This window comes from Lygodium microphyllum, chromosome 5 (genome assembly GCF_053477565.2).
Source record: "Lygodium microphyllum isolate KBCC chromosome 5, Lygodium_microphyllum_v1.1.10, whole genome shotgun sequence".
Classification (NCBI taxonomy): domain Eukaryota; kingdom Viridiplantae; phylum Streptophyta; class Polypodiopsida; order Schizaeales; family Lygodiaceae; genus Lygodium; species Lygodium microphyllum.
The window spans coordinates 50,435,563-50,507,651 of record NC_141139.1 but is presented as its reverse complement, the minus strand read 5'-3'; the positions used below and the strand labels follow the sequence as shown (position 1 = coordinate 50,507,651).

The 72,089-nt window shown below is 40.9% G+C and overlaps 1 protein-coding gene across 1 annotated transcript; it reads right to left on the bottom strand.

Moving 5' to 3' along the window:
* Positions 1-12,630: 12,630 nt before the first annotated feature.
* On the bottom strand, positions 12,631-67,850 carry LOC148035811 (nuclear pore complex protein). The gene is made up of 10 exons (XM_087677816.1): positions 67,594-67,850; positions 66,410-67,193; positions 66,071-66,124; positions 65,902-65,961; positions 65,683-65,793; positions 32,487-32,552; positions 32,216-32,302; positions 31,045-31,146; positions 29,514-29,660; positions 12,631-13,397 (listed from the first exon to the last, which is right to left on the bottom strand). The coding sequence occupies exons 2-10, from the start codon at positions 67,133-67,135 to the stop codon at positions 13,218-13,220; spliced, it is 1,533 nt and encodes a 510-aa protein (XP_087533942.1). The 5' UTR covers positions 67,136-67,193; positions 67,594-67,850; the 3' UTR covers positions 12,631-13,217.
* Between the last annotated feature and the right edge of the window lie 4,239 nt (positions 67,851-72,089).

Below are 72,089 nucleotides of genomic sequence, written 5' to 3'. Positions count from 1 at the left end.
GAATATAATAATGTATCAACAACTCTAATCAATATGCCAAACCTTGAACTTGCTGATATCCAGGCATCACTATTAGAGAAAGAAAAGAAGCAAGCATCTCCAGATATGAATATGCATTATATGTTGGCAACAGGTACAAAGGCAAGAGGGATCAACTCTTCTGTGACTTCTGCAAAAGGACTGGACATACCGAGAAGTTCGGCCATGCTAGAGAGAGGTCCCAAAAGGCCTATCTAGCTGCACTCAAAGAAGAAGAAGAAAACGGAGCAAAGGAAGAAGAAGAAGAAGAAGATCACCAGGAGAAGGACAAACCTCATCAGTCCTTCTATTCAGATAGAATTTTTTAGTTTTGTATTTCCTAGCCCTAATGCCTCAAACATAAACAAACTCCTCAGTTACCCATGTACTACATCCTCTGTACACTTTGTGAGGCCCCGTGCTACAGCCTCTGGATGACCATCATGTTTGTGGTACCCACACTTAGCCTTTTCTGCAATAGCCTCTGGTGTTTTGCCATGTTTATGGTGTACCCACACTTTGCATGTGTTGCTTTCATTAAAACCTCTACACACTTTGTACTTTTGGTTGTGATTGAGGAGGGGTGTTTAGATATTTACAATCACACCTACTTCAGTCCCTTTGTAAGGAGCAGTGAGGGCTCATGACTAGAATCCCATATGCACAGTAGGAGAAAGTACCACCACTCAATTCCTATAAAGCATTGTACTTGCACTCTTTTTCAAATTCAATGATAGTACTCTTTTCTTTCCAGTAAAGTGTTTTGTCGCTGTCAATACACAAGATTGTGTTTATGGGTCCAAGTCTCAATCTTGGAACCTAATTTACTTGTGTGACAATTTGACTTTGTCAGGGTCAATGTCTTCATGAGTTTCTTCTTCCTCTTCCAACCTCCATAGCTTCTGCATCTGCCATGCTCTAGATCCCGTATATCTTTTCATAGATAACCATTTTTTGCTACAATTTAAGCAATCAAATATGGGTACTCTTTTGATAGCATGTTTCCAATTTTCTAGGGATACTCTACATGTGATGTTGGTTTCACTTTTACACATTTTGAGATACATCAAACTTTTGATGTATTATTCAATGTGCTGTCTTGTAAGATGACGAAGATTTAGATCGTATAAGCTACATGTTGTGGTTGTTGCTTTTGATCTAGATTATACTTTTTAGTGATAAACGTAGATTCGTGTTGAGGAAACCAATGCAAGGACTCTAGCCTATGTACTTTTTAGTGAGGAACCTAGATTGGTTGTTGAGGAAAGCAACACAAAGACTCTCTAGCCTATGGAGGAGACCTATGGACATGTACTTTTTAGTGATAGACCTAGATTGGTTGTTGAGGAAAAACACAAGGACTCTAGCCTATGGAGGAGGAGACATGTGAGTCAACTTATTGTTACACTAGGACCTACTAAGGATCAAATGGGTTGGATGTGATGGCTTGTAGGCAAGACATGGCCATGATCATTATGTTCCAAAATGAATTTAATCACACATGTATGGTCATGTAAGACCTCAAGCAATGCATGGAAATTTTTGGCATGGATGTTTCGTGGAAATAGTGGACCAAATGTCATATTTCTATGTAACAAAATTGTTGAAAGTAACATGTAAACACAAAGTGAAACTAGCATTGACTATATTCCCTAACTCGTATATGGGTCAACTCATCATATTGACGCTCTCGCTAATAAAATCATTAATATTAACATTGCATGTATTTTCAGCAAGAAAAATAATTTTTCCAATAAAACCTATAGACTTCTGATATTTATTTAATTTCTTGATGCTGATAGTTTCACAGTTGTCGAGTATTTCATAGTTGTTTTTGCTTCAACATTCTTGATATTTTAGGTAAGGTTTTCTCGCTAACTCACACGTGGGGATCAACTCATGATATTGACGCTCTCGCTAATTAAATCATTAATATTAATATTTCATGTGTTTCTAATAAGAAAAATAATTTTTATTTTATTCTACTCATATTCTATGGTTAAATTATTTATGTCGACCATCTCCTGTCGAACTTTCAACGTTATCTAGAAAGATCAATTTTCATTTAGTTATGTCCTAAGTGCAATACTAATTGTTTTTCTAAAAACTTTATTCTAGGCAATGCAAAAATCATACATGCGATTTTTCTTTTATCTTTCAGACATCAAATTATATTGCTACACACCTAATTTATGCATCTCTAATATATATTTTTCTATACAATTTTCTGTTGATTTAATGCATTGATTATTTCATGATATTATCTAAATAATTTTCTATAAAGTATTATAAAACTCATCTACGTATGTTTATCATTAGTAAAATGAAATAGATATAGTCACTTTCAAGGAAAATTTATAAAATATTTCCTTCCCTAACACCGTCTACCCTTTTTTTGTTATTATAATCACACGTGTCATTAATGAAATAACAATAAATATCACGAAATTAACCATAATTAAGATATTTTCTTAATGATAGGCATATAATTCTTTTCCAAGTGAGGATGTCTTTTCACTGAATAGATAATTATTATATTACTTAGGCTATTTTTCTAAGTGGCAATTCATATGTATTTTCTTTAGAATGTGTTTATAATCATTTAAAGCCAAATATATTGATAAGCTTATAAAACATTATTTTTTTCCAAACCGATGAGATGTTACCTCTCTCAAGTTTGCTATAACGGGGTTTTTGCCAATTCCTACTGCGTCATTTTCTCCATCGGCCACGTTCTTTGCTTCCCTTGCTTCAAATGGGCTTTTTGAATTTCTATGACCTCGTGGAGTCATTGATGTCAGGTGAAATTGGTGTGGTAGTTCAAGAAGAGTTGGTGGTTGTCTAGAAAAAATTCTCCAACATTTTGCTTAGCGATATGGCTGTATGGAAGGAAGGTATAACAGATGGTAGAGAAAATGGAAATGAGGTAGAAGAGGGGTATTTTCGTCCTTCAAGGCTCAAGCTACAATGGAAAAGAGAAGTGGAGAAATTTTTTCATCATCATGAGGCATTCCTTCTTGCTTTCTTTGTGAATGAGAGGGGGGGATGTATTTATAGCCATAAGGGGAAGCATGTAGTCGACTTATTCTTTTGGCTACTTGTCAAGAGCTAAGTAAGCTTTATAAAAAGTACATTTTGATCCCCTACATGTTGAATGGTGGCATGGGGATGATTTGTAAATGTTTTCTCTCCCTCCAAGCGTCAAAAACGTCATGATTTTTTACCTATTTTTTCAAAAACGTCTTTTTTTCTTCAAAATGACTTCAACTGGTGGTTTTTGGCCAAGTTACCTCATGACTTATCTAGTTTATAAAGTCATACCATACTCTTTGATACTTAACTTACTCAATATCATGCTCGTTCTTGCGCATTCTTTGTCTACCAACTAAGACTTTTGCGATTTGTCTTACGATTACAAAATCAATGCGATCTTTGATGCATTAAATGGAATCAGGAATACTAAATCAAATATAATGCAAAAAAATTATGATCAAGCCGTTGTAACATTATTTACGAAGCGTCTTTGCTTTTTATAATTGGTTGGGAACATTGAGATATCTTCTCATGTCAGATTCTCGAATTGATATAATGCGAGACTCGATATTAAGAAAGTTATGTGTAGTCACTTATGTGATAGCTCGACGAGTAATTTTTAAAACATCTCAAGCCCAAATTTGTTTCTTGATATTAAGTGTTATGGCAGGAATATTACAACATGCAATCTCCTTTAAACTTTTTGTTAACACCCTTCTTCTTTTTTTCACCATCACTTGTGGCCCTTTGTGTTGGTGGAGTATGAAACATATCCACTATTGCTTCCTTCTCAAGTTTTAAGTTTGTTGGGAATAAAGGGTCATCGTGCCTTTTATATATGCACGGGTGTGAACACACCCTTAGCACATTGTATTTTCATATATATAGCTATCTAAAAGCCTAAAGTAGTACACTCGTCATTGTACCAAAAATATGTTCACACTCTACAATGCTTGCTCTCGCTCTCTCTCTATCTCTCACTGCATATACGATAGTCTACCTCGATCTTTGTGCCTAATCAAGCCCTACAAACTGATATCAGAGCCAATGGCTTACTCAAGTTGTTGAGAGGTGCAGGCGACACGCAGAGCCTCGTGTAACAGTCTTGTGGATTGTTGAGGAGCAAGCGAATGGGCAGTAGCAAGCGTGATGGGCTACATGCATAGTCGACAGTCTAGAAACCCAAAGTCTACACAGCCGACATGTCGTTTTTTTAATGTGGTAGACAAGTGACAGGTCGTTTTCTATCTTGACAACCAGGCAACACCAGCAACTAACTAACGGGTAGCAGCTGACGAGACGGTTCCAACCAAGCGTCAGATGACTCTAAGTGACGGGCTCGACAATTGTGTGACTGGTGACGGGTGACAACTGCGTGACAGGTGAACAGGTGGCGTCAGCATCAGAGCACATGACAAACGGGTCAAGGGACCCGTCATCAATTTTTTTTTTTCTTCAAAATTCTTTGAAATATTCCCCTCTAACCAAGCCATTCGCGCGCACATACACAGTGTGCAAATTTGTGTAGATTTAGGCCCAAAAATTTGGGGCTTTTTTCAAATTTGGGAAATTTGATGCAGGACAAGCAAATCTATTTCAGAAATTGCAAGAATTTGTAACATTCTGTCCCCGAGATTTGGGGCTTTTCATGTACATGCGCAAATTGGACTGAAATTAACCCAATTCTCGACATTAAGTCACATTGGACCCCATGCAATTTTGGGTTTTTGTAGTTTGGGCAAAATTTGTGCAACATTTGGTCATTTTATGTACATGCAGGTTGAATTCCGCGCAATTTGGACATCAACACTTGGTAAAATTTTGGGGTTTTGCTGAAATTGCTTTTGGCAAAATTTGATAGTCTATGCATAACAAATGAAATGTATATGTGTGTTTGATGCTTTGAGCACAAAATTTTGGGGCTTTTGACCATTCGTGTCAAATTTTATGCTCATGGGTATATGTACAACAGAAATTGCAGCTGAAATTTTGGGATTTCTCATGTAATGTGATGCACATGCCCTTGGAACAGCTATAATCAATTGGATAATACTGTAGCACATGGTTTGGTGCTCTTGAAAATTTAATTACATATCTGAAATCTATACTTCTGCGTGGTCATTTATTGTTGATTGGTACTTGTTTGTACCTTGGTCACTTGGGTGACAGTTTGGGCCTGCATTTGCTGGTTTTTTTGTCATGTTTGAGATGAAAATCATGGCTGGCAGCAATGATAGCAATAATCTGATGCACATAAAGAAGCTTGAATGCGCACATAATTTTGAAGTTTGGCAAAAGCAGTGCTACAATATCCTATTACAAAAGAAGCAGGCAAAGCCGATCAAAACCAAAGGGGCGAATCCCGCGGACATGGATCAAGATGATTGGGATTAGTTGAATGAGCTTGCACGCTCAACCATAGAGCTATCGATTTCTGATGCCTTGCTCTTCAACATTGAAGGTTTGGATTCTGCATATGCTATATGGACTAGACTGGAAGAATTGTATGCACAAAAGAGTGTTGCAAGCAAAGTGTATTGGCTGAAAAAGCTTATGGATTTGCGTATGAAAGAGGGTACAGCAATGTCTACTCACTTGAGTGAGCTTAACTCCATTTTCAGCCAGCTGGTTGCCTTAAAGTTCATGATTGATGCGGAATTTAAGGCTACTTTCTTGCTTTGCACTCTACCAGAGAGTTGGGATACATTCAAGACCGCTATGAACAATTCTAATGTAATCCTTTTGTATGCTGATGTAGAGAGTGCTCTACTTATGAAAGAGATGAATCGATAAAACAATGCATCCAGTAAGTCTTCCAGTGCTTTGCATACTAGGTGCAGATCACAGCAAAAGAGAAAATATGATGGCAAGGGACGCAGTCAATCACGTGGCAAAGATGTTGAATGCCATCATTATGGCAAGAAGGGTCACTTTAAACGTGACTGCTACAAATGGAAGAAAGAGAAAGGAAAAGGAAAGAAGACAGATGATAGTAAGGAAGAGAAGAAGGACAGTCAGCCTAAGAAAAGCAGTGTAAGAATTGAAGAGGTGAATGTAGTCACTCATGACAATGACAATGGGAGTGATGTACTCTTTATCTCTTCACATTTTGGTGCACATGCTTTACTTCCAAATACAGATGATGACATGCATACCTGGATTCTTGTTCAAGTGCTTCCTTTCATGTCACCCCTCGTCGTGAGTGGTTTTCCACCTATACAGGAGGGGGTCGACATGGTGTTGTGCATCTTGGGGACAACTATGCATGTGAGATTGCAGCTATTGGCAATGTGCAGTTACAGTTTCAACATGGCTCTTTCTTTACACTTCAACATGTACGGCATGTACCTCAGCTCAAGAAGAGCTTGATTAGCACAGGGCCTGATGATGATGGTTTTCATACCGCCTTCGGTGATGGAAAATGGAAGATCTCTAAGGGATCTAGGGTTATTACCAAAGTTTGCAAGAGTGATACTTTGTATCCACTTCATGTATCTAGTGTGCGTGACCATGTTGTTGTCATCACTGAGCAGCCAAGCCTTTCTTTGTGGCATGGCCGGTTGGGACACATGAGCCAAACAGGAATGAAAATACTTTCTCATTTGGGTTACTTGCCTTGTCTTCGTTATGCTGATTTTTTGCATTGTGATCATTGCACTTATGGCAAACATACACAGACGTCACATAAAAAGTCTCTTTCTTTGAAATCTTCTTCTCTAGAGTTAGTACATTCGGATGTTTGTCAAATGTCAGGATTATCTTTAGGGGGAAAGAAATATTTTGTCACCTTTGTTGATGATGCTACACAGAAAGTATGGGTTTACCCTATTCATAGTAAGGATGAAGTGCTTGATAAGTTTAAAAAATTCTTGGCATTTGTTGAAAATGAGACAGATAAGACACTTAAGTGTCTTCACTCTGATAATGGTGGGGAATATGTGTCCAAGGCCTTTCAAGCATTTTGTGACAGCAAAGGGATAAAGAGGGAGCTCACTGGCCCTCATTATCCGCCCCAAAATGGAGTTGCACAGCGTATGAATCAGACCATACAGGATAAGGTCCGTACGATGATGTCTCATGCTGCATTAGAGGCTGTTATGATAGCCGTTCACTTGATTAATTGGCCACCAAACAGGTCTTTGGGGTGGGGGACGGGGGAGGGGGGGGGGGGGAGTTCCCCAAGAAGCATGGTTGGGCAAGTCACCTTCATATGCTCATCTGAAAGTGTTTGGCTGCGAGGCTTTTGTACACATTCGTAAAGAAAAACGCAGCAAACTTGAGCCAAAGTCCTGTAAATGCATTTTCCTAGGATATGGTGACGACGGTGAAATGGGGTATAAATTGTGGGACCCCAAGAAAAGGAAAGTAGTACGCAGCAATGATGTTATCTTCCAGGGAGATCGCATGCACAAACAGCCCAAAAAGACTGAGGAGGTCCGTAGGGTTGTATTCCAGGAAGAAATACCTTTTGAACAGCAAAATGTGCACGTTGTACAGTAGCAAATACCTGCTGTGAATGAACCTGTAAATGTTGGAAATGATCAACCAGCTATTGCCCATGGGAAATGCCAAGATAGAATGCTGAAAATGGAAATTTGCAGGAACAGCCAGCAAACAATGACCATTGGATTAGGATTTCGTCAACGGCTACTAGACAACCTGACAGATATACTCAAGCCTTGGATTCACTGAAGCAAAGTCTTCATGGCAGCTTTGACATGAAGGATCTTGGTGATGCAAATCACATTCTTGGCATGCGCATACTCAGAGAAAGATTGAAAGCCTTACTCTATCTATCTCAGTAAGAGTATATCTCCGAAGGTTTGCAGCGTTTCAATATGGAAGGGGGGAACACCATTGGGGTTCCATTGCCTCCATATGTGAAACTTAGTGCAAAGGACAGCCCTACATCTGATGATGAGAAGGCTGAAATGGCCAAGTTACCATATGCTTCAGCTGCTGGGAGTTTGATGTATGCTATGGTTGCTACACGTCCTGACATTGCCTTTGCTGTGGAAGTGGTTAGCAGATTCATGGCAACCCCTGGCAAGAAGCATTGGGATGCAGTGAAAGGTATTATGAGAAACCTCAAAGGCACAAAGGAGTTGTGCATCTGCTTTAGAAAGCAGAAGGCATCTGTTGTTGGCTTTATGGATGCAGACTATGCTTGTCATGCGGACTATAGGAAGTCCACTTCTGGATATGCATTTACTTTCATAGGAGGAATAGTCTCTTGGATCTCCAGGCTACAAAAGTGTGTTCCATTGTCTACTACAGAGGCAGAGTATGTGGCTGCCGCTGAGGCATGCAAGGAGGCTTTATGGCTCTCACGTCTGGTGGGAGAGCTTGGCATCACAGAGTTACATGTTCTCCATTGTGATACTCAGAGGGCTATCATGCTAGCACGGAATCCTGTCTTTCATGCAAAGACAAAGCACATACAGGTGAAGTACCACTTCATTAGAGATGTACTTGACAAAAAGAGCATTGAGCTTGTCAAAGTGTATACAAATGATAATCCTGCATACCTTCTCACAAAGGGTCTTCCAGCAGAGTGGTTTGCTCATTGCCAACAGATGATGGAAGTTGGATAGATATATTTATTTCAACTTTGTACATACCTAGACTTAGATGATTCTTTTCTCCTCTTAAGGCACATTGCCTTTAGGTGGGAGGTTGTTGGGAATAAAGGGCCATCGTGCCTTTTATATATGCACAAGTGTGAACACACCCTTAGCACATTGTACTTTCATATATATATCTATCTAAAAACCTAAAGTGGTACACTTGTCATTGTACCAAAAACGTGCTCACACTCTACACACACACACACTCTCTCTCTCTCTCTCTCTCTCTCTCTCTCTCTTTGTGTGTGCATGTACAACAATCTGCCTCGATCTTCGTGCCTAATCAATCCCTACAAAGTTGCATCTCCTTCTCCATTAGTAATACATCAAATTTCTCAAATCTCAAAGCACGAGGTCTCCCCTAAGTTTTAAGAGTTGTTTACCAATCTATCAAACTTTAGTGGACAAATCTAAAGAAGTTGTTGTGCTAGCTCCTCACTAATCTTTTATATCCCAATGCAAACTAGAAAATCATGCATATTCTTTATCCTACTGATGAATGCTTCTTTTGTCTCTCCTTTGTTGATAAACTTCTTTATTGCCACTTAATTCTCAAGGTTATAAATCCTTCATATTTTATAATAATTCTTTAATACCTTCCAAGTCTCTGATGCATTGATTGAATTTTAAATCAAGATCAAAACATTGTTAGAACAACTTGTAACTAAGACATGCAGTGCATCTATCAAGCTTGTAAAAGATCAACAATTGGAGGTATCATTATGCTTAAATTTGATGAATAAGGGATAGATTGTGGGTCTGGGTCAATTCATAACACCATCTCTAATAGCTCATAAGAATCAAGGATAGTTGTAATTTTAAACTTCCACAAAGTGTAGCTTGTACCATCTAACTTGCCTTTGCTAAAGATTGGTGGACAAATCCTTGGTATTTGAATTGCTAATATAGTAGCGTCACTTTCGGACGCACATAACTACTTCCTTATGCCCTAGAATTATTTACATCATTCCTTTTAGCTCTTTAAGCCCTTGTCTCTCTTGCAAAGACAGTTAAATCCCTAGAGCCCCATGGACTCTTGTTACCATGTAAAAATGGCATGATGCAATGTACAAAATCTAGGCAAGGAATAGAGAGTACATAATAAACAAAAGTTTGATAGAAATTTTTTTATTTCCAAATTGGCTTATACAAAGATGACTCTATCTATGTGCTTCCACTATGAAGCTTAGATAGCAATCTAGACAAATGATAGGTGAAGAATTTAAGGCTAGCTAGAAGAACTCTGACTGGTTGAAAGATAAATTATAATGGCTTTAAGGGGTTATCTCTTTTATAGCCCGCAAAGATCAGGTTGAAGTGACCGACCTCTCATATTATGAACATTCGCTAGTTAGCCAATGAATATTCCAAAGAATACTCCAAGAAATGTGTAGAAATGCCGAAGTTGCTACCAACTGAGCTACTCTATCAAACCTAAATGTTAGATCCACAAAGGTCACCTCTTTGCCATCTGATCACATAGACCTCTAACCATACAAGTCAAGATCCAACCAATATACAAGCTCACCCTTGGCTTCTCCTCATAATGGGACCTTATAACTTTGAGCATCTTGGACAATTGGTAGCACCTTATGAGGGCGGGGTATTAAGCATATCTCACAAGGCCTCCCCTAAAGAATGGCATAAAGAAACACGAGACTAGCTTATCAAAACCACCAAGGATATTTAGAGGCATCCAAGTTAATCATCAAGCAAGGAAAGAATCAAGAAATTATGGAAGCATGCAAGATAAAGTTGAAGTATTAAAGCAGTAAAATGGTTTCAAGGGAACCAATGTATGCAACACAGCTGGACTTACACTAACACATCTCAAAGCATGAATAAGTGGAATCACTAAAATGAACCCAAATTAAAAGGAGGGCAAAGCAGCAATTTATCAAGATAGAAAATCATCATAAAAGAGTTCAAAAAGTCCAAGCACCAAGTTACTTTGGGGTTGTGATTTATTTAGTAACTTTCATAACATTGGGAATTTCTTTTCTTTTTGTGTCAAGGGTGCCCTAAGATTTTCTTTTTGTATCACTAACATCCCTAATTGGATGGTAAATAAAACATTGATGTGCCTCTTTGTCCTTTACACATTTGAAGTGTCCAAGAAGATGTTAGTACCTCTCTCTCTCTCTCTCTCTCTCTCTCTCATAAGCCTTTATGGCCAAATTCACATTGCTTTTATATTATATATATTGTTTCATGACATCATAAATGATTGCACCCTATGCATATTTAGACATCCTTGATAGATAGCGTGAAGAAACATAAGAGAAACCTAATGATGAAGATTGCCCTTAGAAACATAAACACTAGAGACCAAACATAGGCCAATTCTAGAAGAAAAAGGGTTCAAATGGATGATACCATAGAAATCAAGCAATGAAAGAATTAAGCAATTGTGGAGACTCGAAGCATAGAAGATAGAATTGATGTATTGAAGCAATCAAAATGTTTCAAGAAACCAAAGCACGAATCACAAATGAACTTATACCAACACAGCTCAAAGCATGACCAAATGCAATCACCAAGATAAAGACATCTTGAAAGGAGGAAAAATGGACAAGTTGTCAAGATGACAGTCATCACAAATGAATTTCCAAAGCCTCAGCACTAAGTTGCAATTGGCCCATGATGTATTTAATGACTTTTGTAGATTTAGCAAATGGCTTATTTTTGTGCCAATAACACCCTAAGGTGGTTTTATTTTTGTGTAGATGATACTTTGAAGTGTTTTGTGACTAAAACCTTGATGTGTGCCTCTTTGTCCTATACACTTTTCAACCATCTACTAGGATGTTAGCACCTCTCTCTAACCTCCCTCTCTCTCTCTCTCTCTCTCTCTCTCTCTCTCTCTCTCTCTCTCGTTACAAAACTAAGGCGATTTAAGGTCCAAACCAAGAATGTGAACCTTTTGTTGGTTAATATAAATCAAATTATGCGAAGTATCTACTTAGGATATCTTATGTTTATTATATCCTAGGTAGCAAGAGCTTCTCTCTAGGTCAACTCTATGTTAATGCAAAAAGCTCCCACTATGTTGATACATAGGGTACTTTTGAAGCTTCAAAATCTTTTCCCATTGAAGATATCTGCACACACCCGTAAGGGTCACCATGTGGATTACAATGGAACAATGTAGCAAAAGAACACCTAGAAACCCATCTTAATTATCTAAGACACCACAATCATTCGAAGCATGAGCCTATATCCCACCTCCCCGTTGACACCACAATCATCAATACACTCTACCACAGAATACATAACCTCACCGTTGACAAAGAAATATACTTAGCACCACCAAACCAAAGGGAAAACCTATCTCAACATATGTTACAATCACTCTAAGGGAAGAACTCGTTTAGAGACCAAAATAAAGTGAGATTTGGCACCATATCACTTACGAGCCCCACATGTTATGAAAGTATTACGTTACTTTGATCCATAGACAGTAGAATTTGACACAAATTCCACCATCAGTTTTCAAGAATTTTTGGACATTGAGCAAAGTGATTGATATGTTGCATCGCTCCTCAAACCCAAGCACCTGCATACTTGAGACAACTATCACAGCAGAGACCAACCGCCATACCCAGAAGGACCTAAGCAACACTTTGTATCAATTCAAGATCACCGATAATTCAGTGCCCATCTAGTAATGCCATCCTCACACAGCTCGGCAAATAACCCAAACCTGATCTAGACACTCTCTCAGCTCAACGAACCACATTCCATACCTTGATCTATTGAAGACATAATCTATCTCTGTATTTGTCCGACAAAACATTTTAATAGGAGGGACTATGTAGTCGTCTCTTGTGATGGGCAATGGTGAATGAAGAAGAAGCACCCCACAGGACACCCAAAAAATTCGACAGAGAGCACATCTCACCATTACGGCCTGAGAACCTCCCAAACACCATGAAACAAAGGAACCTAGCCCTCGACCCACTGGCAACGAAGTCCGGACATCGTAGAACTATTAAAAGATACATCGTGCAGCATACATGTAGCACCCATCATTTTTCAGCTTTCTACTTTTGTATGTCATCCATCGCAACTGTAGAAGTCTCTCTGCTTATCACCTAGCAGGAAGCTAGGTCTTCGTAAAACAGACTGCATACCAAATCAATCTGGTTCCATGTCATTGTATACCATTACCCTGAGGAGCCGGTACAAGTTTTTTTTTTTTTTAAATAAATCAAGAAATCACCTCTCTTTGAGACCAACAATGCTTCTTTTGAAGTTTTGCTAGTTCTGATTCTGTAGAAACATGAAACTTCTATTTCTTGATTGTCTTTTAGTTTTATTCTGGTAATGTGTATGAAAGGGCATGGGGTAGAAGACAACTCCCACCTTTACACTAGAAACCCTTCTCAGTGTTGTACAGTTACACCATCACAGGAGATCGTTACTTTCAAATACACAGATTCTGGCTGCAAGCACTGCCCAGTGACCCCGGCTTGCTTGGATGTTAGTTACTCTCAGCTGGTTGAATCAACCTATTTTACCTGCATACAGTCGATGCTCTCAGAATGTTATTGGCTTCATGTACACGTCACTTTGAGAATACCCCAAGGCTTTTCTCCTGAACTCGTTATCACTTTTTGGGTTGTCAGAAGCGTCTGAGACTATTATTTCCATATCCCTCATGTCTCTCTTCACGACTTTAACAAGATGTGCAATGGCATTGGTTTGTTCTTGGAGAACCTGGGTACAAAGAGAAGAAAATTTTCTGTAAATGTGCCCCACCTTGCGTATGTAAATCAAGACTACCTTAAAATGGGAACTTTTCAAAATACAACAGAACTTTCCACACCCCTGAGATGCCAACAAACAAATGGGAGATAACAGATCGTGCAAGTATGGCAAAATGGTGGTGGATGTATGTATACACATAAAAGCAGGTGGTAGCACAAATTGGTATTTCAACGTTTTAATATGTATTGCACTTATTTGTCAACTTCCTTCTAAGAACCTGCATATATGAATACAGATTCTAAGAACCCGCATTAAGGAAAGGAAAGACACTATCCATTCAGAAAAACGATCGAGATGGATCTTAAAGTCAAAATATAAATATACCCCTGGACCACTTGCAGTCTACGACTTAGTTAGCAAGTGAAGCACTCTAATATCTACACATCAAGGTGACAACCAGTCTCAAGGGACTCATAAAACCTTCTTCCATTTCATAGGCTTTCACTGTTTTGAACCAGTTTCACTCTAATATCTACACATCAAGGCGACTACCAGTCTCAAACGAGTCATGAAAACCTTATTCCATTTCATTGGCTTTTCACTGTTTTGAACCATCAGAAACAACAGTCTAGACCAAGCCAACTAGGGCCAAAAGAGTCCTTACAGTAGGCAGAATCTGACTGCTAACCATACTAAAATCACAGCTTGAATCATTGATATAGCACTTCTGGCCTTGAAAATGAGCTTAGAGTTCAATGCAAAGCTAGAGGATATGAACTACTGAAACCAGCCAATCCTTTTGGGAATGAACGGTAAATGACCTGATTAAGCACTAATCAGAGCAAGTATAAAATTCACATGAACTGAAATAAAGATGTTACCGATTAATCTTGGACATTGGACACCCAGTTGGCCCCAAAAAACTAGCATCCCTTGCATTATTTCTTCAACTCTATGATGTGCCAAAAAATTTCTTTGGACAGCAACTATTTGGATTTATCATTTAATACGCAGCAAGGAATGGCAGCAGAAAATGACTTATTGAATATGTTTGGAGACATCAATAAGTTGCACCAATTACCTAATGTGGCCACATATGATGAGGCATGCACTTGTTGCAAAGCAGTTGTGGGGTTATATATCAGACATTAAAGTCATCCATTGTATCTAATAGGTCATCTGCTCCAGTTCCTGTTCCTCCCAACACTAATCATTTGAGATGGGATGGGAGAGGCACATGCACATGCTTTGATTGCACTTTCTTGAAAGAAGTAAGTTATTCCACATATTCAATCGTGCACACTAGCCAGCATGGGAGGTACTTGCTTCTCTCTATCAAGTGCACAAATAGGCATGTGTTCTCTGTTTGCACAAGCAGCTCAAAATAGAACACATGACCGGTGATTAAATTGATGCATACATCAGTCGCATAAAATCTCTCAAGGAACAGCTTGAAATATTGATGGGATCATTCGTGATGCATTGGTTGGCTAGTTTGCTGCAATCTTATCAAGATTTTGCCACTAGTCTTCAGTTGTTAGCAAAGGATAATGCAAACCTATACCCTTTTGATAAGTTAAGCATAGTCATTGACAATCATACATATGCAGCTGATGGGTATGGAGCACAGGTATATGAGTAGCAGGCTACAGTGGGTGAAGTTCCGTGTGTGTGTGTGTGTGTGTGTGTGTGTGTGTGTGTGTGGAGAGAGGATAGTGGAAACCACTATCCACCAAGCAAGCCAAAGCAATTGGTACCAATAAGATTGAATAGACAAATACAAGGCCATCTTGGTAGTGCCAATCCAATGGGTTTTGGATAGCTAGGTATGCATGCAAGTATGGGGCAGCTAAGATACTTCGGTGGTGGCACCATTTTTCATGCCATAATGGGTCAACCACGTACGGGAATGTATGCCACAACTTCTTGAGGTATGCAACAACCAATGCATGGTATGCAAGGTGCAATGTATCTGGGTATGGCTGGTAGTATGCATAAACCCATGTATGAAAACACTAGCATAATGACTAGGGTGTGCATTTGCACCCCCTAAAGTTTATGGGACTCAAGGAATGAGTGCCGGTCATGCAAATGCTTCATATGGTACTGGTCACAATGTAAATACAACAAATGCACCCTTTCTACAACAGCCAGTGTACAATAACTTAACTCCCAATTCTTACGGTGCTGGTCATGATGTAAATACAACAAATGCACCCTTTTTACAGCAGCCAAAATATGATAAATTAACTCCCAAAGGGGCAACAAAGGACTATGATGAGGGTGGAAAAGGAGTGAAGTTTGAGAGCTTCAATGGGGCATAAGATATAGGCTGAAAGCTTTGACTCTTATTCAGCAGTTTGATGCAACCTATCCGGGAGGCAACTTCACTTAATCCTCAAAGATTCGAAAGGCAACTACTTTCTTGAAGAGGAATGCATTGCAATGGTGGTCCACACTCTTGATGCAAGATAGAGCATTGTCAACATAGGTACAATTCAAGCAAATGATTGCTTCAAATTGGTTGGCAAGTACTTTTGAGCAAGGTTGTCGACGTCCGACGGATGGATCAATCCGTCTGATCCATACCGTTCAGTACGGTCTGTCCCATGGGTCGTGTGTCCACCTGGTTGAAAGTGTTTGTTTTCTTGCACGTCTGCTGCCCATTTCCCTACGCACTTTCTGCAAGCTACAACAGCCACTCTCCAATAGCTCTATCACTAATTATCCATCACATTCTCACTCATTCACTCTCTCTTTCTTCCCTTCCCCCCCTTCTCTCCACGCATGTTGATGTGACATGACAAAAAATCCCCCCCCCCCCCCCCAAAACCTCTCTCTCTCTCTCTCTCTCTCTCTCTCAATCAATCATCAAGATTCAATGGAATATGGCCATGTGGCATGGATTAATCATGGAGGGCCATGGCCCATACCTATTGCCCATAGTACATAATAGATACACTCATTCTCTCTCTCTCATTCTCTCCTTTCCCCTTTTCCTTCCTCACCAACTCTAAACCCTAAAACACTCCCCCTCTATAAAAATCTCTACCTCTCCCCCATCTCCTTCAACCTTCAAGCATTCTCTACACCCTCAAGCACTCTTGCCATCTCAAGCTCTCTACTCCCTCAAGCTATCTCTACTTCCTCAACCTCTCTACCCTTTCTACTCCCTCAATCACTCCACCATCCACCCTTGAGTCTCCAAATTCATCTTCTTGAGTCTCCATCCTCTACTCTCTCTCTCTCTCTCTCTCTCTCTCTCTCTCTCTCTCTCTCAAAATCATCAATGGCACCTCCTCTTCATGAGGCCTTTCGCTAGCTTTGTGCCTACTTCAAGTGAGTGAAGGAGAATATAGTTGAAAATACTTGCCATTGAAACACCGTAAAGGCATTTCAAGGGCAAGCGAGGAGGTGGTGTGTGCTGATCATGGGGCCTTAGATCATGAACAAGATCCCTCTCCAACCGTCTCCATTTTCTCCGTTGGAAAGACCTCCTCTATCCCATTAACAAGGAGCCATTTAAGTGAGGCACCTATACCAAAGAGGCAAGCCACACTTGCCCAAGCAACGAGCCAGGTATCCAATCCTCTCTCTTTTCTCAAAGAGAGGCAAAGACAAGTCGAAATAGAGATTCCACGCACCATAATTGAGTGCAATTTCTCTTTCCGCATTCTTAAGGTAGATCAATGGAAGCACATAGTGAAAGCCATTGCCACTGTAGGTCAATGCAAGGGATGGTATAATGTCACATACTATGACATGCGTACAAGGAAGCTTGATGAGGAGAGAGAGAAAGAGAGAATTGATAAGTACTCCAGCCCGTGCGTGCCAGTTGGGCAAAGTACATATGCTCTATCCTATCCAATGGATGAAGCAACCATTTTAAGAAAAGGATTAACAATATCCTTGTCTCTTGTCCGCTTGGTACATACTTCTTATGAGCACTGGATGTTGGCACAAAGGAAAGAGAACCACAAGCATACGGCAAGCAATCATTGAGGTAATTGATTTGTTTACTTGCAAGTTACAACTTTCCAAATTTATTAATTTATTTACTTGAAAATTCCCAAATATATTGATTTCAATTTCATTATACATGTGATATTGATTCTTGTAGGTTGGTGCACAAAATGTCGTGCACGTTGTCACAGACAACACCTCTAACTATACCTCTATGGGAGAAAACTTAAGTCCCAATTTCCATCCATAGTATGGACACCATACGCCACACATTGCCTAGATCTTCTTATGGAAGATATAGGCAAGTTGGAGTGGGTAAAGAGGATTCTGGACAATGCTTGCACTATCGTCACTTTCATCAACAACAAGGTCGAAGTTATGGAAGATGTAGACAAGTTGAAGTGGGTAAAGAGGATTGTGGACAATGCTTGCACAATCATCACTTTCATCAACGGCAAGTTCCGAGTCCTTGCGATTTATCGCTCGTACTCAAACTTCAAGTTGAAGAAGCCTTCAAAGACACACTTTGCAGCCATGTGGCTTTTTCTCAAGTGCCTTTGCAACATTCAGAACAAGCTCCAAAAGACAGTCGTGTCCAACGAGTTCAAGGAGTGGCTTGAAGGAGAGTCTTCATCGAGTCAAGCAGAAGCAAAAGATGCTTGAAGGAGGAACTTTGGACGAATGTGAGGGGTATTGTCATTGCCGTCACACCCATATACAAGGTGCTTCACATGACCGACATGGAGGGATCCACTATCAATCTCCTCTATCATCTTATAGCGAAGGCAATAGCAAAGATAGAAGCATCGACCATCTTGCATGAGGAGGCTTCTTCTTTGTGGTAATCTCTTTTTTTTTTTTAATCATGATTCAAAGTTCTTTTAATTTTTAGAAATCACAATTCTTTCCACCATCCAAGTCTCAAGAATGATATTCTCTTTTGTCCCTTTGCTAGTGACATCTTGGACACCACCTCAAAAAGAGATAGTATTCTCTTTTTTATGAAGAAAAGATAGGAGTGGATGAAGCGACCCATTCATGGATTCGCGACACTCTTACATCCCTCATTCAAGAAGCCCTCCCTATTTATAGATGCAAATGTCCTTGCCGATCGTAATGCCTTTCTTCCAAAGGCTTTAGCAAAAGAGTACCATGATACCTTCTTTCAAGCGCTCATAAACTATAATAATCGAAGAGACACCGCTTTCACTTCCATGATTTGTTGGAAGAGGAATTCGTTAATGAAACCTCTTTTTTAATGGGAGTCGTTTAGCTACCAATTGCCTCACATTCAAAAAGTGGCTTTACACATCCTTGCACAAGTTTACAACAAAATCTCTAATCTGTTAAATTTTAGTTCTTTTGAATTGATTTTAGTTGCAAGGTTAATTTTTGAAGTTTAAATCTATTTTATTTACCTATATGCTTTAAGATTGCTCATTGAGTGTATGTGAGAGGAATTGGTCTACCTATTTCCTCATACACACAAAAATTGGCAACAAGCCTAAATTAGTCGCTCCAATTGTCGTGTGCTATGTAGTTTGCACGAGATGTCTATGGCAAGACAAGTATACCATATGAAATTGAATCATGTAACATTTTTAGATATGTTCTATTTATTTAGTCTAACTCTAAGTTATTTATCATTTAAATGTACAGGTTAATGTAGATGCGCTCAAACTCTCCGTAATCACACTTACGAGTGTGACTTGTGAGAGGGACTTGAAGGAGACATAAATATTTAGAGATCTTTATTTCAAGCTCAAGAAGATTGCACTCATGCACGTTGGCGTGTCATTATTCGCCCTCGCATCGCTAGTTATGGAGCTTTTACTTCAACATCAACATCGGCTATCCATGGCAATTGTAGGGCCCTTAGATACTACATGAGGTAGGGGAGTGACTCAAGAGGCACTCCTAGTGCGGCATATGGAGATACACCTATCATTACCTCTTGTGTAGAGCTTAGAGAGCCCGAGTATGATGAGGAGGGCAAAGTACTTAGCAAAGGTGATTTTGTTGAGGAGGAAAATGACTCCTTAAGTACTAGCGAGGATGCTTCTAGCTTTGATGTCGAGAGTGATATGAGTACTTAGACTCTAGAGATTATGTCATGACTCTTATGAAATTGATCATCATTGTCACACCATACATGATCCATTTTTATAAACATTTTTTATATGAGATTGCCATTTGGCTTATAATAAAGTTGATGGTTTACCGTTTCATACTATATTCTTGAGTCTTCAAAGTTAAGTCTTGTTCAACTCTCTTTTGCACTTAGTTTTGAGTAAAGTCTCCAAATGTATGTTTTAAGTCCAAACATTAAGTACAGACTTTGAATTATATGTTTAAAATTTTTTCATCGGTACATTAGTCCAATTAGTATTCTACTAATATCGCACGATACTAATCAGACACTATCAAATTAGACAACCCAGCTTTTGAGGTGGACATTATGATAGCTTGAAATAAGCTTGATGCAACACAATGCAAGAGTCTGGAGCAACATAGTAATAAGTTTTGGGATGTCTTTTGCATTAAATCCACTGTGTCTAGCATATCACAACTCATAGAAACAACTGGTATGGCTAATGCTTTGCCACATGGGAAAGATTTGGGCTTCCAAGACACAAATGAAAAACTGAATAAGAAGAAAGGGGCAGATCTAAAAATCAGGCTGAAATGAGGCCAAAGCAGCAAGGGTTGGAAAACAATTGTACAACATAGGAAATTAAGAGTTACACATACATGTTTGTTTATGAACAAGAGGGTCACATGGCTAAGGACTGTCCCAATAGGCAACAAGCTGGAAAATCTGAAAATCAAGGAAATCTCAAGGGAAAAAAACCCAAAACATCCGTTGGTTTGGTACCTGATGTTGTTAGTCATCAACCAAATGATGATGCTACTAAGTTATGCAAAGCATGGAGCAAAATTAGAGATCAACATGCATTAATCTTCTTTGACAATGGGACACAAGCTAACTTTATCTCCACAAACATAGCAACTTGTCTAGGCATCAAAGAGGATGAGATAGGATCCATGGAAGAAGTTGATATGGCATGCAAGGCCTGCGCAAAGGACCAATGGGAAAAGTTGATATGGCATGTCATACCACTCATTAGGAAGTTTTGCTTGCACATTCAAGGATATGTGGATAACGAAGAGTTTTTCATTGACCTAAGTACAGGTTGGTTATAAATGACAAGAAGAAAATGTTTTTTTGCATGAGATCCACTTTTTGGGGCACATTGTGTCAGCTAATGGCATTCATATGGAGCCAAATCTGCATATGAACTATCCCCTTTAAGAAATAATTAAAACTTTATGATTAAAGGTTGAGAAGAAAAGAAAAAATTTCAATGTAGCTTGTCTTAGATATATGGTCCTCGACCAGATGGGCTAGAGTGTGACATGACGACTAGTGCAAGTTAATGTTAATGTGGCATCAAGGCGAAACCACACAACACAACAGCAAGATGAGCATGAAGAATATTAAGGCAATCTAGGTGTCACAATAGTTCGCAGAGGCAATGTAGGTAATGAATAGTTGACGCAACACAGGTCACATGGCAATAGATGTGAACATTGCAAGATGCCTTTCTATTGTCATGGCTAGAGCAAGCGACTAACAGATATTGGTTGTCTATTCATTATTTCCCATTTCTTGTAAGGCTTGCAATACCCTCCTCTTCTTTTTTATCTTCTTCTTCTTCAAGTAGAGGTAACACCACTGCAATGAAGGTTATAGGTGGGAGCTAGGAAGGAGGTGCCTGAAGCAATTGGCATCGTTGCACAACAAGGATAGGAAACTAAGCAATTAGGTAGAATATTGACCAAGCTGGTGCCAGGTGGATATACAAGGCTGCATGCATAGCGATGCTCAACTAGTGGAATTTCTGCTCTAATACCAGTATTGGATTCAACAACAGTGGTGAGAGAGAGAGGGCTAAGGTGGATGCAACTCCCCGGCGGTGCGTGCGTGTGCGTCTACACGTGTGTGTGTGTGTGTGTGTGTGTGTGTGTGTGTGTGTGTGTGTGTGTGTGTGTGTGTGAACTCTTGCAAGTAGACAACAAGCTAAATAGATTGATGTGATAGTTGTTGATGAAAGTACTAGTGATAGGACCTAAATATATAGGCTAAGCCACGTAGCTAACCCTTTGACCCTTATTCAATGCTAAGCGGTGTAAAAGGTGTTCACACCTAATTTCTAAACATGCACTTTTACACACAATAATGTGTTCAATACACGAGGATAAATCAATCTAACACCACCACCAAAAAATCTACACAAGCCATAGCCTTCCAATTCAAATCCATGGGATTAGAAAGAGCCTTAAAACCTCCGTCTCAAACGTAGTCAAAAGCTCCTACACATACAACTGTTGGGAGATAAAAATCCCTCTCGAAGTCTACCAAATCTCGTGACCTAGAAAGAAGTGAAATGCCTATATCCATCATCTCGAACATCTCGTGTAGTGCCTCCTTTATCTGCTTGACCTTTCAGGCATGGTCACTTATCAAGATGAGATCATCCACGTAAACCACAAACAATGTGTGCACTCCAACTGAGGTGTAGACATACAACTAGAGATCAGAAGAGAAATGTTGATATCCTAACTTTCCTTAGAGGAATGAGACTATCTTCTCATTCCAAGCACGTAGAGCCTATTTAAGGCCACAAAGGGCCTTCTTCAACCTATACACCTTGCCATTTCATTTGGAAAAGCCAGGAGACTGCTCAATATAGATTTCCTCCTTCAAATCTCCATTAAGAAATGCAAACTTCACATCAAGCTGATAAACAACCATCTCCTATGGCTAGCTAAGGCAATAAGGACCCTCATAGTAGCCATCCAAGCTATAGATGCAAAGGTATCCTCAAATCCACCCCTGGCCGTTACACAAATCCTTTCACAACGAGCCACGCCTTGTACTTTACTCAGAGTGCCAATACAGTGGTACTTGGTCTTAAAGACCCATCAAACTCCAATCACCTTCCTATAAGCGAGCTTGGGCACAAGATCCCAAGTGCCATTCCGATCAATCGTGTCCAACTCTTGCTCCATAGCCTTCTTCCAATGCTATGACTGCAAAGTTTCATTCACGGAGATGAGCTCCCTATTATGCATGGCACGAGACATCAAATAATAGTTAGTACAAACAACCTTGGTAGAGGGTGTTTGGTTCCTCTGAGATCACCACGAGCCATCTTGCAGCTACCACTCCTCAAAAACACCCTCAATCCCTGCATCACAAGAGTGTATCACATATCAAATGAGAAGAAATGCTCAACACTTGTATACCTTCCATGAAATGGGATCATAAAGCCTATATCCCCGAGACTGCGAACTATAACCCATGAGCACTTCGCATTTGGAAGCCGGCTCAAACTTATCCCTTTGTTTCTTCAAGATGTGAACATAAGCATCACACCCAAATACCCTAAAATAAGACACATCCAACTTTTGCCCAAAGTAAGCCTGAAAATATATTATACCAACCAAGGCCGATGTAGGGGATCAATTAAGGATAGGGACAGCAATGGCCACTGCTTCGGCCGATAGGGGCTGAGGTGTCTATCAATGCTCCATCATAGTATCCACCATCTCAATCACACTACAATTCTTTTGCTCTAATATGTCGTTCCCTTGAGATGTGTTCATGTTGGCAAACTCCTGAATGCCACGTTCTGCACAAAACTTAGTTAGCTTGTTGGAGACAAACTCCCCTTCTTTGTCAAAATGCAAGGTCTTAAGTTTCCTACCAAACCTAATCTCCTTAAGGATCAACCAATCCTTGAAGTGTGAGAAAGCTTCAAATTTCTCATCCAAGAAATACGCCCAAGTCATCTTGCTAAAATCGTCAATAATTAGCAAAAAGTATAAACTCCCCTTAAGGGACTCCATCCTCATCGGTCCACATAAGTTTGTCAAAACAAGCTCCAAGGGCTGCTTACCCTACATGAAGCCTTGCTAGAAATCGCATCTCTACACTACTTGCCACAAATGAAAGATATACATGGCGGGTGGCTGATCCCAATCTCTGATAATCCATGCACAAGAAAAGGCGTTATCATTAACAACCATAATAGAAACACCTGTGCAATAACAACCATCAAAAACAACAGACATGCTAGAAAAAGCACTTAACCACCACGAGCGACCTTCCGAAAGTACTTATAATTGAGGTGACCAAACTGAGCATGTAATAGCTTAGTCATATTTTAAGAAGAGAAAAGAATAGAAGTAAAGGCTAATGAGATCCGCATCTTATAGACTCCATTCTCCTCATGACCTGTACAAAGAACTTGTCAAGAATCTCCATCAAGAACTCGGAAAGATGTGTGGACACCACCTTGCCCATACGAAATCAATTGCATATCACCCTTGCCTTTGATAGGGACCAAACGCTGCGCATCCATCGAACACATACGGGCAAGACCATCTAAAGCAGAAGTCATGTGGCAAGAAGCACCAGTATCCACAATCCACTCACAAGGCTCGGGGCTAATGTCACAAGGATGTGAAAATTTGATGCTTTGCTTATGTTTAATTGACATTTGATTAAAGGATTAATCAAATGTGCAATTAAAAGATGCACATGTGTTGCACATGTGAGGTGCAAGCTACTTTCTCACAGTTGAAGACCGAAGGACCCTGTGAAAAAGATGGGTGTCAAAGGCAAAAGTTGTTGTAACAAGTTACACTTGTTAGATTCTAGGTGAATTTTGGTGTCAGTTTGCCCCTAGGACCATTAATTGGCCATTAAGTGTCAGTGGTGACACTAGAGACTAGGCATTAATTAATGGATTAATGCTTGTCCAAGGGTCAATTAATGCAAGGGACCACTTTGGGTTGCAAATGGCCTAGCCAATTAATTTTTGGATGGGCAAGGTCAATTTTCTAGGCATGGATTAAGGGCTGAATTAATTTTCAAAATTAATTAATTTTGACAATTAATTAAATGGCTGAAAATTGATTAAGAAAGTTGCCACTTGGCAAAACTTTCCCATGCAAGTGGGGAAAAGGCTAAATAGGGCTGAAGGGAGAGAAAAATCTCGTTTTTTCATTTTGGAGCTGTTGGGAAGAGGTGTTGGACTGTTACTGCCAGCTTTTGGGGCCATTTCCCAGCCATTGGAGACCATTTTGGTGATAGGGATTGCATATTCTTGACCTTGGGAAGCTGGCAAGTGCTACCGATGCACTTTCTCTTGAAGATCATAGCCTTTGATGCTCCTATTGTTGTTGGTGCATCCGTTTGGAGCTGGTACAGCAGGGCAACTGCTGATTTTGATCAAATCTCAAAATTTTCTCTCTACAGCATTCTCTCATCTCCTTCAGCCTATGCTAAGCCATTCTCAGCCATTCAGAGGAGATCTCAACCATTTTTGGTGGGCTGATCTGTAATTTCTGTAGTAAACACTAATTTACAGCAGAAATTAGGGTTTAGCAGCCACCTTGGGATCCGTGCCAGAGATTGAAGGCTCAAGGGACTGAAATTAGCAACTGATAATTGAAGATTATCAAAGGATTTCAGGAGCCAGCCCATCCCGAATTGATTTGGGGCAACATTTGGCTAGCCAAGGGTCAAATTGGAGAAGAAGTCCTGGGTGAATCAAGGGGCAAATGACCCAAAAGGCTTGCTGGTCATTTATGACAGCAAGAGCAATTGGTTAGCAGGAGAAGATTGAAGAATCTCAAGTTGTACTCCTTCCAATTGAATGAAAGCTAAAGAAATACCGCAAGGGGCGCCAGTTTTGGGGCCAACAGGGAGTCTACTGTCCAAGAATGTTATGGTAAAGTGTGTATTTCATTTTATGTGCATTTATTTATTGTTGTAATTAACTCTTAAATCAGGTTATCACCATCCATTCCAAGAAGGAAGACTGGTTTCAGCTAACCTCACCGCATCAAAGACCGTCATTTAATTACATGTTTTGAATGTTGGCTCTTATCTCTATCAACATGATGTTAGTGAAGTATATATGATTCCTAGCTATGTATCGAGCTACATTATCTTTTGTTCAGTTGGTTATGCATTTGGCAGTTCTCTTCTATTACCTCAAAGACCTACTACATGCATGATGTTTATGCCTACTGCATATATGGTTTAATAACACGTTGAGGTTGTGAGAACATCAAAGATCCACAAGCTGATGCATAAGGTATGCCCTTCATAGCACTAATAGTTGCATCATCCTATGGGCAATCAGCTTTGCCAAGCTTTGTATGTGGTGGTAAAGGCACACCAAGAAGCTTAGTATCAGCCATATTAAATCTGTCAAGTACTTTGCTAATGTACTTGTCTTGTGAGAGAAAAACAAGTGTTGTCCTCTTTCTCTTTTAATGTGCATGCCCAAAATGTGTTCAACTGCCTCCAAATCTTTCATCGAGAAGGTTGAACTTAGCTGCCTTTTAAGAGCATTCAAAGTACTCTTATGCTTTCTTGCAATCAGCATGTCATCCACATATAAGACCAACACAATAAGACTTCCATCATCAGCCTTTTTAGTGTGCAAGCAGTGATTTGCATGACTACATTTAAATTCATGGTTGAGCATGAAGGTATCAAACATTTTGTACCATTGTCTAGGGCCTTGTTTCAGCCCATATAAGCTGTGTTTCAGCTTACAAACCAAATGCTCTTTCCCTGGAATGGCAAAACCTTATGGCTATTTCATGTATAGCTCTTCATCCAAGTGACCATGAAGAAAAGCAATCTCCACATCCATCTGATCCAACTCTAAATCCAAGGATACAATGAGAGCAAACAAAACACAGACCATAGTCATCTTTAGCACTGGTGAAAAGACCTCTTGGAAAATGAAATCGCCCATACCTCCAACATAAAGAAAGCCAAATATCTACAACCGTACTTCTCTTAGTACACAAACAGAGTATGTTAGCCAAATGTTGACATCATGACTGCCATGTATGGTTTTTATACTCATCCCAAGCAATTAGAAAAAAAAAAAAAAAAACCATTGACTTTGTTGATTTAAAGGTTGATGGAAATTTTCTGTGTACAAATTGTTTGCTACACCATGTGGCACACTCGTGCCTTGGATTCGGAGATAGGAAAGGCTTGTAGGGCTGATTTGATAGGTGCTAGTCAGAGCATATGGGGTATGACAAATTGGAATGCTCCTATGGACTCATTTTCAGCCGCGTAGCAAGCTCCCACTTTCTCTTGTTCTCACATGACTATGCCTCTCTAAATGTCAAAGGCTCACCCTCATTAATCAACAAAATGCAATCCAAAGATAGCTAAAACCTCTGTGGTTGCCTTCTGACACGTGTAGACCGTCTTACCCAATGATCTGTATTGTTGGGCAATGGGCCTACGTCCTCGAGTACATGCACATCATAAACACGTTGCTGATATTCAGCATTTTCATGCTGTTGTAACCTGTTTTCAACATGTTCTTCTTGCTGTCCTATTCCATTCTATGCATTTATTTGCTATCCATTATCTTCTAGTTGTAGCACAATGGGTTGCTACTCATTTGCAACATCAAAAGGGACAAAATCTTCAACGAAGGGCTATTGCATGGCTGACTATTCATGCTGAAATTTGACCTTCTTTTTGTCAAGGTCACCTTGTGTAGCATGTTTCGACAACTTTGCCTCATTAAATACTACATCTCGGCTGCATACTATCTTCCTGCCCTAAGAAAGCCAAACTCTATAACCCATCCCTCCCTCATCTCCATATCCCATGAAGATACCCTTGACGGATTTCATGTCTAGTTGGTCCTCTAAACTACAAGTACATGCGCAAAGGCATCACAACAAAAGACACACAAATGGTCATATGAAGCAAGTTTGCCAAACCAAACCTCTTCAAGAATGTCATTTTCCAATGCACGATTTGGAGAGCGATTGCATACATGAACTGCAATTTTAAGAGCCTCTCCCCAGAACTATTGGACGAGATTAGCTATGGACAACATACATCTGACTCTCACAAAGTGTGCAATTATATCTTTCAGCCACACCATTCGATGCAAGATTATAAGGGACTATTAGCTCCCTCTTAATGCCATGCATCTCACAAAACTTTTTGAGCTCATTAGAAACATACTCCCATTATCTATCCTTATTTAGGGTATAAATAAGGGTGTGTTCAAACCCGTACAACTTTACACGAAGACAAAGGAACTTTACACCCAACACTTCTAATCTAAAGCAAGAGTTGGTAACACAAGGACCTTACAGTCCATAATAGCTTGAAACTCCATCTTAATCTCAAAAGACATTGTCACATGAATAACCTACACAAAAACAAGGGCAATCCCCTCTAACTCCACAAACAATACTTGCTAGGGATTCCTTTGCTCATCCTAAACCTATTTCAACCACCAAAGGCGCTAAAAACTCAAAATCTGCTCCAAAAGGCTGAAAATGCAATCTTTTCTCCTTCACAAACTACAAAAACCTAAAAAAAACAGCAACTTCGCTTCTTCCCCACACTACACCTATTTGCCTCAACCTTCTAACGTTGAAAACACAAACTCAAAAGACATTATCACATGAATAACCTACATAAAAACAAGGGCAACCCCCTTTGACTCCGCAAACAATGCTTGCAAGGGCTTCCTTCACTCATCCTGAACCTATTTCAACTGCAAGAGGAGATGAAAACTCAAAATCTGCTCCAAAAGACTGAAAATGTAGTCTTTTCTCCTTCACAAACCACAAAAACCTGCAAAATCACATTAACTTCGCTTCTTCCCCACGTTGCACCTGTTTGCCTCAACCTTCTAACATTGAAACTGCAAACTTTTGTCGCACCGAAATCTTCCATTCAAGTGTGCCCATGATTAATCAGCCCTTCAATGCTGCCCTGATACCATGTTAGAGTGCAGCGAATGCAGAAGTGTATGACCGGATTGAAAGAAAATGAACACGAGAAGACGGAGAGAGAAAAGAGATAGTAGGACACAAATATCTACACTAGACGAATGCTGAAATGAAGAAGGCAGATGTATACACGGGCTGTTCAAGTCTACCCACAATCAATCAACCCTTCAATGCTGCTCTAATAACATGTCAGAGTGCAGAGAATGCAGAAGCATATGACCGGACTGAAAGAAAATGAGCACGAGATTAGAGGAAGAGAGAAAAGAGATAGCATAACACAAATATCTGCAGTAGAGGAATGCTGAAATGAAGAAGGCAGATGTATGCACAGGCTGTACCTGAAAAGACAAGTGAATGATTGCATATGTGCAGCGGTCAGCCAACTGCTGCACATATGCAATCATTGAATAAAAGAATGCCTAAAAATGCTGCGCAAACACTGTGACTGCCATGTGGCAACCTGCCTAGCCTGCCTGACTGCCTGCCTGCTAAAGCTAGAAATGACCTGTAGACTGCATCTAGCTCTCCGACCTGATAAATAGGAAATGCATAACTGTGCCCAAGAGTGCTAACCGCACAACAGTAACCTGTCAATGCCTGTCCAGGGGATGAATAAATCCTTAACCAAGGGCTGATAGAAACACCTCTTTGCTGCCAACAGAGAATCATTGCCAAGTAGGACAAGACAAGGTGACTGGCTACTCATAGTGACATTAAAGACAAGATAATTGGTGACTGGTCAAAGATTGATCACAGGAGATACTGGTAGCTTAACGATCATGAAAACCAGGGCTTGGCTTTCTATGGGCACAAAAATCCCCCACCACTCCTTCCCCCTTCCTGTCACACTCTCTGGTCCTGCTACAGGTATGCTTGCATTCACCAGAGCAAACTGACCTGTCTACTTCGTTGCTTGCTCTCTTACCGTTCAAAGACGTATGAGCTTTTAGATAAGAACCCCTACGAATGTTCACATTGTCCAGAGTCGGACTATATATTCTTTGTACTCCTGTTCAGTAGCAGCTACTGTAGTTCAATTTCATAACAGATTAAGTTTGAATGGCTCATTGATGCACTTTTTGCATTTCAAACTCCCCTATCTCATGTGAGGAGCCTGAGAGCATACAGAATGCAAGTTTATCAGCTCATGTCTTGAGATGCAGGTGCTACCATTGACACCACATTGCTTTTCCTTTGCGTCATGAAATAAAATAAAAGCAACTGAGCACTCCAGCTTTGCAACAGAATACAGCAACATTTTGTTACACCGAAATAATATTAACGAAGATATACCTTATGCATTTCGGAAAGACTTTGCTCATCAATTTTACCACTTCCAAGTAAACTTCTATGGGAAATTCCACCAGCAGATGCCTGCATTCTGGATGATGACAACAAAGTATCCACACGCCTTGGAAGCTCAGCCCGTGGCCCTTGAAGCTGTCAATTCACTCAACCAATTCAGAAACAAAGTCCTATGAAGCGGTCCTGTCCCATTACTTAAATTGTATTGTGTAGCTTCTAAGTAATAGTTTGTGAAAGTATAGGACAGAACGCCATATGATATATCAAGACCAACGCAGCATAACCAGTATGAGTACAAATTCAAGCAATTGGCATGTGAGACATATGAAACTGAACAGACCTTCTTGTCAAAAATTTGATGTAGTGCTGCTCATATATACAAAAAGGCATGCTAATAGCAGAGGTTCATGACAGGAAGATGATCACACTGCTGACATGAATATAAAACCTTGTCATCCATGGTGTTTCATCTCAATGAAGAATTCACGGTCTAATCATTTCCTGAATGAACAGGAGAAGCTTAAAGCTTCCATATGTAGACCACAACTCCACACATAAAATCCATGACAAAGAAAACATAATCCAACAAACATAGCATGCCCTTTCATGGACAACGAACTTGACAAGAGCATGCCCAAAACTATCTACAACTTTTCAATGAGGCAGCCTGACATCAGGAATAAAGTTCAATCTGTAGCAGATAAGTGTCCAATCAAAGATAGGTACTGAGGGCGTGGCAGCTTTTGGTACCATGCATCTAAACGCAACCCACATAAGCCCAATCGTGGGAATCTGATAGCCCATTATATATATACAAGCATAACTCTTTAGAGCATGTTCACTGAAATAGAACATAGCAAGAGGCAGCCATGATAGCCCATTATAAATTATAAATGTACAACCATATGTTCACTAAAATAGAACAAAGCCTGAGGCAAACTTTCCTGCATCACTCACATTAACATACATGCTACACAGGTATATGCCCACATGAGTCTTCTAGATCTAGTTTCTACCTGTTCTTGAATTTTTCTGCATTAAATATGTCACCTAAATCTCCTTGGGAAGTATGAGCTGTTAATGCACAACATGTTTAAATGTGACCAAAATGAAGGGACACCTGTCATCTTTGGTGTTCCCAAACAATCATACAGACTGAAATGTAGTATGCTACGATGTGATGGTGCAAGTTACCCACTACTTACTAAATTGCCTTACAAGCATTGACAAATTCATACACACTTGATCTTTCTTCAATCATACAAAGAGAAAAGGTGTGGTGTGACATTGTACATATGGTCTACATTGGACAATGAGATTATACAGGGATCAAGGAAAGAGTAAAAAATTTGCAAACAAACCATTTCAGTACAGCAGTTTGTATTACAAAACAGAATTAGGAAATCACCTGTTGTGACAGACAATGAAATTATACAGGGATCAAAGAAAGAGCAAGAAATTTGCAAACAAACCATGTCAGTACAGCAGTTTGTATCACAAAACAGAATTAGGCATTCACCTGTTGTGACAGAGTTCGCAATCGTGCACCCAACTGTGCTTCACCTTTTGTTAAAGGTATGCGAAACCCTTTACCTTCTAGTGCCTCAACAATTCTCATCATCTGACCATGCACAGTTTCCAAAAGCAACAAACTCCATCTCAGCCTCAGCAAGAGTTTTATATAAAATAATTCATGCCCTCAATAAAAGAAGCAATATAACTTATCTCAACACATGCAGGTATCCTTGTTACATCAAATTGTAACCAATCAGACTTCAACGAATCACAATCAATCACATGTTTAAAATGCTTGCAACTAACTCAAATTTCTAAATTATCCAAATCCAACCCCTAGATTAAGTATTTGAGATTTAAATGTTTTGAAATTGACATCTGGGCCTTTCTCTACATGTTCCACAAATTCTGATGGTGTTGCCCACATTCTACAAGCTCATTCCCCAAATTTTAACTGTGAAGAGCAGGACAGGCCAGAGCACGCAGAGTACCAACTCAGAAAATTATTATCACAATAAGTACAACGGTAGGAGCCTATAGTACAAGTAAAACAAAAAGTTCATGACTCGAAAGGTTGGCATTAAGTGGTAGATTTCTACTTCCCAAAACCACCAAATTTATATTATTCTACAAGAAGGCCTTGCTATTACAAAATGCAAAAGGAAATGGAAAACACACTGCGTTATAATTTGCAAAGAGGTCACTAGATGAGACCACTAAACTATCATTGCTCATTATAAAACTCAAATACAAGACTCTTCTTATGTTGCCACCTGCAATACTATGCTCGCTTTGGCCCAAATTTACCCTCTTGATCAGTGCATGCATATCCACTCAGCTTCCTTGCATGACACAAGGTTGGAAGTGCTCACACTGAATAAACAAAAATCACATTAAGAAAAGAGACCACGTCTGCTCCAAATCCCATTCATGTAAGCTTCTTGATCTTACAGTCAGGAAGTGAAAAGGTCAACACTGACATAGATTTGCAAACACCTGGCAGTTCATTTCTAAACATTTTAGACAGAAGAATTCCCCAAAACTTCATCCCTGGTTCATAAATACATATCATGCCCCTTTTTTCTGTTTTGACCTGATTCAGGCTTAGCTCCCTCATGTTTAATTATAGGTTTTATACCAGCTTTAACTGGCAGAAAAACATCCAGAGACCTTACCTTCAGAAGTTTTCTCTGAAGCTCTTGCTCCTTTTGCCTGAGTCTTTGTAACCAAGGTATTGTGTCTGCTTCAAAATGCCTCTGAAGCTGCAAAGATATCACAATAAATCTTCAAATACAAGGCATGCTGAGTCAAAAACATCAAAAAAAGAGAATAAAGTTTGCACAATTTCTGGACAATGAACTTCTGGAAGAACAAAATGCATCAAAACTTCCCCAAAATATAGGACTGTTAATATGATCCTTCAGCAAATATAATAGAGATACACACCAACTTGACATTTGTTTGAGTTGCCTGCAACCTTTGAGCATCAGCAGCTAAAGCCTCATCTTGTAACTGTAAAATCAACCACCACAACATCCAAGCATGTACATGTCATGCATCTGTAGATGAATGTCCAAAACAAGAATAAAAATATTCCAAAGGACTTCCTAGAAAGAAGCACATTGACAGACCAAGGACCTAGCACTGATGTTTACCCAAGGCCAAGAATCTCCCTTATTACAGAACCAGTATCGATGTCAACTAGAAACTAAGTCAAAATTAGAGCCAGGTCCATTGTTGCCAAGGGTTTCAAAAATGGGAGGTATGAAGCAGGTTTCAAAGGTTTCATTAGAGTTCCTCAAATGTAAGAAACATGGTTCATTTGAGATGAAAATTATTGAGATTTTATTTATGTACTAAATATACTTCCAAGTCCCATGGGCCACAGTAAAACATATATTAAACACAATTCAACATTGTATATGAAATCTAAGTGAGCAATCAATAGACCAACAATTTGCATACACCATATTCCACGATTCATCAACCCGATTCCATGAATATAAAAGAAGCATAATGCCATAATTTAAAAATTCTCAAACATACCAAGTGCAATCAATGTCAAAATAGCATTAACATGATAGCTCAGATTGACTTTAATATGTTGGGCACAAAAGATGGATTCAAGCATTTCCTATGTTTCAGAAACGCCCAAATGTTTCTAATATTTCCTACATGTAGGAAACATGTTTCTTCGTCTTGGCAACAGTAATCAAGACCCATCAAAGTAAAATCCAAACTAGACATGTCATGACAACAAAAAGTGAGAAAATGTGAGAAATAGTCACATATAGAAGCAAAAAATGTTTTAAGGGACCATGCACATTGAGTCAAAAAGAAACATTGAGCTCTCCTAAAGAATTATAGACAAGTATCCCTCCTACTATACATAAATGCAGTTTAGGACAACCATAAAAAGCATAAATGGTGGAACCCAAGGGTCATACTTACTTAGTATTGTGAGACTAGCTGAGTAGTTAGACCAAAGCTCACATTAAAAAGTTCAAATGGCTTTACATTGGTATGATAGCCCATCACACTTCAGAAAAAAACATGCTGCCCCTTGGGCGGAAAGACATGCAACCTCTCACATCAGATCTTCAATCCATCTTCTCATGGAACAAAGCTCACCTAATGTGGTCGACAGCCATAGCAGCCCCCTCCCTCAGCCTCAAATCAGCCTTATGTATCGGATTCTCCTTCTCAACTCTTTCATGTTTGTTGCTCCTATTAGCAATCATGTGTGTCTTATTCAAGCATCTCCTACTCAGTGCTTGTGAGCCTCAGTCTAAGTGAGACAAGGACATTAGGAGCTCGAACACTCAAAACTGTCATGCAATTTGACGGACAAGGCAGCTTGGTTTAGAGCATGTGTTTTTTTCATTTGGTTTTAGGTGTGTTCACACTGGCTGGTTGGTTTCCAGCTTGTGTATTTCTTTTTTACTAGTTTAGATGCTGTGTTAACAGTAGGCAGATGGGGCGATTGACATTCCTTGTAGGCGACAGCATTTTATTATTATTATGCTGTTTATGCTGGTTGGCCAGCATTTATTGCACCATCTGGCAGCAGTCGACCCATTTCAGCATTCTTTGACCAGCCACCATTTATAGCCATTCTAGAGTGGCTGGTTATTATTATGCTATTCAAGTTTCCAGCACATTCTGAAACCAACCTTCCTTCTCGGAGATGGTGGTAATGACCGGATTAATCAACAATTACAGCAACCATAAAATTCACATGAACTGAAAATGCAAATGTTACCACTTAATCTTGAAAAATGGACAACCTATTGGCCCCAAAAACTAGCACCCCTTATAGTATTTCTTTATCTTGAATTGCAATCTAGATGGAATAAAATGAGATTCCCTGAATCTCCTTCATTCTCCAATTGCCTCTTGTTGTTACAAATGACCAGCAAGCCTTCAAACCAATTTACCCCTTGCTTTGCTGAAGGATTGGACTTCAATTGTACTCCTTGGGTAACAAATTCAACCCCAAATGTTTGTTGGTTGAATGGCTATTTGAATCTCCTGAAATTGCCCCTATTTCGGTGACTAAAATTCAAGCCACTAGGCCTTCAATTTCTAAGCAAACTTCTTGAGGTGGCTCTCAAACCCTAACTTTTGTTGTAAATTAGAGTTTATAGCAAAGACTAGTCAGAATGTCCACCTCCAATGGCTAATTTTGCTAAAAATTGCTAAGGATAAGAATAGGTTGGAAGATGAGAGAGAATGATGAGGAGAGAGAAAATTCAAACTTCAAGCATGAGAAAATGAAAAATTTTCAAACTTTAGGGAGATTCAAAAGTCCAGCCTACCAATATTAAAATTGGGGCTGAATTTGTCTTTCAAGGAGCAAGGTGAGGCCCAATCCCCAAGCAAACCAAGGGGCAAATTGGTTTAAAGGCTTGCTGGTCAATTTTGACAGCAAGAGGCACTTGGATTAGCAGAGAAGATCAAAGAATCCTAGTTGTACTCCATCCATTCATAATAAAAGATTAAAAAATACTGCAAGAGGCGCCACTTTTGGGGCCAACAAGCTATCTATTGTCCAAGATGAAAATGGTAACATTTGCATTTTCAGTTTATGTGAATTTAATGCTTGCTGTAATTATTGTTAAATCGGGTTATTTAGCACCCTATCCGAGGAGAAAGGCTTCTTTCAAGGTTCCACTACCAAGATGCCATCAACTCCCCTGAATTGGTGGGCCAAAGGCACCTGATTGAAGGTCAGAAGCTTTGCTCTAGTACTGAAATTGTATTCAGCTAAGCATTATAGCAAGAATGTCTCCAGATAGTAAGATGGAATCAAGCACAGATAATGCATCTCAATCTGAAAATTCACAAAGTGTTGGGAAAAATGCAATGCTTGATCTTGGAAAAGGCAACTAGCATGGATAGCAAGCTGACAATGAGGGAATTGGATAAGAGATGGGTCCTAGGCCTCCACAAGATGTTGGCCAACAAGAAGAAGAGAAATTTGATGACTGATTTAAAGATCACCTAAGGACAACAGCTGAAATGTTTATGCAATTGGCAAATGATCCTCGATTCATGTGCTTTTTGTACCCCTTAAAAGAGGGCAACAAAGGCAAGAAGAGGAAATCGTCATCAAGAGCTTTAGGATAACAAGATGCACTAAAGGAAGAGCCAATACAACAACATGATGTTCCAAATGTGAGTAGTGAGCATAAGCAAATGATGCCACTGGGGCAATTGATGCATATGCAAGGCCAGCCTGAAAGTGCCAATCCAATGCTTTTTGGACAGCGAGGTATGCATGCAATTATGAGGCAGCCAAGTTACTATGGCAGTGGCACTGTCAAAAGATGACGTACTAGCGAGACAGTAGGGTTTGGGGGAAGAAACACAGAGTGAACTCAACAAACATGGAGAAAAGAAGAAAAGAGAAAAGAAACTCTAATGAATGGAATGATGAAGTTTTGAATCATGGAGTGAATGTAATACAAGGGAACAAGGGTGTCATAGCACAAGGAAGATCATGAAGACAGCCACGAACCACGAACCGCAATGTCCTCCTGAAGGGGTGTGAGGCACGAGGGCATTGGAGAAGCTGGAGAGAAGAGGTGACGGATTGAATGAATCAACCGTAAAGAAAGAGTGATAGAGACTGCCTATAAATAGGCAAGAGACTGTCTAGAATGGCGCCTGGAGGGAGGGTGCCATTTGTCTAGGGTGTTGCCCCGCTGTGGACCCCTAGCCCCTTTTTGGGGCTATCCACTATGAAACCCTAAACACAGAATGCAAAACTATGGGTGAAGGGTTTCTCAATACCCCCTCTCAGGCCCAAAAAGGAAACAAGAGAAGAGAGAGGTGGAGATGCAATGCTACATGCTAAAGAATGCTCATGCAATAGGTGGTAGGTGTTGGAATACCGCAAGGTGCAACAAAAGAGCTGCCAGCAGTAAATGCAACAAAGGGGAGGTGGAGGCGACAGCAGCAGCCCTAAACGCAAACTAGAAAACAGCAAGTGCAAGAGGGAGCAACCGGCAGTTAGGAAGTTGATGCAGCAGAAGAAAAAAAGAAGTGGATGTCGAACCTGCCACCGGTCTTTGCCTTCACTGGAGTGACAGATCTTTGCCACTGTTTGAGCAGATTCAACTCTGATACCATGTCAAAAAGATGATGTACCAACGAGACAGTAGGGTTTGCAGAGAGAAACATGGAGTGAACTCGACAAACATGGAGAAGAGAAGAGAAGAGAGAAGAAACTCTGATGAATGGAATGATGAAGTTCTAAATCATGGAGTGAATGTGATACAAGGGAGCAAGGGTATCGTAGCACAAGGAAGATGATGAAGACAGCCACGAACCACGAACTGCTATGTCCTCTTGAAGGGATGTGAGGTCAATGGAGAAGCTAGAGAGAAGAGTTGACGAATTGAATGAATCAACCATAAAGAATGAGTGATAGAGACAACCTATAAATAGACAAGAGATTGTCTAGGGTGGCGCCCGAAGGGAGTGCGGCGGTTATCTAGGGTGGTGCCCTATTGTGGACGCCCAACCCTTTTTGGGACTATCCATTGTGAAACCCTAAACACAAAACTATAAGTGAAGGGTCTCTCAACACCTCCTCTCAATCCCAAAAAAGGGAAACAAGAGAAGAGAGGAGTGGAGATACAATGCTACATGCTGAAAAATGCTCATGTAACATGTGGTTAAGTGCTGGAATACCGCCAAGTGCAACAAAAGAGCTGCCAATAGTAAACGCAACAAAGGGGAGGTGGAGGCGACAGCAGCAGCCTTGAACGCAAGCCAGAAAACAACAAGCGCACAAGGGAGCAGCCACCAATTAGGGTGTTGATGCAAAGGAAAAAGAAGAGAAGTGGATGCCGAACCCGCCACCGGTCTTTGCCTTCACTAAAGTGGCGGATCTTTGCCACTATTTGAGCAAATCCAACTTTGATACCATGTCAAAAGATGATGTACCAACAAGACAGTAGGGTTTGCGGAGAGGAACATGGAGTGAACTCGACAAACATGAAGAAAAAAAGAGAAGAGAGAAGAAACCCTGATGAATGGAATGATCAAGTTTTAAATCATGAAGTGAATGTGATACAAGGGAACAAGGGTGTCGTAGCACAAGGAAGATGATGAAGACAGCCACGAACCACGAACCGCTATGTCCTCCTGAAGGGGTGTGAGGGCAATGGAGAAGCTGGAGAGAAGAGATGACGGTTTGAATGAATCAACCGTAAAGAATAAGTGATAGAGACAGCCTATAAATAGGCAAGAGACTGTCTAGGGTGGCGCCCAAAGGGAGGGCACCGGTTGTCTAGAGTGATGCCCTACTGTGGACGCCCAACCCCTTTTTGGGGCTATCCACTATGGAACCCTAAACGCAAAACGCAACCCTAAACGCAAAATGCAAAACTACGGGTGAAGGATTTCTCAACAGCACTAGTTTCCATGCCATGGTGGATCAAGGACTGCATACCAAGATGTATGGCATAACTCCTTATGGTATAAAGCAACCAATACATGATATGCAAGGCCCAATGTATCCAAGTATAGCTAATAATATGTATAACCCCATGTAGAGCAATATTGGCATGATACCTGGCAAATCATCCTCACTAATGCACTTTATCTTAATGTGTTTCAATAGAGCCAATTTTGAATCAGATTCTTTCAAGTTCAGCAAAGCATAGAAGGTTCATAGTATTGTCTGATACTCAAGGGGGAGGTTGCATCTCCACTTTCCTAGTGATGGACAGCTTGGTTATGTAGTGGATCTCAAATGTGCTTGGCTTGCATCCAGGGTACTATGAGCTGACAGTATTTCTGCCACTAAGATTACTATTGAGTATACTAGTCATTGTGAGTTGGTATACAAATGTGTATGGCTTGCATCCAAGGTACTATGCGGTGACAGTATTTTTGCCATTGGGATTACTATTAAGCGTACTAGTCATTGTGAGTTGATATAAAAATGTATATGATTTGCACCTAAGCTCTAAAACTATACATTTGCAATGTTGCTAGCATGTATGAAATACATGGAGTATACATTTGCCTTACATGAATATCATGTAGTACATCATTGCTATGAGGCACTGAGCATGCTTAGTTCATGCATTACTTTGCCTAGGTTGTTAGAATAGTGTTGGGATTTGGCATGTGGATGCATCCCTTATGGTTTTAACAATGGTAATGATTTATGTGTGCGGATTGTAACTAGTTTAAGTAACTAGAATTTCAAACATGTAGAGGGCATGAGCCTGATTAAGCAATATGTACACATGTTTAACTACGATACCAAAATGTATTTCTAAGAGTGGCAACAAATGCTTTAGCACATTGCAATGCAATCGACGACGATTGCAAGGATTTCGAGGGGGTGGTTTGTCACGAGGATGTGAAATTTGATTGCTTTCCTTAGCATTTGATTAAAAGTTAATCAAATGTGCCAATGTGACTTGCACATGTGAGATTCAACTTAATTATTTCACAATATGGGACCCAGGACCCCAAGATATTAGTTGATAACAAAGACAAAAGTTGTAATAAGTCATATCTGATAGGTACTAGGTGATACCGGTGTCAAATTTTAGCCTAGACCAATTTTTTCGCCACTAATGTCAGTGGTGACATTAGAGACTAGGCAATAACTACTCGAGGATGCTTGGAAAATCAATTGACCTAGCCAATTCAATTATTGAGAACTAAAATAACTATTTTAAATTTTAAAATTAATCTTTTAAAATTTAATTTAATAAGGTGGATAATCTTGAAAAATGAAATTATAAGGCTACCACTTGGCAAATTTTCCCATGCAAGTGGAAAAAACGTATTTGGAGGCTAGTGGAAGTCTATTCCAGACATTGTGAGAAATTAGGCTATTAGAGAGCAAGGAGAAGCTACTAATGTGATTTGCAACCAGGAACCATTCCTATAGCAAGTGATAATAATTTGGAGCCCTCCAAGAGCAACTAACAGCAACCCAAGGTCCTTTTGCTACAAGTGACAACATGCGAGGGGAGACAGCAATCTTTCTAGTGGTCCTAAGCTGTAGGTGACGACTTCCATGGCTATTTGAACAAGGCAGCAACAGTTTCTCAGCATTTCTCACGATGAAACTCTAAAATTTCTCTCTACAGCATTCTCTCTCATCCGTCAACCATCTCTCAAGCTATATCAACAAAATCCAACCATTTTAGTCATTAGAGGTGGAGATATTGAAACATCCCTGCTATAAACCATAATTTACAATAGAAGTTAGGGTTTGACAACCACCTCAGGATACATGCTCAGAGTTGAGAGCCTAGGACTTGGAATTTCAAGAAGATTCAAAAGGCCAACTATCCAATATCAGATTTGGGGCTGAATTTGTCTTTCAAGAAGCAAGGTGAAGCCCAATCCCCAAGTAAACCAAGGGCCAAATTGGTTTGAAGGCTTGCTGGTCAGTTTTGACAGCAAGAGGCACTTGGAATAGCGAAGGAGATCAAAGGATCTCAATTGTACTTCATCCATTTGCAATAAAAGTTAAAGAAATACCGCAAGGGGTGCCAGTTTTGGAACCAACAAGCTATCCATTGTCCAAGATTAAAGTGGTAACATTTGCATTTTTAGTTTATGTGAATTTTATGCTTGTTGTAATTACTGTTGAATCGGGTTATTTAGCACCCTATCCGAAGAGGAAAGCTGATTTCGAGAGGATTTAAAGATTCTACAAAGAGAAGACCACACTTAGCTTGTTATTTGTAGCAGATTTGTCACAAGGAACGCATATTTTTTACATTGTCTAGGCCTTCTACAAAGTGTATAGGACATCTATAACTTTTCTTTACAAGGTGTAGCTGATTTTTTCTCCATTCAAGCAACTTGATAAGTGTCAACACTTTTAATAGGCATTGAAGAAATGTCACCAACTAGGACTGTATCCTTTGATGGATGAAGGTCTTGCAACGCATACACCAGTTGAAAAGGTGTCTGTCCTGAAGCAACCTTATGGAAGGTTCTATACACCTAGATGGTCTCTATAAGTCGACTATCCCAATCAAGACAATGTGTAGCAATCGTACTTGTCAGGATTAAACAGGTGATACAATTGGTAACTTTGACTTGGCCATTGGCTCTAGGATAGTAGGGTGTGGACTTGCGATGGCATATCTTATAAAGCTCTGTCAGCTCTTTCATAATCTTGTTTAGAAACTAAGTGCCTTTATCATTAACCATCTTTAAGGGACTACCAAAGTGAGTGATGATATTCTTGTATAGAACCAAGACCATGGTGTTACCATCATCTCGTTTGAGAGCTTTAGCTTCACACCACTTCATCACATAGTCCCTTCTCCATCTTGTGGATATGACGGAACATAGACTCAAGGTTAATAGTTAGTATAGAGGTAGAGAAGACTTAGATGATTTAGCTCTATCCTTTACTCTTGGATGAAGATGAGGGTATCTCTTTCAACACTTTTGTGCAGGACAGATACTCTTTCCATAGTATGGGCATTTAGGCTTCTCTAAATCAATATTAGAGCTCAGAGAAGACTCCTTATCTTGCTTTTTCTTCTCATTCTTGGCCTTTTTGTCCTTGTTTTCCCCTCTCGAACTTGCAATAAAAGCTCATTGATCTTCTTGAGTTGCTCTTTATGCTTCAAAACAAGAAAACAAGTGGAGCTAGCTGTTCCCATAGAAGGGTCTCCGGAATCTTGGAGATAAGCAAACTGGTATGGAAGAGATCATACTTTGTTGATGGCAATTGAGTAAGGAGAATCATTGAGATGTTGTTCGATGAAATCGTCTAGTCAAGGGATGTATGCTTATTGTGCATGTCCTCCTTGTTGAGATGATCTTGCATAGAAGGAAAATCACCAATAAAAAGCATCTAGAGTTTTTTCTTTATGGTTATGCAATGGGCAAAGTTCTTTTGATGATAGAGAGAAGGGAGCTTCGTCCGTATCTTTAAAGTCTTTGCATATGCACAAGGTGTTGGGAATAAAGGGCCACCGTGCCTTTTATACGTGCTCAAGTGTGAACACACCCTTAGCACTTGTACTTTACATATAACTATCAAAATAATCTAAAAGAGGCACTACTCATTGTACCAACACATCGTGCATCTCACACTCTCTATGCTCTATTATTGCTCACGTTTTTGCCTCTGTCATTGCCATTATTGACCATCATATCTCCACTACACATCCGAGATGTCAAATTGGTGTCGAAGTGTCGTGTTGAGAAACCAATTCTTCAATTTAGACTCTTCATTTAGGGTTTCGCACTATTAGCCCCAAAAAGAGTTGATGTTCACATTTTGGTCACTTTTTCAGCGGACGCCTACACAATGGTGCACTATCCTAGACAACATCTATCTATAAATAAGCAATTACTTTATTCATTACCACCTCTCTCTTCAGTCATTCTTCACTACCACTTTCCTTCTCTCACTAGCCCCTTCCACTGCCCTCACACCCCTTCAGGAGGACATTGTGATTCGTGGCTCGTGGTTGTGTTTACCTATTCTCTTCTGCTTCAAGCGCCCTGTTCCATTATCAGGCCTTGTGTTTGGAGCATCTTCCACTTGGCGTCACCATCATCTACTTGGCATCAGCACTCTTCTTTCCTATAGCCTAGAAGGAGCTTCAAATTCTTGGCATCTCCTACATGGGATAGCAAATAAGAGGCAAGAACTTCAAAGTATCCTGCCCTAGATCCACTGTATCCAGGCATGAAGCCAAAAACTCTTACAACTTCTTCCTTCTCCACCAAAATTATCTTGTCTGAACCTCTATTGAAAGCTTGGGATCCAATTACCTTGGAGATATCTTTCAAATCCATTATTGGTAAGATTGGAGAGCTTGACAACCTGCTATGATAAATTGCAACTATTTGATTATTTAAGCTTCCAATATAATGGCCAAGGCCTTGGCTTCAATGGCCTTGAGCCCTTGGCTCTTCCAAGAAAGTTGTATGCATCTTCAATTTCTATCTGCACAATAAACCACAATAGTATAAGATGTCAATAGATAAATATCCAAAACTATTTATCTATAATGCATAACATACTCTAATATAAATCACAATGGATATCTCAGAATTATCTTTCATACCTTAGGGTTTTCATCTTCTTCAAGAAGACTATCATCATATAGATTTATTAAACTTTTTGGTTTCTCCTCCAATGGAGACTTCAGTTTCTCTTTATACCCACATTATCAATACCAAATCTCTGTTGAATTTGTAAGTACTCTTCCTATGTAGGTATCCCTCCTTTTCATATTCCACGATTTGATTAATGCAAGAATGCAAGGCTATAGAACCGTCTTGAAAATTCTCTCCCTCAACATCAAGAGTTGCTAGCAATTCCTCTTCATAACCTATAAAATTCTTATCATTTTGAACCCATGCAACAAGGATTGCCAAGCAATAATCTTCTCTAAGATCAAAAAGGGGTTGAATATCATTTAGCAATACATATCTCTTTTTGTTGTGATGAGATAATTGGGAAATGTTGGTACACATTCAAGAGAAACTGTTTCAATCTCTGCACTCAACTCTATCTCCTTTTCTTGCACTTTTGTAATGTTATCACTTTTAAACAAAGCAACATCAAATCTCTGCACTAATTGGTTTTCAATATCCTCCTCATTAGGCTTCACCTTCACCTATGTTTTTCAGTGTGGAGACCTTCTCCTTGCTTGGCGTTGTCATCTCCAACTTGACGTCATCATCCTAGCCTCTGGCAATAGTCTACATCATTGAGCGTGAGTGATTTTATCACTTGTCTATTAAAGGGTCTTCCGACAGAGCGGTTTGCTCATTGCCGACAAATGATAGGAGTTGGATAGTATATGTATTTCAGCTTTGTACATACTTAGACTTAGTTGATTATTTTCTTCAACCTTAATGCACGTTGCCTTTAGGTGAGAGATTGTTGGGAATAAAGCGCCGTCGTGCCTTGCACCCTTAGCACTTGTACTTTACATATAACTATCACAAAAACCTAAAAGAGGTAAAACTCATTGTACCCACACATCGTGCATCTCACACTCTCTACTCTCTATTGTTGCTCCTGTTTTTCTCTCTTTGTGCCATTGCCATTGCCATTGCCATTGCTGACCATTGCATCTCCACTACGCATTTGACATGTCACAAGGACAGAATCTTGCAGACTGATAAAGAGAAAAAACCATGCTCTAGAGTTGAGCCAATCCCAAAGGGCAGCTTGGTCCATCATATAATCAATGTGGCGGTCCTTCACAGCATGGGGAATGGAAGTAGTAACAAATGCACACAACTTGAAGGTGTCAAGGATACACTCCACTTTGGAGGACCAAAGGGTTCACATCATCAAGTTGATCTTCTTTGGGAAAAGAAGAAAGCACAGAGACTTAAATAGATGGTGCCATAATGGCTATGTGAGGATCTCTAGTATGGGCCTTGTAAGAAACATGTAGAGAAGCAGGTTTTTGGGAGGGGGAGGGGGAGGGTGCTCTGATCTTCTCGATCTATCAAAGTGTCTATCTCCAGATGATTGTGGCTCTGAATGTTGATCTTCGCGACTATTTGACTAGTGGGTCCACCTATGAAAGGAAGATTGAATGGTCTCCTTGTTGGAGTCATCAAAAGCATCGAACCAAGGGAACTCCATAACTCTTACAGATCTACGCGCACATAAAAAACTGCAGCATTTCTATGTTATTGCTTGTCCATCTAATGAGCTTTGTTTCGAAGGTCCTACATGTTTCGAACTTGGGCTTCCCTTGTACAGGGTCCTTCAAGGCAATCTTCCATAGCTGTAGCTGTTCTTGATTTTGCACCACCTATCCCATAGGTTCCATCCCATTCCCCATCATCTCCTCCAATGGTTCCCTCACATTTCCCATCCCCTTGAGAGAGGAACAATATTATTGAAGCATCCATGGATTATAGTACTCTAGTTAGCTCATGAGTGAGTCTGGACATGTGCCTTAGTGGGACAAACAATATTGATTATTTTAGAAATTTTTATTTGTCATTATGATAATGAATTTTGGCTTTTATTGTTGGCTGACCTAATCACATTGTTGACATATTTTTGGCCTATTTATTAGGCTCCCTCCTCTACCATCCGGTCATTCATCACTTCCACATTCCAATGCAAGCCTTGTTGGAGAGAGGGAGCTAGCGCCAATGCCGGCACCCACACAACCAGTGAGTCGCTATTATACGCGACTATCTCGAGTTTGGTATATGGATTCCATTTCCCAAGCACACCTTTCAATTCTCCCTCTACAATGTTTTTTTGGTTTCCTATGTTTTTTTCTCTTTTCCATCATGTTATGCAATCTTACAGCAATCTTCTACGCTTCCATCATTGCACCCACTTCTGACAATTCCTTGGCCCCTTCTATTTTAGAGGGGTTTCCCAAGATCATGTGGAGTTCTTAATTGACAAACTTCATCAACATTGGCACTTCTTTTGTCGCCCTTGGATCCATGCCCCTAAGCCTCAATCTGAACCAAAGGAGGACATTAGCAGCTCTAACACTCAATCTGTCATGTGTTTTGACGAAGAAGGCAACTCTCTTTATAGCATACTTTTTTTTCGATCAGTTTTACATGTGTTCACACTGGCTAGTTAGTTCCCAGATTGAGAAATTATTTTTCAATGGTTTGGACTACATTCACATTGGCCAAACAGGCAATCAGCATTTCCTGTAGGCAACATCATTTTATTATTATTATTATATTACTGTCTGTGCTGGTCGGTCACATTTATTGTACCATCTAGCAGCAGTCAAACCAGTTTCAGCATTCTTCAGCTTTTTATAGATATTCCACAATGGCTGGTTATTATTCTGCTTTTCAGATTTTCAGCACACTCCAACATTCAAGACTCTCCTTTGTCTTCCAATGCTACCATTTGTCATCAGCCTAATGTGGTACCCTCATTGACACTTTGGGCTGCGAGGAAGGACAGATCAGTCCACCTTTTGTATTCAGCTTTCATTCAGATTCAATGCAGATTTTCTTCTTTAATTCTCTCCTTTCATTGCAGTCTTTCTCTTCCCTCCTCTTTTCGTGTTCGTATTCTTCCATTGTGCTCTCTCACAGCTCCAGCTGTGAGCTTTCACAAAGCTTTCTAGAGCAATCTGTTAACAAGAATCAGTCGAAGTCAAACAAGAATCTGCCTCTACTTACTGCTGAAATCTATATCATGAAAAAACCAGAAAACCATATGGACAGCCATCAAATTCACTGCCCCTGGCTGTATACAGCAATTGGAATCAATAATTCTAGGAGACTGGAGGGAGTTTAGGTCATGGCAGTTTCACTACTGCCCCAAATAACAATACTACATTCCGAAACCCTAATTCTTGTGCACCAAGTTTGACATGTACAAGAACAAATCAAGGCAAGCAACAAGACAATACAGCAGTCAGTTTCAGACAATTAGTACTATAAAGTTCTAAACAATCACCATATGTACTCCGACTTCATTATTATCCATCTACTCCAGCCACCTAGGGGGTTCCTCCCCTACTACTGCACCCTCCTCAATATCAACATCCTCTTCCTCCTCCCCTCTCATTGCCATATTGTACATTAGTAGTACCACTAGCCATGTTGAGCAATACTTCCTCTTGCATTTCTTGCAGAGAAAAACAAGGAAAAGAACTCTAGCGAGACCAAGAAAAGAGGTCACCCAATGTAAATAAATGCTCCACTACAGAATACAAACGCAATCATAATACAAACGCACAGCTTGAGAAAGAAACACAGTTATGGTGTCAAAGTGAAGCAATGCGGAAGCATATGAACAAGACAAAGAGTGAAGAGAGAGAGAGAGAAGAGAGGGAGAGAAAGAGACAGTGAAACGTAGAAAATCTGCAGTGAAGAATGCTGTATAAGGATCTAAATATGTACGTGGGTGCAGAGAGTATGTCTGCGTATGTATCCACCTCGAAGATCTCACACTCCATGGACCCCGCTGAGTTGAAGGATTAATATATTGCTGATTTGAATTTTGCCAATGTGTATGATCAACTTTGCAATGGCCAGAGACATGAGCACTTTGTGCTTAAGAGATGGTTTTCTGACAATGCATGGACGACTATGTATCACAAAGCAATCGAGGCCTATAGTAATGATTGAGTCATGCTCCTCGTTATGCAGGGCATCGAGAGATTGATGCTATGGTCAGGGCAATGGAGCGTTTCTTTTATTGACCAACTTTGAGGCATGATGTAGAGCAATTTATCAAGACATGCATCGTATGTCAGAAAGTAAAGCATGATAAGCAAAAGATGCCGGGTTTGTTGTAGCCCTTACCTATTCCAGATAGGCCTCAGCAGAGCATTGCTACGAACTTTATCTTTGAGCTTCTTAGGACACCTACAAGGGATGATGGGAGATGGATTATCATTTGCAGGTTCAACAAACAAGCCCATTTCATTCCAATGAGAAACAAGATAAAGGCTAATCATATGGCACACTTCTTTTTGCAGCATATATTTAAGTACCATGGTATGCCAGAGTCGATTGTCAGCGATCGAGATCCTTGAATGACTAGTTTATTCTCGAAGGGATTGTTTGAGAAAATGGGTACCACGCTAAATTTTCATCATATTGTGCTGACAGTATATCTACCCCCATGAGGTCACTACTCAATGTACTAGTCATTGTGAAATGTATACAAATGAGTACAATTTTGGTTGAGCTAAAACATGCATTATTTGTTGATTAGCCTCTTAAGCAAGCACCAAAACACACTAAAAAAGACTCTTTTAGAGTAAAACCCTAAAACGAGGAGCGGTTCGAGAGTTCAATGGAAACCCTAATTCTTGGGGTGCCCTTCCACATCTAGACAGGCTGTCCCCATTCAGCCTCATTCCGTCTGTACAGGTTTCTCACTCCACGTGTAGATTTCAGCCATCAGCCTCCTCCCACGTGGCTGTCCAGCCTCGAGATTGCTGCCACTCCATCCATGTTTGCTCCTGCTGTGCTGGCGCCTTCATCCATACTAACGTCAGCTACTACTGACGACATCATCATCTGCTGCAATCTGATCATCCAATCATCGCCACCCACATCAGACACTGTTTCAACCTGCTCTTTACAACAGACTGTGCACAGTTTCGAGCCTCTGATCGGTGGTACACTACTGCGTTTACCAGTTTCCAACCTCCAAACTGCTACGTTTTGGTGACCAGCCTATTGTCATTTACTATTCAACACTCCTACATGTCAAAAGACAACGTACCAACGAGACAATAGGATTTGCAGGAAGGAACACAGAGTGAACTCGGCAAACATGGAGAAGAGAAGAGAAGAGAAGAGAAGAGAGAAGAAACTCTGATGAATGGAATGATGAAGTTTTGAATCATGGAGTGAATGTGATACAAGGGAACAAGGGTGTTGTAGCACAAGGAAGATGATAATGATAGCCACGAACCACGAACCGCAATGTCCTCCTGAAGGGGTGTGAGGGTAGTGGAGAGGCTAGAGAGAAGAGGTGACGGACTGAATGAATCAGCCGTGGTGAATGAATGAAAGAGTGGCCTATAAATAGGCATAGTCAATCTGGGATGGTGCCCCTTTTTGGGGCTGCAAACCCTAAATGCAAAATGCAAAAACGCAAAAACGCAAATTGCGGGTGAAGGGTGAAGGGTTTTTCAACATTACACTCCGACTAGTGGTCACAGACTTGGGATCCGTCTTCAGTGGACGTCACACTCCGACATTGCTCTGCCCTTGAGCACATTGTACACTCTTACATTCATTTACAACATTCATTCAATTCAGAGTTGTGTTCTCTCTCTCCCTTCTTCTGTTTGTGTTTGAGTTTTGAGTTTTGCATTTAGGGTTTGAGTTTTGCCCTATGTGTCTGTGTCTGTCTCTTTGTGTTTCTATCGTGATCGTACACTCTATGTGTCCTCAATGCAAACCCTAGCAATTTTCTTCACATGGTATCAAAGCCGGTGCTCTTGTAAAGAGTATCATGCAGATATTGTGGAGAGCTAGTCTTTGTGCGAGGCACACAATACGACTCCTAACCGAATCACAATGTCCCAGGCATCTTTTTTTCCAGTTCCTATGATGTCTTATCAGGCTTCTCCATCATTGGAGGCCTTGAGACGGCATTATGGATTCGGTGAGGAGGACGACACTCCACCTTCACTAGATTTCACTAACATGACAGAGGAGGACTTTGAGGAGTAGTATCACAACAAGTACAGTGATGTTTACACCCCTCCTACCAATTTTGCTATTACATTCGGCCCAGTTGGTGAGACTCGCCACCTCTCCAATCATGGAGGACATACGACATTCGAAACATCTGAAGATCCATCTTTATCATCTCAACCAGGTCCAAAAGTTTGTACAATTCTTCTGTCTTGCATAAATCAAAAACCTTGCCTATTTCTTCTTTTGAGGTACAAGATCCGGATGGCTTTGCGTATGTGTACTTCAATAGAGGGGGCTCATGAAGCAGACGAAATTCAGGTACATCTACAGCTTTTGTTTCATTTGAGCATATCTCACACTTCTCACTTTCCTCCGATTCCACCCTCTTCTATATCACACCTTGATCACCTCTCATCGTCTTTCCAAAACCTTGGATTACACTTCACATCTGCATCACACACCCTAGGGGTTGGATCTTCCATCTCCGCTCCTAGCATCTTTTCCTTCTCCACCCCATTCTCTACCTCTTTGCACCATGGTACTTCGTTAGGGGGAAATGCCACCCTTTAACACAGTGCCTCTCACCTTTCAGCAAAGGAGCACACCCATAACTCCTAGGTCGACTGTGATGGGCATCCCTCTCACTCTCCCCAGCTTTACATCTCACATGACCACTCATACACAAGGGTTTCCATCCTCAGCTTATGGTGCATCTTCACACTCCTTGGGTTACACCTACGCAGGGATTCCCATCTTTTGCTCCCCATACCCCCAATCCCAGTTCCTTGGGTTTCTCATGTGGCTACCATGCCCATGCCTAGTCAACCCATCCCTACCTATGGATCCACCTTGCACACTATCCGCATGCCTGGTGGGCACTCTGGGGCCCATTCCCAAATATACTCCACTCCTCCATCCTACCCAGACTACACTTTTTCACACTATCCATCTCCGAGCACTACCACTCCTGTTGCAACGGCCAAGAATGCCTTCACGGACAAGACACATTTTAACGGGTCGAATTTCACCACTTGGTCTAATTTCATGCAACAAGTGCTTGAGTCTTAGGATCTTTGGGACCTCATCATTGGTCTAGAGCCTATGCCGGACCCTTGACTAGCTCACCCTAACTACATCCGTCAATGGAGAGCCCGCAATGCCACAACCAATGTTGAGCTGATGCAAGGATTGCTTCTTGAGTTTCACTATCAGTTGCAGCACTTCCCGCTCGCATCAAAGCGTTGGAGTCACCTTCTCAACCGCAATACGGCTCATGATTGTACTCGGCGCATCAATCTCGACTTTGAGCTTCAAGAGTTCTCTATTAAGAAAGGGGATGATTTGAAAGTCAAGCTAGCTAAATCTAGGCACGCACTTGCCGAGTTCGCCACTACTAGCTCTCCAAAGTCAGATGACGATCAGGTTACATTCTTCTTGAATAAGCTACCTGAAAAGTACTTCAATTTCATTCAACACATCATCTCCCAACCTAGATTGCCAACCTTCTACGAGTTTGAGCGCCAGTTCTTGCGTTGCGCGAGGCTGCATGATCAAGTCCACAAGAAATCCTCATCCCCCCCTTATTCGGATAAGTTGGGGTTGGTTGTCTTTTCTTCAGGAGGAAAAACCACCAGTGGCAAGAACTCGCAAGATGTGAAGGCAAGCCAATCAAAGGGTGACTCCTCTTCCTCAGATGGAACAAAAGAATCTAGACCTATCTGGCAGCAACCCCCTAAGAAAAACTAGTTTTACACACACTGCCAGAGAGCAAGCTATGTGGACGAGTAGAGTCGCTAGAAGACCCAAGGTCTTCCACCTAAAAAGCCTCAGCAGACCACTACACAGTCCATGGGGCTACGCCTTCCGCTCCTGCTTCATCTGCTCCTTCAACACCCATTGCTGTTGTTGGACATGTGGCTCGAGTACAGCCTCAACAACCCATCTCTTTCACTACCCCTGAGGGATTGGTTGATTGGTCTGCAAGTTCTGATCTCGTTGCACTTCATACATCTATATCGCCTTCCTCCCCACCTCGTCAGGCATTCCCTTGCCAGAGCCTTGCTACTGGACGTACGCAATGGTAGCCACCTTCTTAGACTAGTATGTCTCTAGGTCCTTTTGGATACCCTAGGTCAATCTAGCATTTATTTTTCGCACTCTTAGAGTCGGCTCCTTAGGATTCATTATCCTTAACTTTTCCATTATTTTGTCTTCCGCTGCATTTACTCACACGCATACACATTCATTGCATTTCTTTTAAGTTAGATTTTCTTTATGTTATGTTTTGCTTTGGAGCATCTCACCACTAACCTCTGTATTTGCAGATTCTCATCTCTTTTGTAGGGTTTTATCTTTCAGTGTAGGGCTATTTTGCAGATTGCTTTGGTCCTATCTGGGCTAGAGACGTAGGGATGCGCACCGTTCCTTTCATGGTTTCATCATCCGAGGAGTGCTTACTCTTCTTCCAACATGGCGATTTCCCCTCCCGAGGCAAATCGTGCAACATTTCTCTCGATGCTATCATGGCAGTGACTTCTACCTTGCTTTTCTAGCGGGGTGCTTCATCCACTTCCTCCACTTCATCTTCTTTCATTCCTTATGGTTCTCGGCACCATATGAAGACCAACATCAAGCTCCTCTACCTTCTCTGGCACCTACATCCAGGTTGAGAGGGAGTTCCTACTCTCCTTGGTATTCTACAGACTTCAGCGCTTTGTCTTCGACATCGGCTTCTTCCCCCTCTTGTACCTTACCCTTTGTATTGCATAATTTCATCATCTTTGTACTAGGGCACTTGGGCAAGTGAACAATTTTCCCACGAGGGACATTGTCCAAGTGCCACTTGCTGCATGAGCATTCTTCAGCATGTAGCATACTTTGCACAGAGCACCACTTGAGCGGATCCTATGTTGTTTCCACTGGCGGCTGTTGTTACCACACCACCATCCTCCTTCATCACATGGATACCTCATCACCTATGTTCCCTTGTTATCGACACCCTGAGTGGATAGGTTAGTGTTGGGATGTAAAGGTCCTTTATTCACCTCCGTGTATTTTACACGTGTATTGTTATGTTGTACATGTGAATGCACCCTTACGGGCCCTAAGTATGAATACATTTTATTCTTTGTGTACCAACACATTTGTTGGTACACCTAAATCAGCTCGTCACTCTCACTCTCTCACCTGCACACCTGCACATTTTCCCTTGTTGCAAATCTTCACGCTTCCGCTACCCGTGCTCTCCACCAACTGGTATCAGAGCTTCGGCTAAGGTGCTCGCGCTCCTCGAAGTCCGGGTGAGACATCTCCAGGGTTTCGCTCGCGCAAAATCAACAGGTCGTTTTTGACCTAGCAGGCGAGGACAGGTCGTTTTTTGACCTGGCGGCAGCAGGACAGGTCGTTTTTGACAGGCGACAGCAGATTCAGTCAGGCGACAGGTCGTTTTTGACCTGGCAGGCAGAAACAGGTCGTTTTTTATCAGGCGGCAGTAGGACAGGTCGTTTTTCATCAGGCGGCAACAGGACAGGCCGTGTTTGATCAAGTGACAACAGCAGGCGACAAGCTGGCGATAGCTTCCGTGACATCAGGCGGCAGTTTCCAGGTCACGACAGCAAGCGGCTGGTCAATGGCAGCAGATTCGTCACCTTTTTTTCAGACATTTTTCATTCTTTTTTTTTTAATTTTCTACAAGCAGCCCCTTACTGACAGGGGTTCGCGCGTGGAAGCACAGTTTTCAAATTTGAGCAAATTTGAGCCTGAAAATTTGGGGCTTTTCCTAGATTTGATGCTATTTATGCTTGACAGTGACATCTATGTCAGAAATTGCAGACATTGTGAGCATTAACCTCAATTAATTTGGGGATTTTGCCAAATTTGTTGGAATTTTGCTCATCCGAGTAAAATTTCTTAGCATTGGACCAATAAAAAAAGGGGTTTTTTATGTATTGATGTAATTTTGCTCAACTGAGTTAGTTTGGCTGACATTTGCGCACCTTTGGACCTGGAAATTTGGGATTTTATGCAGAATTTGATAAATTTCTGCATTATTTGTCTGTGCGGCGGCTGGTTTATGTAAAAACAGCAAAGGATTATTGCTGGTTGGGCAAGAACAGCAGTGTATTTGCTGGTTCAGCTTGTGCTCTTGCAGAATAGTGCACTTACACTTGTGTTTGTTATAAAAATGGCTGCAACTTCTTCCAGTTCTGACATTAAGAGTTTGATGGAAATCAAACGGTTTGATGGTCAAGGTTTTGATCTTTGGAAAGATCGTATGCAGGGCATATTGTTATTAAAGGATTGTCAGGATGCTTTGCAGAAGTATAAACCCGCACAAATGTCTGAGGCAGATTGGGCCAAAGTCAATAAAAAGGCTGTGGCTTATATAAAGATGGGTGTCACTTAATATGGGAAAAGTTGAAGACTACCTATGAGATCACCACACCCGTTAATCAAGTGCATTTAATGCGCAAGTTGGTGAATATGCGGCTGGATGAGTAAAAGTCTGCAGCTGAGCACTTGAGTGCTTTTACTGGTATTTTAAATCAGCTCAAGGATGCAAGTTTGGATTTTGATGATAAGTTGAGGGCGATCTTTTTTATCATGACATTGCCTGACTCTTGGGAGACTTTGGATGTTTCTCTCAGTAATAACCCCAATCTCACATATGATGGTGTGAGGGGTTTAATTTTGAATGAAGAAATTAAACGTAAGTCTAGTGGAGAAGGCAGCAACTCAGCTTATAATGTTAGAGGTAGGGCTAAAAAGAAAAATGCAAATGCTGGACAGAGAAGCAAGAGTAAGAGCAAAGAAAAAGAAAAGAGTGATGTTACATGCTATCAGTGTGGTCGGAAGGGCCACAAGAAGCCTGATTGCAGGTATTACAAGAAGGAACAAGAGAGAAAGAAGAATGCAGGAGACAAAAAGAAGAAAGAGGAAAAGACAGATGCATCTGAGGCAGGCAAAGGCAAGGAAAAGGCCAATGTGGCCTCCAGTGTTGTCATAGAGGAGCTCTCGGATGCAGAGACTGATGTATTATGTACAGTGGATTATGATGCCCTTGTATATCACATGCAGGATATGCAGATCACCAAGGCTGATGTGATTGATGCACTTTTGTCAGTTGATGATGGTGTCACTCAGACTTGGATTGTAGACTCTGGTGCCTCTTTCCATGTGACTCCATGCTTGGAGTGCTTTGCTACTTTTGATGCAAGTTGTTATGGCAAGGTTTACCTTGGAAATAATCATGCTTGCAACATTGATGGGATTGGCACCATACACTTGTCTTTGGATAATGGGCAAGAACTTGTGTTGAAAGATGTCAAATATGTGCCTGGCATCAAGAAGAGTTTACAATCTATTGGACAACTTGACTTGCATGGTTACACCACACTGTTTGGTGGTGGTTTGTGGAAATTAAAAAGGGGTTCCATGCTGATTGCTAAAGGAACCAAGAAGGGCACTTTGTATTGTCTGCACTGTAAAGCTTTGAATAGCAAGTTTCTTGCAGTTGCTGAAATTGGCTGTCATTTGGAGTTATGGCATAAGAGATTAGGCCATATGAGCCAGAAAGGACTTGATGTCCTTACCTCTTTGAAGAGGGTTGATGGAAAAGGCTCTAAACTTGATTTTTGTAATGACTGTCAGTTTGGAAAGCAAATGAAAAATTCCTTTTACTCTAGTGTCTCCCGTAAGTCAAATGTCTTGGACTTAGTGCATTCTGATGTATGTAGCATGCCTATGAAATCATTGGGTGGTGCTGCATACTTTGCCTCTTTTATTGATGATTGTTCCAGGAAGATTTGGGTTTATTTGTTGAAAAAGAAAAGTAAAGTGTTTACTATTTTTAAAACTTTTCATGCATTTGTGACCACTCAGACAGGTAGAAAGCTGAAATGCTTGAGAACTCATAATGGGGGTGAGTTCACATCTAATGAATTTAAGTCCTTTTGTGACTTGCATGGAATCAAGAGGGAGCTTACAGCCCCTTACAGCCCTTCTTCAAATGGTGTGGTTGAAAGATACAATAGGACCCTATGTGAGAGAGTGCAATGCATGCTGTCCACTGCTAATCTCCCTCATGACTTTTGGGGAGAGGCACTTAAAACCGCAATTCACATTTGCAACAGCTCTCCAAACAGGTCCTTAAATAATGGCATCCCTGAGGAGGTTTGGTTTGGCAAACCGACCTTATATGGCCATTTACGAATATTTGGCTGTGATGCTTTTGTGCATGTTAGAAATGAGCTGAGGAATAAACTTGACCCGAAATCCACCAAAGGCATTTTCATGGGCTATGGTGATGAGGGTGAATTTGGCTATAGAGTGTGGCTACCTCAATCTAAGAAAATTGTTCGCAGCCGTAATGTTGTGTTTAATGAGGCAAAGTTGCTGAAAAGTACTTTAGCCTCTGATGAAGACATGAAAAAGGTCAAATTTCAGAATTTGCAGCCACCTATTACTTCATATGATGAGCCTCATGGTGCTGTACCACAGGCTAAAACTGATGATCAGCCGGTTATCTTTGAGCCAGATGATGATGGACAGCAAATAGAAGCACAAGGAGGTCATGGACAGCAAGATAGACTTGCTGATTATGAAAATGCAGGTGCTGGAAATGAAAATGAAGGTGCTGTACAGCATGAACAGCATGCTGAAAATGGCTTACAGCAGCCAATAAATGCTGAAAATAACATGCCTCCAGATGTAGATCCGATTCCTGAGAATGTAGATCATTGGGTACGCAAGTCTACACGCCTAAGAAGGTAGCCACATAGGTATGACCCCTCTTTGCATTATGTGATGCTTACTAATGAGGGTGAGCCTCTAACATATAAAGAGGCCAAGTCATGCAAATTCAGCAATAAGTGGGAGCTAGCTATGCAGGAAGAGATTAAATCTCTGTATGCTAATGATACTTGGGATCTTGTGTCGTTGCCCAAAGGAAAAAAGCCTCTTCCAAAACAAATGGGTTTACAAAGTAAAGACAGTTGATGGGAAACCCAAGTACAAGGCAAGATTGGTTGCCAAAGGGTATGCACAGAAGGAAGGGATTGACTTCCAGGAGGTCTTCTCACCTATCGTGAAGATGACCACACTACGTGTGCTTTTTGCTCTCACTGCTGTATTGGATTTAGAGCTATACCAAATGGATGTGAAAACAGCTTTTCTGCATGGTGACATTGATGAGGAGATCTACATGAAACAGCCCGAGGGTTTTGTAGTTCCTGGAAAAGAGCACTTGGTGTGTAAACTAAAACGCAGCTCATATGGGCTGAAACAAGCACCACGGCAATGGTACAAAAAGTTTGACACTTTTATGCTCTCTCATGGGTTTACATGTAGCCATGCAGATCATTGTTTGTATATGAAAAAGGATACAGATGGCAGCCCTATCATACTTGTTTTGTATGTGGATGATATGTTGCTAGCTGGGAAGAGAAAGACTAGCTTGGATGCTCTCAAAGATCAGCTGAAATCAGCTTTTTCCATGAAAAATTTGGGGAATACAGAGCATATATTGGGCATGAGGATCCGTAGGGATAGAACGCAGAAATTGCTGTTCTTATCTCAAGAATAGTACATTGAAAAGGTACTAGACAGATTTAACATGGCTGAAGCTAAGCCTCTCGGAGTACCCTTACCTCCATACCTTAAGCTTAGTAAAGCCAACAGCCCAAAAGATGACATGGAAGCCAATGCTATGAAGGAAGTCCCTTATGCATCAGCTTGTGGCTCTCTTATGTATGCTATGGTGGCTACTTGTCCAGACATTGCTCATGCAGTGGGAGTTGTCAGTAGGTTTATGTCAAATCCTGGCAAACCACATTGGGAGGCTGTCAAGTGTATTCTTAGATATCTAAAGGGTACACAAAGAAAATGTATTTGCTATGGGCAGGGTGCACTTAATCTGCAAGGTTATTGTGATGCAGACATGGCAGGTGACTTAGACACTCGCAAGTCCACTAGCGGGTATGTTTTTACAGTTGCTAGAGGGGCCGTCTCTTGGTGCTCCAGGTTGCAGAACATCATAGCACTGAGTACTACTAAAGCTGAATACATATCAGCTATTGAAGCTTCTAAGGAAGCTATATGGTTGAGCAGACTTGCAGAGGACCTCGGCATGTCTATAAGTACTCCAGTGTTGGGATGTGATAGCCAGAGTGCTGTGTATCTGGCTAAAAATGCCATGTATCATTCACGCACAAAGCATATTGATGTGCGATATCACTTTATCAGACAGATTCTGAAGGATGGTCTAATCACATTGACCAAGATCAAAACACAAGACAACCCTGCAGATGTTCTCACTAAAAGTCTAGGCAAGGCTCAGCATGAGCATTGCATACGACTAGCGGGAGTTGGTTAAAGGTTCACTCCGGACCTTTAAGTGGGAGGTTGTTGGGATGTAAAGGTCCTTTATTCACCTCCGTGTATTTTACACGTGTATTGTTATGTTGTACATGTGAATGCACCCTTACGGGCCCTAAGTATAAATACATTTTATTCTTTGTGTACCAACACATTTGTTGGTACACCTAAATCAGCTCGTCACTCTCACTCTCTCTCACCTGCACACCTGCACATTTTCCCCTGCTGCAAATCTTCATGCTTCCGCTACCCGCGCTCTCCACCAAGTTAGCTTGTACTGTTTTGTGATATGTTGGGTGTACTCTACCTACTACCATCTTCTAGATCACTATTACTCAATTGATCGCATCCCATAAAATTTTCCTCACTTCTTTTTTTTTTAAAGTTCCATGTAGTTCCATCCGCCTTTGTAAGGCTTGGCAGGCCACCGGGCAACCGACGTGCACCCTTTGTTTGATGCCCTGTCCTCTCTAGGGTGACTACTTGGATTCCCTTGATAAGATAACCATCACCTCTGTAGTCTTGGTAGGCCACTGGGTAGCCGACGTGTACCCTTTGTCCGATGTCTTGGCTGCTTTGGGATGGGGCGCCTTGGGATCAATAAATATCACAGTGCTTGGCCTAACCTTTCGACTCGATTTTGGACCTGAGAGGTGATGTTGAGCTAAAACATGCATTACTTGCTAATTAGCCTCTTAAACAGCCCCAAAACACACTAAAAAATACTCTTTTAGAATAAAACCCTAAAACAGGGAGTGGTTCGAGAGAGTTCAATGGAAACCCTAAAACGGGAAGCAGTTCAAGAGAATTCAGTGAAAACCCTAATTTTTTAGGTGCCCTTCCACATCTATAAATAGATAAGCTGCCCCCATTCAGCCTCATTCCGTCAGTGCAAGTTTCTCCCTCCACGTACAGATTTCAACCATCAACCTCCTCCCACGTGGCTATCCAGCAGCCCTCGAGATTGTTACCACTCCATCCCTGTTTACTCTTGCTGCTGGCGCCTTCATCCATGCTGACATCAACTACTGGAGACATCGTCATCTACTGCGATCTCATCATCCAATCATCGCCAACCACATCAAACGCTATTTCAGTCTGCTGTTTACAGCAGACTATGCATAGTTTCCAGCCTCTAATTGATGGTACCCTATTGCGTTTACCAATTTCCAGCCTCCAAATTGCTACGTTTTGGTGAGCAGCTTGCTGCCATTCACTATTCAGCACTCCTACACTCCGACTGGTGGTCACAAACTTCGGATCCATCTCCGGTGGACGTCACACTCCAACATTGCTTTGCCCTTGAGCACACTATACACTCTTACATTCATTTACAGCATTCATTCACTTCAGAGTTGTGTTCTCTCTCTCCCTTCTTCTGTTTATGTTTGAGTTTTGAGTTTTGCGTTTAGGGTTTGAATTTTGCCCCCAGTGTTTGTGTCTGTCTCTTTGTGTTTTTGTCGTGGTCGTACACTCTGTGTGTCCTCAGTGCAAACCCTAACAATTTTCTTCACAGTTTTTACCGTGGCTCTGAAACTATACATTTATATCAACTTGAGACCAATTTTTGATTGGTTTTATGATCAGTTTGTGCTCAATTATCAATAGTTTTCAATTGGTTTCATGGACACAGCATGTTTAATGAATGCCATTGACAATTCAACCATGGTTTATGTTCAGTTTATACTTTCCTATATTTGTGTAGTCAAGAAACATGAGAAATGGATACATCAAACAGTGCTAGACTATTTTCCAGTTTTTATGCTATGTTTATATTGGCTGGAAATTTCCAGCAAGTGTTGGGCATGTGCAATAGTAAAACAGCAATGGCCAATGTTGTGTTGTCTATGATGCATTATGGAGATTCCAGTGTAGTATACTTTTTGCTTCGGCACCTTGCACTGCAATCACGGACAATTGCAGCGATTTCAAAGGGGAGGTCTACCACAGGGACGTGAAATTTTTGGATGCCTTGCTTTTGCTAGAGGCATTTGATTAATTTAGTAATCAAATGTGCAATGTTGAGATGCCATGTGATGTGCAAGCAAGTATTTCACAATAATAGACCTAGGACCTCGAGGAAACAATGGGAGTCAAAGGCAAAAGTTGTAACAAGTTATGTCACCTAGGTTCTAGGTGAATGTTAGTGTCAATTTGGCCCTAGGATAATTAATTGGCTCATAAGTGTCAATGATGACACTAAGGACCAAGCATTGATTAATCAATTTACATCTATCCATGGGTCAATTAATAAGGCTTGGGACCACTTGAGGTTGCACATGGCCTAGCCAATTAATTTGTGGATGGGCACATGTAATTTTGGGCAAAGTCAAAAAGGGCTAAATTAATTTTCAAAATTAATTAATTCTGATTATTAATTAAATGGCTAAAAATTGTTGGACAATGGATTAGAAAGGCTGCCACTCGGCAAAACTACCCACGCAAGAGGGGAGAAGACTATTTGGGGCTGTTGGAGGCTCGTTGGGTGAATGCAAGCTGAGAGAAAGAGGAGCAACAGGCTGCTGATCAGTTTTCCAGCTGTGGAAGAGCCTTCTAGGGCTGGCAACTGCACCTCCAACAGGTGTCGACAGCAATTTGGTGCAGGCGACAGCATTTACTGCTCCCTTTGATAGTAGACGACAGCATTCTAGGTTGATTTGGCAGGGAAGCAACCATTTCTAAGGTTTTCACGCAAAGAAATCCAAAAATTTCTCCCTACAGCATTCTCTCACCTTCTCTAGCCTATGCTCTCGCATTCTTAGCAAATCTCAGCCATTTCGAGCAGATCTCAACTAGATTTGATAGGCATGGCACAACAAAGGAATTTAAGCTCTAAACCCTAATTGCAGCAGGAATCAAGGTTTAGCAACCACCTTGGGACCTGTCCCAACAATTAAGAGGCATTAAAGACTGAAATCAGCAGCTAGAATTCGAGAAATTGCCAAAAATTTCAGATGCCAGTCCATCCCAATTGATTTGGAACAACATTTGGCCAACCAAGGATCAATTTTGAACAAGTCTTGGGTGAAGATCAAGGGGCAAACTGATCAAAAAGCTTGCCGGTCATTTATGACAATAGGAGCACTTGCATTAGTTCAAGAGATTGAAGAATCTCAGTTTTACTCCATCCAATTGCAACATAAGATAAAGAAATCTGCAAGGAGTGCCAATTTTGGGGCCAACAAGGTATTTGTGAATTTCTTGATTGCTGTAATTAAGTGCGTAATCAGATTTTCACCACCCTTTCCAAGAACTTAGAAGGAAGGCTAGTTTCACAAGCCATAAACAGGAGACGGTGGTTGCTTCCACCAATGAGGTAGAGAATCGGGCACTCTTCGATAGCACCAAAGGCTGTGTACTTGAGGAGCTTGCTGGTGGCACTTCACTTCCATTATGCAACACAAACCATAATCTTCTGCAACAAGTAGAGCACTATCGCATCAACTAGTAAGCCCATCATTAATCAACAAACAAGGCATACTGGTACAAAGAGCAAGTTGAGCTAGGTACCATCCGTCTAGAGTATTTCTTTATAAGATCTTCCAAGAGTGTGGATTACAAAATAATATTGTGTCTAATTGCGATTGAAAGTTCATGAGTGGGGTTTAAAAGGCTTTATTCTATTACCTCGACACAAAGTTAGTGTTCTTTACCATTACCATGATTCTCGTGCTTACCAGGATCATCGGGATGCATGGAAGAAGTATCTACCATTGGTCAAGCATGTGATCAATCATATGGTCCACACTGTTGAGAAAGCCTTCACCCAAAGTTTGCGTTTTTGCGTTTCTGCGTTTTGCATTTAGGGTTTGCAGCCCCAAAAAGGGCGCCACCTTCGACTAATTGTGCCTATTTATAGGCCACTCTCATTTATTACTTACAACCGATCCTTCACTCTCTTCCATCATCTCTATCTTTCCACTATAGGTGGCGTCATCAAATAGTTGGCGTTTTTGCTCCTCTTCACCTCGCGACCATCATTCAGCTGCTAGCGGCACTCCACATCCTGCATTTGCTGATTTGGCGGCTTGGTGTTAGCTTCTCATCTCGACGGCTCCACCACCTTGCATTTTGGTTCCTGGCTGCTCCTACACCACCTGGCATCAGCAGCTGGCATCAGCTCTTCAGGCTTGCATTTGCAAACAGAGGCTTCATCGGCCGTCTCCCTGCTCGTAGGTACAACTCTTCATCCCTGCGTTTGCAGATTCAGAGGCTCCTCACCCTTCGACGGCCCTGCTCCAAGCCACACCTCCTCATCCTGCGTTTGCAAACCCAGAGGCTTCTTCGATAGTCTTCCTGCACTCCAGGGCTTCCTTTGCGCTACAGCACCCTTGTATCAGATTCATTTCATCAGCATGATTCATCTTTCATCATCTTCTGTGTTACTTTCATCTCTCAATGTTTGTCGTACACACTGTGGTTTCCCTCACAAACCCTACTATCTCTTTGGTCACTTAGTCATTTTGACATGGTATCAAAGCCGGAGGTGCTCAAAGAGCCACAAAGATCCTCCTCATCAAAGAAAACAAAGACCGGTGGCGGGTTCGGCATCAACATTTGATTTCTCTATCATTTCCACTACTCATTGGGAAATATCCTTTTTCTCCCTCCCACCCTCCCTTCTCCAGTTTGCCACACCGGTACCATGGCATCTCCACCGACAGATTGCCCTTCTACTGGGTGCTACTACTGCGGCACGAACAGTCATCCCACCGAAGACTGTCAACATCGACCTTTGCTCCCTACCCCCCCAAAGAATGCGTCTCCCACCAGGTACTCCTTGTGCCACCTCTCCTTTCTAGGCCACATCTCCTCCACAATCCACTCTCCTGAGAACCCTCGACTATTCCCCACCCTTGGCTCATCCTGAGCCTCCTTCTTTCCCACCCTCTTCCACTCAGGTTCAAGAGGCCACTTTTGGGTGCTTTCCAGCTTCTTCTTCTAAGCCCCAGATACCTTCTTTGGCACGACCAGCGGCACTTCCTTCATGAGTGGTTGGATTCCCTTTCTCTCTCTGACTGGGATTCAAAGAGGGATTTTCTTACTTCGCCCTCAGAGGGGGCTTCCAGTTCTTCTTCAGCTTCAAAGGGGGTTTCTTCTTCTACTCCTTCAGATTCAAAAAGGGACTCTATGTGCCATGAAGTTCTTCACACACCACCACCTTTCACTTTCGGGGAGTGGCTCTCCTTTGAGCAATCATTTCCTCTATTCATACCCAAGATCTAGAGGACCTACCTTGATCGGGGCCCTTGGGTCTTCAATAGCAACTTGGTGGCTAGGCCTTCGTATTCCTTCCACATGGAGTCACAAAGATAATGGCTTCTCTCCCGAGGTTGAGTTTTGAGATCTGCAACTCATCCAGTCTCTTGACTATCTTCAAAGGTCTCCTTTCAATTGGTATTCTCAAATTACAAGGTAGATCTTCTTCGTCCCTTCGTCGGCATGGAGCCACCTCCCGAGATCAATAACGAACATATCCTTGAGGTTCTCGGCACCACACAAAGCCCTACATTCCTCCTATGCATTGCATATTTTCAAAATCTTTGTACTAGGGCACTTGGGCAAGTGACCAATTTTCCCACGAGGGACACTGTCCAAGTGGCACCTGCTGCATGAGCATTCTTCAGAATGTAGCATTGCATCTCTACCTCGCTGTTCTCTTGTTCTCCTTTTTGGGCCTAAGAGGGGGTGTTGAGAAACCCTTCACCCACAATTTGCATTTTTGCGTTTATGCATTTTGCATTTAGAGTTTGCAGCCCCGAAAAGGGCACCACCTTAGACTAGCTGTGCCTATCTATAGGCCACTCTCTCATTCATTCCTTAAGACTGATCCTTCAGTCCATCACTCCCACTCTCTCTTTGTTAGTCTTCTGACACTCTCTCTCTTCCATCATCTCTATCTCTCCACTAGCTGGTGTCATTAGATAGTTGGCGTTTTTTCTCCTTTTCACCTGGTGACCATCATCCAGCTGCTAGCGGCACTCCACATCCTGCATTTGCTAATCTGGCAGCTTGGCATCAACTTCTCCTCATCTTAGTGGCTCCACCACCTTGCGTTTTGGTTCCTAGTTGCTCCTGCACCACCTAGCGTCACTCCCAACAGCTGGCGTCAACTCTTCAGACTTGCGTTTGCAGATGGAGGCTTCATCGGTTGTCTCCCTGCTCATACGTAACATTGTTCATCCCTGCGTTTGCAAATTCAGAGGCTCCTCACCCTTCGAGGGTAATCTCTCTACTCTAGGCGACACCTCCTCATCCTGCGTTTGCAAACTCAAAGGCTTCTTCGGCACTCTTCCTGCACTCCAAGGCTTCCTTTGTGCTACGGCACCCTTGTATCAGATTCACTTCATCAGCATGATTCATCTTTCATCGTCTTCTGTGTTACTTTTCTCTCTTAGTGTTTCCCATACACATTGTGTTTTCCCTCGCAAACCCTACTCTCTCTCTGGCCACTTAGTCATTTTGACACACATCTCTACCACACAGATTCCATTTGAGATAATTTATGAGTGGCCATTTGGCAATACTTTCAACTATTCGGATGAATATCCAATGGACAGAAGTTAGAACAATAAAAACAAAAAGGAAACTGATAAACATTGGTATAAGTTGATATTTCAGAAAGATCAATGGTGTTATCTCAAGATTCAAAAGCAATGTTTGAAGCAATTTGGGGAGTTTTCTCCTAAGCTAGCACCTCTAAAGAAGAAACCTTTTTGCATTGTTAAGACGCTCGATGATGTCACTTATCAATTGGAGCTACCCTTAATTGGAAGATGCATCCAATGTTTCATGTGAGTTATTTTGTGAAGTATCTAACTATTCATATGACAACCTTGAATTAGAAGGAGCCAAAGTTAGTGAATGCTAATAGGCTTCGAGAGTTGTTGATGTCAAAATAGGTGTTGCTTCACAAATACATGAAGGAAGGAGCTCCAATATTTGCTCAAGTTTTAGGGTCACCCTATGCACAAAGTAATATGGTTGGATCGATCTCAATTTGGTGATGACTCTTTGACATTTGGCTTTGCTTTTGGTCTACCAAGAGACTCAACAACTAGGAACAACCACAATTCTAATGGGAGAGAATGTAATGCACCTGGGTGCTACCCATACAAACATACTCATGTGCAAGCAAGTAATGGGACAAGCAAAGGCAAATGACATATTCAAGGTGTTGAGCTAAGATTGCATTAGCCTAACTTAAACAACCCCAAAACATGCTTAATTAATAAAGAAATCTTCTTATTTTAAAAAAGAAACACAATCTTAGAGAATTACTGTGTCCCACATGTAAAACCCTAATTTGGGTATCCCAAACTTTCTATAAATAGGCATGCAACCCACCCCTCTCTCTCAATCTCGTTTTTGCAAGTTTCAAGAGTTGTATCTATGTTGTCCACACCCTGTTCGTGGAGGACATCACAATCAAACCTTCCCATTGCTGTCTACTACCATCTAGCGCCTGATTCCAGCCTCCATCTCCTTCCATTGCTAGCAACTGCTCTACACTAGTGTTTTGATGATTCCTTCTATCACTCAGCTGCTCCACACACCCTTTTGGAGGCTGCGTTTACAATTTGAAGCTACTACCATGACATTTTCTCTCCCCAAGCTGCGTTTACTGTTTGTGGCTATCGCCTTGACTTTCTCTCTCCTCTCTCTGCTGCATTTGCCTCCAATAGTTGCCTAGATTTTCTCCCTCAAATACCTACATTTTGTCTTTATCTCTACTCACTGCTTGTTTGCATCAAATCTAGTCTCTCTAGCTGCATTTGCTCTTGTTCGACACATGGAGGTTGCCTTGCTACACTTTGGAATCCGTTCGGAGTATGATACACTCTCCAACTCATAGCCTCTACCTTGATTCCAAAGGTACGAGAATTCGAGGTTCAATATTCACTGCATAGTGTGTTTTGTTGCATGAGCACTGTATATTTAGTGGTCATTCACTTCATTATTCATTGTGTTCACTGTCTTTGAGTTACCCTAACCTTAACTGTATTCTGTGTTTATCAATTTGTGCTTCATCGTACAATTAGTTTTGTGTTTTCTGCATTTAGAGCATTACACAAGAGAACCGTGCAAAAGGCACGACAAGTATGCGAGAGGTGAGACACGTATGCAATCACCAATAAATTATGGACAGTAGAACGAGACTTGAAGGTCATCACATACAAATCGTGTCTTTGTGATCTGGCACTTTTGAAGTCAGCTGAGTTGTGAGGAGCAGTTTACAGAGTGTCTATCCCCAACACTTGAGCAAACACGAGATTGAGGCAAGCTAGAATATTCCTACTTGATCATGGAGAAGACTCTTTGAGGCAAATTGAGACGGAGTGAAGAGCTATCCCAAATAAGACAGTTAGGCAACTTCATGGATTTGAATTGATGGTTCAATCTTGGGCTCTCAAAGTTCATACTTATACAAATCTCTATTAAACTATAATAATCAAGATGTGCATTAGGATTGTGAGTCTTATAGTAGCTCATGGTTTGCTACATCTGGAGACCCCCAATCTTTGTGTTTCAACCACAATTATTATTCATGGTTCATAAAATGCCTACCAAACTAGCTTGCTACAATTTATACAGCCAAAAGAAAGATCTCTTCGCAATAAAATACCTTCAACCGCCTTGATAGATCTTTGAATCCTTGCACTACTTCAGGCCATAATCTTTCCCTTTCAGACCTCTCCATACCCTCCAGCTTATTCATTGCCTCTGCCCACATTATCTTCAAAGAAAACTACTATTCAGCACAGATGAAAGAATCCACAACTTTGTAAGAATGAGCACTAAAATACACAGCTTACAAAAATTTAAAAACTAGAAAGCAACTTACATCAGAAATGCCAACAGGCTTTATGCGTAAAGAAGGATCAGTGACACTCAGTAGTAAGTGCTGTAAATGGATCACAAAAAGCTGAATCAGTTGGCATAAAAGACATTCTACAAACTGTTCTTATAAGCAATTTGTTGTCATCAAAAAGACACATCAAGGAGCATCAAACCTTGAAGGCAAATCTTGAATTTCCCGGATCATCTTTGTAAGCATCTATAATAACCTATTTGTGAAGAAGAGGAAGTGAGATAAGTCAGCTAAGACTGCAACTGACAAGATGCAATGCAGTTTCCTCCAAAAACAGTGCATCTTGCCCAAGTAACATGTCTCCGCAACACATTCGCATGTAAACAACAGACTTAAGTCTCCACAGGGTGCAGGAAAGATTCGTATTGTCATTCAACAAACAAAATAATTCATTTTATTAATTGAGTTTAGGTTGACATAAACCCATTCCACTGACAACACCCTTGTAAAACAAATAAACAAATGAAAGAATGTTGATCACCTGCAGTTCCCTATCAGGTAGTGGCATCGACATTGGTGCAACAGGTGCCATTTGTGTAGTAAGTTGGCCACTTTGAAGTAGAGCCTGTTGGGGAGTTGCAAAAATTGCTGACTGTGCTTGCCCAAAACCTGGCGTTGACTGACCAAATGGAGACTGTGTTGCTCCAAAGGGAGAAGCTTGAGTTTGACCAAATAAAGATGTTTGCCCAAAGGGTGTTGCCTGTGTTTGCCCAAATCCTGGTTGTCCAAAAGCAGACTGGGAAGCTCCACCAAACAATCCGGATGATTGAGGTACTGATCCAAGTAATGAAGGGGTCGAAACATTTCCGAATAAGCTTGGGCTCGAGGAAGCTCCAAAAATAGATGGTGTTGATGGAGTTGCACTAGCTCCAAAAGAAGGAGCCGAGCTACCTCCAAATAAGGGGGTTGTACTGGTTCCAAAAGCCGGTATTGAAGGAAACCCGAAAGCAGAGGTCGAGGTGGCTCCAAATGCAGGGGTTGCAGCCGCAGGAGTTGAGCTTGCTCCAAATAAAGATGGAGTTGAAATTGCTCCAAAGGCAGAAGTAGTGCTCCCAAACAGAGATGGGGATGTACTTGCTCCAAATGCAGGCGTGGAGCTTGCCCCGAATGCAGGGGTGGAGCTTGCTCCAAATGCAGGAGTCGAAGATCCGAAAATTGAAGGGCTCGATGCAGATCCAAAGCTGGAAGATGTGTTGCCTCCAAACATGGCCACACTGTTGGAAGAAGGAGGGAAAAGCCCAAACTAGTATACAATTCTGCTCTTCCTGCAAGAATGGACATAATTATGAACAATTATTCAAACAACATACAATGCTGGCGCCATGCGCAAGATATCAAGCAAATGTTTTTGAAGAGACAAGTCAGTGATTGTGCTTGCAATAATGTATGTACGAGAGATTTATAGAGTTCACTAGGAAACTGTGATCCCAAGATGACTCCTGAGAAATGACAATTGCAGTTCCCCTCCGCAAAACCCCCCACCCCTTTTCCTCAAACAAAAAACAAGACCCCATGAAAAAAAGAGCAAAAGCTTATCGTTCAATCAAACAATCACAACTTTGGCTAAAACATGAGACAAAGGCAGACACAACTGATTGGAGGGAAAACAGAGAACACATCTTTTTCTGCATTCTGATTATACTCGAGGAGAGCAGTTGTGGATACCTGGTTATTGGTCTAAAGAAAGCCTTCCTGAAGGAAACACAGGAACCCTGTCGTTGTTACCGGCACAGATACAAGAATGTGTGTTCCCCTGCGCCCGGGGGGGGGGGGGGGGGCGCTGCGCGCTGGTTTTGGGTTCCTTTGAATTCGAGAGAGCGCTTGGGTGTCTTTGATTTGCAGTCGGCCTCGGACCTTTCGAGACTCGAATTGTTAGGCACTTGGGTATCTTTTAAGTTCCCCAAGTCTTAGTTCTTCCTCAATGGAGGGAGGGAGGGAGGGAGGGAGGGAAAGAAGAGGATCAAAAGCAATGGAGGGAGGGTATCTTTTAAGTTCCCCAAGTCTTAATTCTTCCTCAATGGAGGGAGGGAAGGAAAGAAGAGGATCAAAAGCAAAACCTTCCAACATTTCAATGGTATTTCGCACACATCCACTTGCTTATACCCTACACACTCGATGTGCTGAAAGCTTGATTTGGTAAAGCCCATCCCACTAACGATAACCCTTTTTTGCTCACATGTTGAAGCCAAGTAATAGACCTATTTTCACAAATGTTGAAGTCTTACATGACACATCAACCGATGAAAAAAATTTAAACAAATTTTTTTAACAAATGACGCTTTAGCTTTAACAATGCTTTTTTTTTTTTTTGTCTTTGGCATGATTTTACCAAGATGCCCGTGAGATGCCTTACCCATCCCTCGTGTGCAAATGTATTAGCGATTTGCATAGTTTGCGCTTTTTCATCAATAGGGTAAAGGCACCAATAAGGTAACACCCCCCAAAAGCAAAACACATGCACCCCACCCAACATAGTGACAATTTTGCATAAAAGATGCGAGTTTTTAAATGCTACTTAAAGTTATGATACAAATGCTTATGTATTACATATAATCTTAACGCCAATCAAACAAGAGAGCCATGTAAATCTTTTTATAGTTTGAATTTTATAAAACCTTAAAACAATGCATCCTTAAGTGTAAACTTTTTTATGAGCCCGTCGTTTATAACTAGGTCTACCTAATAAAATATCAAAATGCCCCAATATTTTTTAATGTATATAATTTGACTATTTAAACAATTATATGTAACTCACTTAGCGAAAAAAAAAGGATACAATGGATGATCATTACGTGACACTATATTGGTCCCTTTATCCCAATAGTACGTTTTCAAATGCTTAGCAAATCTAGTGTAATTTGTGCATGTAGATATGTGCCAACTACAATTATATTGCTCCTCCTCTTCTTTGATTCTTCTCTTGTTCCCTCCCTTTAATTAATAGAACACTTTTTCCCCTTCTTCACTCTCAACCCTAAACTCCATGTAAACAAGTTCACACACTGTTTTCTAGTCTCTTTCACTCTTCACACATGCATGTAAGACGGACAGTGTAATGCATGTCCTAGCCTAACACTATTTAAATCATATGCATATTGTGATGTCTTCCCTTCAACACCACGCGATAACATGATACTTTACATACCAAAAGGACACACTTTGCAAAAAAGTGAAATATAATAAAATTTTTGTGATTGGTTGCACATGCAAAATGTGACATGTCTATCTAACAAATCCTCGATAGTATGATTTTGATAGTCCATCAATAGATATACCTAGGCAACTTCATCCAAAACTCTTATAGAAAACCCAAACTTCATGGCCTAGGATCACTTGAGTCTACCCTCACAAGGAAAGCTCTGCCCCATCCCCATGAGGATTGATATACAAAAAGGGCTCATAATTGATTGTAAGGTCTCCTAACAAAAATTCTAGTGTCACTTATGGATAAAACCCAAATTGAGGCAAACATGTGTTGCACTTAGTTCAAAGAGAGTGAGAAGCAAGGGGGAGCTAGATGCATTGGCCCCTTTACTCATAAAGTAAAGTCTCACTCTAGTCCCCTAAAACAATACTAAGTTAAGGTCTAGAATGATGCTCTAAGAAATCAAACATTCAACTCTTCCTAAAAATTCCTACTCTAACATTTTTTCGTGGGAAATCTATTGGCTAACCAAGACCACGTTACCATAGGATAAACTTGTCAGGGATTTATTCTCCCACTTCCCATCTAAGATAGGATTTGCTTAGTTTTCTAACAAACAACTTCTTAATCAACCTAATAAAATAAGGTTCATTTATATAACATTAGCATGGATACAAAGAAAAATTTAAAAATAGATTTTCTAAAGAAAATATAACCTTTATTTTGTTATATAAATTCCAATCTATATATAGGACTCGACCCTAAGGCAAAACCACCAATCCACTCTTAGCTAGCATCAACGCCATCTATGAGACCTATCTCAAGCTCATAGAGGGTTAGACTAGTCCTAGCATGTGCAAGAATTTACGACCAATGCTCACTTGGCTCCCTAGCACCTCCTAGCTAACTACTAATCCTTATGGAGATACCTCTTTGTGTATAGTATTGATCCTAGCATTTAGAGCAAATAATTAGATCCTTAGTGAAGAGCGTAGCAACTTACCTCAGGGGAGGTCTAGCATGCATATACAAAAGTTCAACATGGGCTTGAGTTGGCGCGATGGGAACCTTGTTCATATGTGTGACCTCATTCCCAACTCCTACACTCCTTCACTTGGGGGCCATTGCCTACTCATGAGCTATATCTCATGTGCATTCCTCACTTAGCTCCTTGTTTAATCTCTTAAAGCACTCCCCCTCTTCTGTAGCCTTCAATAGGGATCCTCTCTCTCTCTCTCTCTCTCTCTCTCTCTCTCTCTCTCTCTCTCTCTCTCTCTCTCTCTCTCTCTCTCTCTCTCTCTCTCTCTCTCTCTCTCTCTCTCTCTCTCTCTCTCTCTCTCTCTCTCTCTCTCTCTCTCTCTCTCTCTCTCTCCACACACACACAAAAGTAAGGCGTACTCTCAAGGAGAGTGAGTAACCTTAATTGTTCTCACTAAGGCTTATTTTATAGCCGTCCTAATGTTTTATTTTAGATTCTATCTATCATCCTTCTTTGACTCATCTCTCCCTTGAGATCAATGTCTTCGTAACCATTGAATTGTCCCCTCTTCATCTCATTTTGGCAAGTGATGATAAGTCTTGTGGAATCACCTCCACTAATTGCCCTCTCAAGTTCAATTGTTTAGGTTTGGTTCTCTCTCTCTCTCTCTCTCTCTCTCTCTCTCTCTCTCTCTCTCTCTCTCTCTCTCTCTCTCTCTCTCTCTCTCTCTCTCTCTCTCTCTCTCTCTCTCTCTCTCTCTCTCTCTCTCTCTCTCTCTCTCTCTCTCTCTCTCTCTCTCCCATGATAATTCATTTGGTGATGGTAGTGATGAGCATCTCAAGATGTGTTCTTGGTCTAATGTAGCATGGTAGCTAAATTTCAATTGTTCTTTGCTTCTTGATCTCATCACAATGATGTGTCCAAGAGAGGTGATTAATAATGACAACTAGAAAATGTTTAGTTTGATTTTCTTAAAGTTACATAAAACTTCATGTGTATTAGTTCATGAGTTTATATGTGCATGCTTTTATTTGTTTACTTTGTACTCTCTCAAGTTTGAAGTATTGATGAGAAATGGTTGGCTAGTGCAATTGTATTAGAGCCTTGTTTTGTGGAATATTACACCCTCTCTCAATAAAGAAATGGTGAAGTTTAGCTACATCACGCTGGATTGGATTGACCGTACATCTCAAGATACTCATCATGAAGCTGAGTACTCTACATAAACCAAAGAAAAACTAGCCTAATCTACAAGGATTCATTAAAGAAGTACAATAAAGGGTTGAGAATCAATTACAAAGTACTTACATTGGAAAGCAAAAAAATGAAATCTTGGGTCAAATTTCATCAATTAAGAGCTCCTCTCGGATGTAGACACAATCTTGTCTAGTGTAAATCCAACTACACTAAATCTGTAATAACTTGGGATTGGCCGATTTGAATCAAATGTGTTATGGCTCTAGACAAAGCTCTCTTTGAGCACTTTCAAACCATGTGAATCGTGCATCTGTGACATTAATTCAACATCAAATTTGGCCCAAAACAGAGAGATATCATGTAGTGAAACAAAGCTCATTAGTTGGCATGGTCTTGTCACAAGAATACTTAAAGTTAGATACATCATTCCCAAAGTAATGCTAGTCTACACATAGAGTTAAGACTAGCCCTTAGCTACCTGGATCAAAAGGGAACATGTCATCCCATCCATGGATTGAATTCTTGGCCACCAAGCCATATGCATCATCCATGGAATCATATGCATGTACTTTTAGACCCACAAAAGCATAAGCAACCAGATCAAATAGAAACTCATGGTCATTGCCTTACTCAGGCTAGTCATGATTTGCATAATCTTCCTCATATTGACCTTCAAGTAACTTCCCAACATAATCTTTAGGAGCTTCATAGACTGCTACTTTAGACCATTTATCTTCCTCTTGACTTGCATCAAGATTTTCTTCAGCATGACCATCTTCATCCTCTTCCTATGAATATTCAATTACCAATAGTATTTTTGCATTCTTCGAATTGCGTATG

Coding starts and splice junctions, on each gene's coding strand:
- LOC148035811 (XM_087677816.1), bottom strand. CDS start 67,135: ATGTTTGGAGGCAACACATCTTCCAGCTTTGGATCTGCATCGAGCCCT. Junction 65,794..65,901: donor AGCCTGTTGGCATTTCTGAT/GTAAGTTGCTTT, acceptor TTTTCTTTGAAG/ATAATGTGGGCAGAGGCAAT. Junction 32,553..65,682: donor ATCTATCAAGGCGGTTGAAG/GTATTTTATTGC, acceptor TTGATTTTACAG/TTACAAGATGAGGCTTTAGC.